The following is a 60,948-nucleotide window of genomic DNA, read 5'->3' as shown; positions in this document are numbered from 1 at the left end:
ACCATAAACCCATATCGACTATGTGTTCTCCAAACACACTGGGTGGTAAGCCTTTTGTACGCGGATCCGCAAGCACTTGCTTGGTACTTATATGTTCAATACGTTTAGTATGATTCTAGACTTTCTCCTTCACAACGTACAACTTTAACGTCAATGTGTTTGGCAGCACACTTGACCCGTTGTTATAGGAGCGAACTACTTAAATGGTTATTGCTATTGTATACCATTATCAATTCTGGGTGTAAGTTCTTTTTAACCATTTTGCCTATTCTTAAGCCTCATAACAAGCTATACCATGGGTATGCATCTTTGATGACACCATAACTGTTTCTTTGGAGCTTTTCTACAATAAAACTCCAACTACGAGTGTTAGCTACTATGTGGGTTTCACTAAACATCTCTCCAAAATTTAACTTTTGTACCCACAACTATTTGAGAGTACTTATTATTTCTTACTCACCATGAGGCCTATAAATCTTTGCACAATTGCAAAACATTCTCAACTCCATTCCAGTGATCTATATCTGGACTAGACTTCTGCCAAAAACATCCCGGATACATAAACTATGTCAGGCTAAGTTCTTGCTTATAAGCATTTAGTAAGCTTCCAACAGCTGAAGCATATAGGACATCCATTTGATCGATCTCACATTTATTCTTGGAACACTGAAAGTTCCGAAAACTGTTACCCTTGACTATAGGAACAGGCGCATGTTTATTCACATATATACTTTATTTCTTTAGAATCTTCTCTAAGTATACACTTGAGATAGTTCTAATACCCCTTTTCCTTTTATTTCGGTAAGTTCCAATTCCTGGAATGAATGATTTTTTACCAAGACCATTCTCATTGAAACTTGAGGACAAGAACTGCTTCTTCTCCAATAGTAGATTAACGCCACTACTAGCGAGTAAGGTGCTACCCACATGCAGGATTAGGAAAATAAATTTCCCATGTTTAAACTTTGCATAAATACAATTGTCCTCTACATTCTCTTTAAAACCCAAACTTTCTTATTGTACTGTCAAACTTCAAGAATCACTATCTTGAAGCTTGCTTTAATCCATAAATAGATTTCTTCAAGCAACATCCCTTACGTTCTTTTCTGACAAAACCTTTTGAGTTATGCCATATAAACTTTTCCATACAAATCCCCATTGAGGAATGTGTCTTTACATCTTTCTGATGTAACTATAAATCGTAATGTGCCACTAACACCATTATGATTCTAAAAGAATCCTTGCATGCTCATTATAATCTATTCCTTCTCTTTTAGTAAATCATTTTGCCACAAGTGGCGCTTTATAGCTTTCCATATTCCCTTTTGGAGTCACATTTGTCTTACAGACCCATTACAGCCTACTGTTTTGGCTCCATTGAGAATTTCTTCTAAGTCCCAAACATCGTTGGTATTTATCGATTTCATTTCATCTTCCTTTGCTTCTTGCCATTTAGATGAGTGAACGCCTCTCATGGCTTTTCTCTTAACATTGACTCCTTAGTCACCAGAAATATCTGATTTTCTTATTCTTTGAGACCTTCTGGAGCCTCATGGCACTTCTTTCATATGGGGCTATTGTTACTCTTTATTACCAAAAAGCAATTGTTCTATAGCCTCCTGTATCACAAGATCCTTGTTTACTTATTCATCTTCTTTAAGAGCTAACATCTGGTGTTGTATGTCATACAACATCAGCATGTATAAAGCAATTTGTTGCTCTAAAAAACACTGTAGTGGATATGTAATCCCACTACTATTCAAGCCTTAGGTATCTACATACCATGCTCCCCCAGATTACTCCATCTTCTGAAAAGATGGTGTATCTTCAAATTTCTTATTTTGGGTTTAATCTACTAAAAAACTCATACGGCGCGTTTAGCACCGCCTTGATAACTCTGAACTCGTCTAGTATGAATACTAGCCGACTATGCTATCTTCCTATTGGAACTATAAAAAGTCCAGGAATTTAGCTATTTCTTTACTTTAGGGGTATCGTTATTATGACCGTCTTACTCCCTCAACGATCACATTTATCTTTTATAGATCACTTTTACCTTCAATGCATAGTATGCATTGTATTATCTGAAGTATGGGGAAGTATCTTTCTTAATTAATCTTACATTTCTCCCCCTCGAAATGTGGTATGAACTTTTCTACCATAATTTTGAAACATTTAGAACTCTTGTGAATGAAGAAACTTTGATTACTTACTTCATCCACATGATTACATCATGCAAACAAAATTCGTATAGGAGTATATTTTCCTCATTACACTTCAAAACTCAACATAGTCTATTATTATCAATACTTCTGCAAGTCACACTTGCATATCATTCTTATCTTTTGGTTCACATGCAACTTTCTTTTGTTCTTAAACTCATTGAGTACTTAATGACCATGACACAATCAGAGTGTACGGTCAATTCTAGGATAGCATAAGAGCTACCCCAAACTTTTCTCCATGTGTGGAATACACTTAGAGCACATGAGTCATCATATCCTTCTCCCGCCATACGGGATAAGTACTATGCCAACTTCACCCCGCCATGCGGGTATTTTCTCAAACTTTTCCCGCCATGCGAGTACTATCACAACCTTTTCCCGCCATGCGAGATAATTCCCTTGAACGGACATAATTGCTAGGATTGGCTCATGTTCAATCATCAAATTTAGAAATAAATCTGAATATTCTTTTAACACACATGTTTAATCCATGTATATGACTTTTACAACTCTCATAAGTGAAGCTAAAAATAAGTTCTTCTTCACAGAGAGTACATAAAAGACATTTCTCAATGAAGACTCTCATTGATCTATCTCTTTTCTTGGATCAATATCCTAGAATTCTTTTCTTTTGAAGCCATTCTTTAAAGAGAACACAGTCTCTTAAACAATGGCATTCTTTCATACATAACTTGCCCTTAGGCATTTCATCATCTGAGTCATAAGTACCCAGCTCATTTCTCTTACTGCCTTCAAGAATGAAAGCATGGAGATCTTTTATCTGAAAAAATATTCAATAATAATGTTCATTAAACTTTGAAATCTTTATGTTCTATTCTATATCACCATTGGGTAGAAATAGAATAAAACATCATTCTTCTACATTAATTCCACATCACCGTTGGGCAGAAATAGAATTAACGTATAGAAAATCAATAATTTTGAAAACATAGTACTGCTCCTCAAAATTAAATTCTCCCGTTGGTTCGAATTTAATTAGAAGACAATCAACTTCATTGCAACGGAAACATGAAAATACATTTCTCTAGTTTAAGAGCATTCCTTGATCTTTATCTTTTCTCAGAAAAATTGGTCACTTTGATGTAAAATTCATCAGAGATTTAAACTTTAAACATAAAACTCATAGAATTATAATATTGTTATCATCAATGTTGGTCAGAAAATAACAATACAATAATTTAACTTTAAACTTAAACTCATAAATAAACTTATAATATTGTTATCATCAACGTTGGTCAGAAAATAACAATATTATAATTTATCTTAACTATCAACCGACTATTCCTCCAATTAAAAATTTTCCAACTAGTTCTAATTTTAACTGGAGGATAAACTTTTCATCATTTACTGAATAACTATAACTGCTCTTCAAATTAGAAGACAATAAACCATTAACTTTGCAGCGAAAAATTGACAAAATTTCTTTTCTACTTTTCAGAAGCATTTTACTGTACTTTTCTACTCTTTGAAAATTCTAACACGTTGGTGCAATAATTATCAGAGATTTTAAATCATTCTTTGAATGAAATCATCAAAATTTGCTTCTGAAAAATAATAAAACAATTCTTAATCATCACTGTGCATTCTGGCCCGGTCCAGCACTGTGTAGCCTGGAGCCCAGCAGCAGCAGTGCGCGCGGCCCAGCTGCTCACGCACTCGGCCCATATGCTACAGCAGCGCGTGGCCCGCAAGCAGCAGTAGCGCATGGCCCACCACTACGTGCGCGCCTTCCTCCCCGCGCCCAGGCCGCAACCTAGGCCTGGGCCGAGAAAGCTCAATCCCGCCTGGGCTACGAAACGGCCCATTCGATCTCCTCACCGTCGGATCTTGATCGGACGGCCATCCTTGCATTTCGCGCGAACAAAACCGGCACGAGTGGCCTCACCATGAAACCCTAAACTCATTTCCTCCCTCCCCTTCTCTCTCATCGCGCAGCGCCGCTCAGAGACGTAGCCGTAGCAGCAGCCGTCCTCGGTGGCTGAGGGAGAAGAAGAGGGGCTCCGCCCTGCACGTGCACAAAGCCGGCGCCGCCGTTGGGCTTTTCGTCAGTGCGCGCGCTTGCCCATGGCTGAGCGGGCCGCTGCCGAGTAGCCTGGCGATGGAGCCCTATCCCGCGCGATGTCCAGTGCGACGGTAGGTGGTGGTGACGGCGCAGGGGATCCCTAGGTAGGAGAAAACCCCTTCCAATCCATCCTTTCTTTCTTGATTCGAGATCACAGTTAGGGTTAGGGTTAAGGCCTATTCGTTCCCGATCCGATCCAGATCGGTCAATCTTTCTCTCTTTTCTTTTCCTGTCCTCGATCTAGATCTACGAACTAGACTGGGATTTTAGGGTTTGGTGAAATTTCTGGTCGATTTGAATCACCTTCTTCTCTGTTTTTCTTTCTATTTCTTTCCCCGAGATCTGGTCATGGGTTTAGGGTTCAGATCAAGCGGTCTTGAAGCTAAGCCCCTTCCATCTTCACCCAGCTAGGGTTAGAGTCTGTTCTTTATTGAAACCATGTTTCAATCTCATCTCCACTTTTCCCATACCCGATCTAGGGTTAGGGTTCGATTTGCTTTTCTTTCCCCGATCCAGATCCACATACTAAACCTTGCTCTGGTACCATTGTTAGATAGTTTGGATCATCTAGTAGTGGATCTAGTGGGTGTTTACTTTACTAATTGAATCAAATAGACCTAGAGCTTTCTTTGGGAAAGGAGACAGAGAGAGAGAGGGAAATGTAGGTGCATCTGACCGTCGGAGAGTTTGGAAGAGCTCTCTGCCTTTGCTGCTTCACCGGTGATGATCTACGCTAGGGCAGTGACGTTTGGTGTAGCTGTGGAGACCGGCGGTGGTGGAGGCAGTGGCGCTTCCCGCCGCTGGCATAGTTAACTCGTCTAGAAGGAGATGCAAGCTATGCTTGGTGTCCCCTAGTTTATCTTTTCTTAAGAGGGGTAGCCAAATTGAAAAATTTACAAGATAAAGTATCCTATGTTCTAGTTTGCGTAGGGAAAGCGTGGTGGTACCCAAAGATGTGAAAGAAGTTCAGAGTCTCAATGAGGTTTGATTAAAGGTTCAAGGGAGGTTTAACCAAGATCATCAAGATATTGATAATGCTACTGGAAGAGGTTTTAAGTTAGTTTGGATCAAGAAACTTCAGGTAACTGTTTGAGGGAATCCAAGAAGAGGTTGGAGTAAAATCTAAGTATTAGCTTTGCTAGATCTGGATAAGAGCTTCACAACTACAATGATGCACCTTGTCAAGGTGTGGAATGTGTCCTAATGCAAGAAGAAAAATATAGTACCTTGTTCATTAAGTCAACTAAGAAAGCGTGAGTTGAACTACCTAACATGCATATGGAGTTATCCATTGTGGAGCATGGAAGTACTGTCTTTTTAGAAGTAAAAGTGATATCTAGGAGGAACACAAGAATCTACAGGACATCTTCACTAAGTGGGTCTTGAGCTTGTGTTACTCTCGTTGGAATGAAATTGCTTATGACTTGAAAAAGTGCTATCACTTAGAGAAGTAAAAGTTGCGACCGATGCCCTTAGTAATAGAGAATTGTGCTAAGAAGGTTCGGGTGACACCAAGGGCTAAGAATTGAATTCCATGTTTGAGCAACTTGACCAAAATCATTAATGTTTTGAAGGTTGGTAGTAGAAATTCCTTCTGACTAAGAGATTTGTCAGGCTCTGTTGGAAGATAAGTATTTTAAGGAAGAAAATTAGTATTATAGGAAATGTGCTTAGTGATTGAAGTTATCAGAGTATCGTTTGGAGTATCTATCAGAATCTTGGAATCCTTTTGGTAAGTTATTTGGAGTAAGGTCAATAGGTGTGCAAAGTAAAGTGGGATCCTTATCAAGACGATGGAACTGCACGAGGAAGTAAAGAAGAATTCAAAGGCAGAGTATTCCTATCTCCTAGTCGACGTCGTCTGAATCTCAGGGACGAGATTCATCTTAAGGGAGGTAGAATTGTAACACCCTAAAATTTGTCACTTTTGAAAATAGAGTTAAAATGATTTATTTGTGAATTATTGTGCACATGAAAATATAGGAAAATAAAAATTTTCATTAATTTAAAATTTATCATAAGGTAGAAACGTGTTTGTTGTATTCATGCCAATCGCACCTCATGTTTCTATGTGCAAAATGTATGTTTTTTATACGTTTAGGAGACGAATATCTATCTCTAGGAAATTTTCAGCTTCTTTCTAGAATTTAATTCCTACCTCCTTCACCTTAATTTTTATGTTCCAAGTTTCTAACAATATTTTTATGGGCTCTAAATACTTTATTTGGGTTCATCATGTTCTAAATTGTCTCTGAGGATTTTTCCCAAATTTTCGGAGGTCTCGGAGTATTTTTCGTGGCTTAAATATCAATTCTGGACTTTTCTAGAATTGTTTTATCCATGAAATTAATTTATTCCAAAAATAATAAATCTCTCATTTTTCCCAATGCTCAAAGCCCATGTGCAATAATCCTAATAAATCTCAAAGACCCATGCATTTATTTATTAATAAACTTTAATGATTATTTAGGCCCATTAGTAAATATGGAGGGTGCAACATCAATTAGTACCATATTGCTAGTTGATGTAGATGTGGAAAATTTTTCTTTCTATAAATCTGTACCAACCCCTTGGGCAAGGCACACCAAAATTACTGTAAGGGGAGCCCCTAGTTTAGGAAATCCCTCGTGTAGTAAATCATATTTTTCTCATCCTTCTCTCGCCGTCATCGTCACCGCCGCGCTGCCCAGCCCGGCGCTGCGCCGATACCGTCCGGCCAGCTACGTAGCCGAACTAGCTCCGCGTCTTGCTGCCTGGCTGCCTGCTAGTCCAACGGGCAGACCATGTCCAGCTTTCATCATCGTCCGCCTACAGTAGCCAAGCTGCTACTGTCTCTTCTGGTCTTGAGGACATGCGTTCCTTTATCCAAGGTAAAGGTGACTAATGTAATTATTTAATTACTTAATTACTTATTATCCCTTGTCGCTCTGGTAATTTCATGGGTAGAATAGATGTTCTCTTAATCTAGCATCTTTAATCTTGCGTCGATTCACCTACGGTGTGGCAGTTTCCTTTTATGTTTTCTAACAATAATATAATAATCTAAGGTATAGCAGGGCGTTTAATATGGTTCATATTTTTGAAAATTATAATTTAAATATTAATTTGATTATTGAAGGTTATGTAAATATCTTTCTAAATTAAAAATAACATAGGGTTTAACATTCTCCTTTTCATATACTGCTGTTAATTTGATTACTACTAACATGAACGTGTTTTCAAATTATAAACTACTTAAGGTTAAACATGTTTCATATGTTCAAACTAAATTAGATGCTCTCACATGAAACTTTCTTGTCGCACGGTTAACTTTAATTTGCCTAAACTATATAATAATATTTATAAATAAATATGATTAGTCTAACCCATATTTTAGAATTAAAATATGTTTTGTCTAATCTGAATTAACATGCTTGATATGGTTTTGCTAAATTAAAACAAATCAAGCATGTAGGCTTTTCTTTACTTTTATAATATAAATCTCCCGGTAGTCATTCCTTTCAACGGTAGTACTGTTCTCGGCGTTTCTCGTGATCTTGTGACCATAGTGACGAGCTCTCTTTTAGTATGTTGTTTTTCTCTCGTGTGGTGAATTGTTCTTAGTTACTTTTATTTATTGCTTGTATGTTTGTCTATGCATGGTGCTTGCTATGAGTAGAACGAGAATCGTTTGTGAGCGATGAAGACCGGAAGGTGATAACCAGAAGCAAATTATGAGGAGGTTTGATCAAGTGTAAAAGGCAAGTATAGCATGGGATCTTCCTTGTTGTCGTATACACCTTTAATGATTTAATTCATACTGCATGTGTCTACCTTGACTACCATTAAGGAATTCCTAGTACTTTGTACCTCGTATCTTAATACCTATGAGGTATTGTATTGGGTAGTATGATGCTAGTACTCAACTAAAGCCATGATCTTGTAACTTGACTAATGGTATATGCAATAAACATTAAAAGATGTTTTTTTAGCAACATGGAATAAGGGGGCTAGAGCATTGGCTATATTTATGGTGCTCTATATTTCTCTCCATAAGGACTTATCTGTAAGTGATCATCCAGGACTTACAGTACAACTATGAGGGCTACATGGCTCTGGCTTTAGCTCAGTATGAGGATCTTTTCTAGCTTGTTAGTGGTTATCTTTATTGGCGTAATAATGGCTTACCGAATCGGATATAGGACAACCTCTACTCTTATATGTATAGCCGTCATGGAATTATGTCATTCGACAGGGGGTTCCTATATCTGTTTGCCGAGTGAATCTAATGGTCCTAACTTGTTAGACGAACCTTTAAAATGCTTCATAGTGAACCCTACCGACCTTCCTTGGTAGTGGGTCAAGAAGTTGATCACCTTGGGCGAAAGGGTAAATCACGACTCACAATGAAAGTGTACAACCTCTACAGAGTGTAAAACTGGTATATCAGCCGTGCTTACGGTCACGAGCGGCCTTGGAACCCTTATGGAATAGATGATGAACACTAATAACACTGATGATGAAGATGCTCACTAATGATTACTGTTTATGCTATTCATTATTCATGTTTACCTGATCATGGGTTTATGGGCTTATGATAAACTTGTTGCTACTCAATTGCTAAGAGATGACTCATTAAAAGCTAATCGCAGTTAAACCAGTGTCAGCCTTTTGAGCCTCATGAACCCTATGTTATATTTGTTGAGTACGACATGTACTTACACTTGCTTTATTTTTTAATTATTTAGATAAAAATCTTGGACGGGTACCAGATTGCTAGAGTTTAGAGGAATTAGGCTTGTGATCAACCAGTCAGTTGTCTCTGTGGATCTGGAGTCTTCGCCTGAAGATCGGAGTTGTCTTTCCGTTGTCTATTCCCTGAGGTTGCATTCTTTATACTAATACGCTATATATTTACGTATTGTCTTTTGATATTACCCTTATTTATAGTTATATGTGAGATTTAACTTCGTGGGCTCACATATGGTGTTTATCTGATTTTGTCCTTGAAACCGGATGCTACAGCCTCCTCGGCCGGAGCATGGGGCACAGGCAGAGCTCCTTGACACAATGATTTGTGGATGAATTGATGATGCATTGAGTCTTTCTCTCTCTCTGATATGTTATCTCTCTGTGATTTGATGAATCCATCAATGATGTTTTGAATCTCTCCCTCTCTATGATGTGATGAATCTATTTGTGATGTGTTGAATCTCCCTTTCTCTCTGTGATGAATCGATCTATGGATGAATCAAAGTGCAATGGCAAGGGCGTGACCGACGCTGGTGTTTTCTTTTTCTTTTGGGTTTTTTATTTTTTTCACAAAAATGGGCATCACTACTGGGTGAGCAACCCGCAGTAAAATGATATGGGTATCACGGCTGATTGCCCATTGTCGGATTAAAATCTGATAGTGAAAACCAATTTTGAACCCGAAGTGATCGATAGCTATGGCGTAGTGGTTAGGTGAAATGAGGGCACGAAACACACAAAAGCAACATCAACAGTGTGCTTGGTGCTTTGGACCTGTAACAATCTCCTGTATGGCAATGTCCACAACGTCCACTCTCATCTACCTTAGGCAACAAAAGGGCTATTGTGTACTTGGTCAAAAACTCTTTGGTTTATTTCAGCTATATATAGTCTCTGAGAGTCCACATTGCTAGTACTACCACTATGATGGATGATAAGCGTATATTCGATATCTCTAGATAATTTAAGTTTAGGACCGATTGCACTTCTGTAATAATTTATCTTATATATATGAGAGGCTCCTTGCCCTACAAAGCCATATAGTCCTATATAAACATCCCACAAGGTTCAACAAAGATTTTTCAATATTTGTAGTATTTTGTATTCTCACAACATCCTTGTGCCTAAATCACTTAAGTATACTTATCATAATATTTAAATATATTATCTATTAGGGGTTGCCCTACTCTTTCCTCAAGAAAAAACTCACAAAATAGAATGAGTTATGCACACGATATCACTAAATAAACCTATGGCCTATATATATATGGTACCATAATTCTGTATATGTAGTGGCCCCATCAGTTAATGGAATATCTGCATCGGACATTACCAAAAGAGAAATTCTATATATATTGGCTCAAAAGTAATCACATGGGACAAAAAAACTATCTACCAGTTGTGACAGATATGGTCATCTCATTGATACTGCGTGCCACAGTACCAGTACTGGATTCCTCTTCATTTCCTACCCGTACATTGAAATATGCTGGGTGATTCGGCTTAGCCAAGATCTTAGATTTGCTACTTAGCATTGCAACAACATCTAACATGGTTGGTCGATCAGCTGCATTCTCTTGTACACACAACAATCCAATGTTCATGCACCTCATGATTTCAGTTGAGTGATGCATGGGTTCCAATGAAGAATCAATGAGTTCCCTCCATCTCCCCTCTTCATATAATTGCCATGCCTGTTTGTAGTTTCATCACACAACGATTAATGTAGATATGACACTAAACTAACAAAATGATTTTACATGCTACATGTAGATCGATAAACTTACATATCCAAGGATATTGATGAAATCTTCACAGTCATGGCTACCAGAATTCCTTTTTCCGCTAAGGATCTCAAGGATGAGAACACCAAAGCTGAATACATCAGATTTGATAGAGAAGAGGCCCTCGGAGGCATACTCGGGAGCCATATAGCCACTAAAACGAAAAGTAATTAAGTATCAAATTATTTTATATGCATTGGTTGATATGTATTGTCATTGTCCATAGGTAGATCAATTTATACGATACTTACTATGTACCAACCACTCTCCTTGTAGTGCTAACTTCATTGTTATTTGAGCTAAATATTTTTGCTAGCCCAAAGTCTGAAATTTTAGGATTCATTTCACTGTCCAAAAGAATGTTACTTGGTTTAAGATCTCGATGTATGACACGCAAGCGTGAGTGCTTATGTAGGTAGAGAAGTCCTTCTGCTATCCCTTCAATTATTGCCAGACGTTTGTTCCAATCCAGTAATGATTTTCTGTTTTCATCTGTAAATCCATTAAATGTTAGTATAACAGAAAACCACTCAATAAACTGGAAACTGTATACATACTAGAAATATCTAGGGAGGGAAATATTCTCATCCCACTTCCAGAAACTGACATACAGGGGAAGTTTTCATTCATTTTGGAACATCGTTATCATAACCAGTATCAAACCTAAGTGAAAAAAAAAACTTACCGAAGATAAAGAAGTCCAGGCTTTTATTTGGCAGGTATTCATAGACCAAAATTTTCTCCTCTCCCTGAGAGCAACATCCGAAGAGCCTAACCAAATTTGTGTGTTGCAGTTTTGCTATGAGTTGTACTTCATTTTTGAACTCTATGAAACCTTGCCCTGAATGTGAAGCAAGTCTCTTAACAGCTATCTCAATTCCATCAGGAAACTGACCCTGTGAAGAAAGCAAGTATTCAAAAGTTACTTCACCGGTATTTAATTTTGCCGCAATCAGGTTCTTTATGATGCACAAGTCACAGTTCCCAGGTAACTAGAGAAAGCAAATCTACCACATTCATCTTCATTAGAAGAATATATGCAGCAGTCTTCATTTACAAACAGGCAACTAGCTAGCGTATCCATCGTTAACCAAACATGCACCTTCACATATACACCATGGTATGCTTATATAGTTGTATGCCTAGTTTCATAATTAAGGACTATAAACGTCTGACCTGCTATTTGATCATCACATAATTTGGACTATACACATGTGCTGCACATTTACCTTGTAGACAGGGCCAAACCCACCTTCCCCAAGTTTATTTTCTTCAGAGAAGTTATTTGTAGCCTCCAATATCTGATGAAAGTCAAAAACAGAAAACTCTGAGAGCTCTGCTTCCATTTCCCAATCTAGCTCATCTCCTTTCAAGTTGTGAGTATGCTTTTGTCGTAATCTAGATCCACCTGCATAATAGTCGAGAATTTGATCACTTTAAATGTCCAATATAATTGTAAGAATTATATGAGACAGAGAGCGAGATGTCGGTAACAATCAACTCACCTTTTCTGTACCTTCTCCTCCTTTGCCAACGCCAGTAAAGGATGAAGCAGAACGCTACTACCGCTACAGGAGGTGCAACAGACACCGCAATTACCCAGGGCTTCACCCCAGATCCTAGACAAACAAGCATGCATCAACAATCAGGTCATAATAATTAGCACTCCAAAGTCCAAACGTTAATTGTCTGATCATCAGCAAGCAGTAGTAACTTCTAATTAACTGTATTGTTTGGGAACACCAGAAGAACAGAACATGCATTGAAAATAACATGAACTCATCAGTCGTCACCAGCTCACCACATACCCTTATTCGTCGTCGGAGCCGGAAGTGGTGGTGCCGGAGCGCCGGATGACGGCGTGATCTGCATCATCTGTGCGCCGTCGAAGAACATGATATTCTCGACCCTGAAGTTGCACCGCAGCAGGAGGACCCGCCCTGCCACTGGCGTCGTGGCGTTGAGCGTGCCGAGGATCTGCTGGAAGCACGCCATGCAGTCGCCGGCGGACAGGTCGGGCGTGCACTGCGCCAGAGAGTAGAGCGTCGGGATGGCGGTGCTGGAGGCGTCCATGTAGGCCGTGACGAACCTGCTGGGCCTGGCGGCCGCCTGCTGGGCAGTCTGCGTCAGCAGGTCCTTGACGTCGGCGGCCACCTGGGTGGCGTTGCCGCCGGGGGTGGTCGCCGCGTTGTTCCAGTAGTTGAAGAGCGTGCTCATGTCCCGGGTGACGTTAAAGGCCGGGACGAGGATGTTGTCGCTGGAGTAGCCGACGAGGCAGTCGTCGTCGTAGACGCTGGCGGCCTTGGCGTTGGGGCACATCCTCTGCGCGTACTGGAACGCGCCGTTGACGCAGGCGCTGCACCCGGTGAGGTTGCCTGTCAGGTCGCCGCGGCAGAGCGCCAGCGCGTACACCACGTCGCCGGGGGCTTGGCCGGCGGTCGCGGTCGCGAAGAGCTGTGGGGACGAGGAGGTGTTGGTTGGGAGGGTCGCGGCGAGGAAGGCGAGGTTCGACTGATATGTGCCGTTGGCCGTGTAGTTGCCGGCGTTGCCGCAGACCTTGCCTATTGCCGTTGCTGACGGCAGCACGAGGAGGAAGCTAATAAGAAGGATGATGGCCGGGACGCCCGCCATGGCTAGCCTAGGCTAAGGACGGGCGCGGCGCGCTAGAGATAGTACGTTATTACTGCCTGCTTGTTGTTTTGCTGATGGATCGAGGTCTCCATCACCATCACGCATCACGTACGTGGAGAAGGCAAAGAAATGTTCATGCATCAGATCAGCTGTCGCTTTCCGCAGTAAGCCTCACTTCTATCTTTGATTTATTCTCGAAGTTTGACAAATTCTGTCTTCATCATCTTGTTCCTACCAACCCTACTTGAACAAGCCCCTGATAGCTTACCTCCATCGAAGTGGACTTCGTTCACATGCTCATGGCTGGCACGCTGCAAAAATATCATTCAAACCGCAAAATGTTGTTTTATTCCAAGTCATGATCGTCACTTTATTTCAACAAAAATTCAGTTGTCTTCGTTCAGAGGTGAGTGGTGATAGTTAATACCTTATTTTGAGACCATCAATCACGGCATCACCAGCAGGTTCTTATAATTCACTTGGTCTTCTCTACATGTCCCGGCCGGCAAGAATATATAGAATACCTCTCTCTTGGCGTAAACGTTGTCTCTTTACATCTGCCTGATAAAAACACGCTTTTATTTGGTCGTATGCTTTGATAAATTATTGCTTCATTCAACTTGTTGGCTGTTGCTATCCTGGTTGTATGATGCTATTGAGAGATACCCAAGATACACTCAATAATAGTCTAGAAGTGGACTCTGGTCAGCTTACGTTCATAGCTGAAACGCGGCACAGACATGGAAGCCTAATTTTCGGGATTATGATATACAGACCCTTTGTTTCTCAAACCTAGATTTCCAAGGCATGGGCACCAGATAACTGTAAGAGATTGGGTTTGAAGAACCACCACAAACTAGATGAGGTGGTGCATCATTAGTTCATCAATGAATTTTGATGAAATCAGAGTGGCCAAGAGAACAAAATTGTCTTGAATCAGGTGCCATTGAATATTCAGTTTAGGACTAGTTAATTGCTTGACATAACCTAGTAGCTAAGCTTTCCAATATTCACCTAATATATGAGGACACTTTAATTTCATCTTGACGCAATGCTTTGACAATTTAATAAAAGCTCCATTTATCAAAAAAGAAATGAGAAGGGCACTTTCATTTGGGATCTATATAAACATGGACGATTTTCTATTTGCTCCATGTATTAATATTCGATGAACCAAGGCATGAACATTTCGTTCCCGAATAACATTATTTGGAAACCAAAACTCCCTGAAAATTCTCTTTGGTAATCTAGCTAAAAGAAATTCAAGTGGTAATAAAAAAAATATTGGTTTTTATGATTGTAATAAGGCAATCAAACACCTCTTCTTTAATTGCAATCATGCTAATACAATGCTCATTTTCACAGACGGTCAAACAAAATTTACAGAGGCACTTCTATCTCTAGACTCTAGAGCATGGCCTAGGGCCTCCTCCCCGACAGTGGCGGATCCAAGGGGGGGGCGTGAGAGTGATTTTCCTTTATATTTACTGTAGAAAAAACGTAATTTCACCATTAATCTTCGACATTTGTTCTAAATCTCTATTGATTAGCCCCCCCCCCCCCCCCCCGAGGTGCTCATCTTGGCTCCGCTAATGCTCCCCGATGCCGCTTCTCCCCTTCAAAAAAATTTGTTTCTTGTGGGTTGTTTTTTCATCTGGGTTTGGTTTCCTGGTGTCGCTGAAGTCTTTTCTTTTGTACTAGTTATTGTTTGTTTCGATAAATTTCATACATCAGGCACTCTTATGAGTGTCATTATTAAAAATCATTAGTTGATACTCCCTCTGTTCCAAATTATAGGTCATTTTGACTTTTTTGGTTCATCTATTTTGCTATGTATCTAGACATATTATTTATCTAGATGCATCGCAAAATAGATGTACCTAAAAAGTCAAAGCGACTTATAATTTGAAACGGAGGGAGTCACTACTGGAAAACCGAGATTTACCTAGTGTTTAATAGTTTGCCTAGTGCCAATCGTCGGACACTAGGCAAAGAGCTTGTTTGCCGAGTGTTAGACCCCGGAGCACTCGGCAAAATAAAGGCACTAGGCAAAATAACGATTTATCGAGTGTCGACACTAGGCAAAGAAAAATCCACTCGGTAAATGACCATTTTGCCTAGTGTCAATACTAGGCATACCATCACACTCGGCAAAGGCTGCCGGAGGGCAACCGCCGTTACCATTTTGCCGAGTGTCTTCCGTTAACACTCGGCAAAATTAGAACTTTGCCTAGTGTCTCCGGACGACACTAGGCAAACTGGCCGGTTTGCCTACTGTCTTACAGAGACACTAGGCAAAATATTTTTTATTTTTTTTATTTTAGCTTCCAATTTTTTTTCTGTAGCTTTTCTACTATACCTTGACCAACATGTTGAAAGTTGGCACAATTTTATGAAATTTTGCTATATTTCTTTAGTTTATTTAATTTCTTTGAATTTTTTCGACAAATGCAAATTTGAACTGCAAGTGTGACGAATAATGGCAATTCATGAATGCAAAAATGATATTCATGTTAGTAAGTGTTAGTTGAGGCCGTATCCAGAAACAGACAAAAAATTTCACAAATCTTCACGTCGAGACATGACCACGAACTTGCAAGCAAATAGTTTTTAAATTCTATTAAATGAAAACGGAGTCTGAAATTCATGAAACTTGTCGACAAGTCAAGATATCGCATGCGGGTGCCATGATAAAAATTTAAAAAGATTTCAAGCACATCATCACGTATGATGCTTAGAAACCCTAACATCTCCACATTCTATTAAATGAAAACGGAGTCTGAAATTCATGAAACTTGTCGACAAGTCAAGATATCGCATGCGGGTGCCATGATAAAAATTTAAAAAGATTTCGAGCACATCGTCACGTATGATGCTTAGAAACCCTAACATCGAGGTTTCTAAGCATCATACGTGACGATGTGCTCGAAATCTTTTTAAATTTTTATCATGGCACCCACATGCGATATCTTGACTTGTCGACAAGTTTCATGAATTTCAGACTCCGTTTTCATTTAATAGAATTTAAAAACTATTTACTCGCAAGTTCGTGGTCATGTCTCGACGTGAAGATGTGTGAAATTTTTGGTTTGTTTCTGGATACGGCCTCAACTAACACTTACTAACATGAATATCATTTTTGCATTCATGAATTGCCATTATTCGACACACTTGCAGTTCAAATTTGCATTTGTCGAAAAAATTCAAAGAAATTAAATAAACTAAAGAAATATAGCAAAATTTCATAAAATTGTGCCAACTTTCAACATGTAGTCTCATTTTATGTAGGGAGGCTTGATAAAAAGTTTGAAGACCAAAATTAAAAAAAAATAAATAAGTTTGCCTAGTGTGCCAGCTAGACACTAGGCAAACTGGTCTCTTTGCCTAGTGTCTCATGGAAGACACTAGGCAAACTTATTTTTTATAGTGTTTGCTTAGTGTTGGGTTATCGACACTCGGCAAAGTTAATTTTCAGTTTATATTGTTTGAGTGTTTTTTTTTATTTTTAAAAAAAAATCATAGTTCAAAAACATTCATATTTGCCCAGTGTTAGATCTAGGACATTAGGCAAATCAGTATAAGACCGGTACTACTTGACCTGGTCGGTACTATCGGTAGAAGACCGGTACTACCGCTAGGCCAAAAACCAGCACAACTGTGAAGACCTGTAGTACCGATGAACTTCCGGTACTACCGTTTAGGCTGGTACTACCGGTAGAGTACCGGTACTACCGGTAAGTCAAAAACTGTCTCAGTTGTGAAGACCTGTAGTACCGATGTACAGCCGGTACTACCGGTCAGGCCGGTACTACCGGTAGACGACCGGTACTACCGGTAGGTCAGTTTTGAGCAAAAACACTGCGTACGAACTATCGGATGTCAGCCGGTACTACCGGTCATACCGGTACTACCGGTCATACCGGTACTACCGGTCAAACAGCGGTAGTACCGCTAGGTCATTTTTCCACTGTTTTGTGAAGACCGGAAGTACCGGTACTTACAACCGGTACTACCGGAGACACTTCGAAGAAACCCAGCAGTGAGGTGTGCCAGGTATTTACTCTATTTTTACAAATAAATTTTGCAGTTGAAATTTTTTTTTGCCTAGTGTTAGATCCTGGACACTAGGCAAAGCAGGATATTCAACACTTAACTTATCCTTTCACCCGAACCCAAACCCCAGGCCCAGAGCACGCGAGCTCTTTCAGCGAAAAAAATTTCGCCCGCCCGCCCGCCGCCGGAAGCCGCCTGCCTGCGCTGCCGGAAGCCGCCCGCCCGCCGCCAGCGTTCGCCCGTCGCCTACCCAGCAGCTAGGGCGCCCCGCCCGCCCTCCATTCCGGCCGCCGCGCCCACCCTCCATTGCTGTCCTCCGCGCGTGGGGGGCCTCGCCCGGCCGGTCCGCCAGGGCGCTGCCGCGCAGCCGCCGGCGCCCCCAGCCCAGCCTGCTCGGTGGAAAGGCTTTGGCCGCCGGGCGGCCCATGGCTAGGCCCCTGCGCAAGGCCCCTGCGCCGTCCCGGGGCCCCCCGCGTAGCCGGTCCGGCAGCAAGGTGCCGCGGCCCCCAGCCCGGCCCCGCTCGCCAAGGAAAGGCACGGCCGCCGGGCGGCCCCTGGCCGGCCCCCAGCGCTGTCCCCTGGCTGGCCCCAGGGAGAAGGTGAGCAGCAGTAGAGAGGGAGGAGGAGGGAATAGAGAGAGGAGGAAAGTGGAGAGAAGAGGAAGCCCATCGATCTGCTCCCGTCCGCCGGTGCCCTGCTTGACATTCCATCCACCGACGTCTTGCTCTGGTGCCCGCCCATAAGCCAGCGCCTTGTTCTGGTGCGCCTCCTGCCGGCCTACAGCCCCATCCGACACCGCGCCGTCTCTTTGATCGACGACTAGCACGCATGAGGTTCGTCGACCACTTTTGTATTCGATACATGGTGTACGAGAAGTAGTGGTACAAATATGCATAGGATGGATAAATGATGATGTTGGCGGTGATTGTGTTAGTACTAGTTGTTGTTGTGTAAGTAGATGTAATTGCTTCCCTTGATATATATGTGTTTAGCGGCCATCGTGCCGTTGGTTCATTGCAGGTTTTGAGAATCTCACCGTACAGGGGAGGTGCTGCCGAAATTTTTAGACGTCTTAATTCATTTTGTTTTTATTTTGCAGGAAAAAGAAGGTGAGAAAGGAGCAGAGGTGACCCCGATTGTCTTCCTCACCGGTGTCAGTCTGCCTGCACCGCGTTGCCTCGCCACTGCACCGACCCTCCACGGCCCCGCTAGCCTGACTCCACCGCCACCTTAGGTATAACCCCTCTTTCCGTATCATGGTTGTAGGTGGCGAAGCCCAGTTAGGCGTCTCCTGTTCGAAATACATACGGTTGGAGGTATGTAAATCTTTGCATATTGATAACCGTATGTGTTTTGAATTGTCCATGTTTTTTTGGACAGCCCACGGTTGCATAGATGGATTAGTTTTCATGGTCTGCTCCTATCTGAGATAGAGTTTTGGTATCACCTCCCTGTTGTTCTCCGGATACACTCTCCTTGTCAGGACATGTATTTGGAGAACAACGGATAGGTGCTGCTGAAATTCATTCTTAGATAGGAGTAGATCATGAAAACTAATCTCATCTACGCATCTGCGGGTGGGATTAGGACCTATCCTCACCTATTAGATGGTAGGAACACTGTGTAGATGCAATTGATGCTTATATTACTCGCTGATACATATGTTAGAGGATGGATGACCGTGAGTGGATGTACACGGGCCATAGAAGCAAGGTTGATTTCACCAAAGAATGGATGTGCAAAACGGATGAGTTCTTGGAGTCAGCTTTTGGCGAGGCTGGTGGCAGACCTATTAAAGCTTTGTGTCCCTGCAGCAAATGTGCAAACAGAAAAAGGCAAAACAAGGTGAATGTGGGTAAACATCTAGTGAATAATGGGTTCACGCCAAACTATACCCGGTGGGTCCACCATGGTGAAGGTCATCGTATGAGAGAGGAGGTAGTGAGACCATGTCTGGAGGGTTTTGATGCTGATGCCGGGGTAGCGGACATGTTAGATAACTTTCACGAAGCACAGTATGTTGAAGGACGTAGGTTGGAGGAGATGGATGCAACAACAAAGGCATTCTACGACATGATGGAGTCAGCACAGAAACCCCTGCATGATAGGACAATGGTTTCTCAACTAGATGCCATTGGACGTGTAATGGGGTTCAAGTCCTAGTTTAGCCTGGGTCGAGAAGCCTACAATGGTATGTTGGCCCTCATTGGCAGCCTACTTCCTGAGGGCCACATTCTACCAAAGAGCATGTACGAGTCTCAAAAAGTGCTTCGTGCGCTTAAAATGTCGTATGACCAGATAGATGCTTGTCCGAAGGGGTGTGTCCTATTTAGGAAAGATCACAAGGATGCAAAATACTGTCCAAAGTGTGAATCCTCTAGGTACCTTGAGGTTGACTCTGGTGATGGCCAGAAGAGGCAGCTTTCTATCCCATTGAAAGTCCTTCGGTACCTTCCGTTCTTACCGAGGATGCAACATCTATATATGACCGAGGAATCCGCGAAACAGATGAGATGGCACAAAGAGGTCAAACGATACAATCCAGACAAGATGGTACATCCCTCCGATGGTAAATCATGGACCCACTTTGATCACATTCATAATGACAAAGCTGAAGAGGCTCGTAATGTACGTGTTGCGCTGGCAACAGATGGGTTCAATCCTTATGGTCAGATGTCTGCTCCGTACACTTGTTGGCCCATCTTCGTTATCCCCCTCAATCTCCCCCCCCCCCGGCGTCCTCCTTCAATGATAGAACATCTTTTTGTCATTGATAATTCCTGGACATCCGGGGAATAACATGGGTGTGTACATGGAGCCTCTTATTGATGAATTGATCCTTGCTTGGGAGGACGGGGTATGGACATACGATTGGGCTACAAAGAGAAACTTCAAAATGCGTGTTTGGTACTAGTACTCCATGCATGACTTCTTGGCATATGGGATATTCAGCGCGTGGTGCATTCATGGGAAGTTCCCATGCCCAGTATGCAAGGTAGCTCTGAGGTTCATTTGGTTGCAGAAGGGTGGCAAGTATTTGTCATTCGACAAACATCGTCAATTCCTCCCTATGGACCATCCTTTTAGACAAGACATAAAGAACTTCACAAAAGGTGTCGTAGAGACAAATCCTCCACCACACATGATGACTAGTGCCGAGGTTCATGCTCAGATAGATGCTCTCGTGGCCAACGAAGGAGGTGGTTTTGTGGGATATGGTGAGCAACATATGTGGACACATAAGTCGGGCTTGACGAGGCTCCCCTATTTTAATGATCTTCTCTTGCCACATACCATTGATGTAATGCACACTAAAAAGAATGTCGCCGAGGCACTTTGGGCTACACTCATGGACATTCCTGATAAGTCCAAAGACAACCCTAAGGCTAGAGTCGACCTGGCAGCATTATGTGATAGACCAAATCAACATATGCGTCCTCCTAGAGGCGGCAAGAAATGGATAAGGCCTAAGGCCAATTTCATCTTGAGCAGAGACCAAAGGAGAAAAGTACTTGAATGGATCCAGAGGTTAATGTTCCCTGATAGATTGCAGCGAATCTGAGGAGGGGAGTGAACTTATCTACTCTGCGAGTCCTAGGGATGAAGAGTCATGACTACCACATATGGATTGAGAGGCTTCTTCCAGCTATGGTTCGAGGCTTTGTCCCTGAGAATGTCTGGCTAGTGTTGGCAGAGTTGAGCTATTTCTTCCGCCAACTGTGTGCCAAGGAGTTATCTCGAACCGTGATTGATGACTTGGAGAGAGCGGCACCTTTGTTACTCTGTAGGTTGGAGAAGATCTTTCCCCCCAGCTTCTTCTTGCCGATGCAGCATTTGATTTTGCACCTCTCGAATGAGGCACGAATGACAAGGCCTGTGCAGTTCCATTGGTGCTATCCAATCAAGAGATGTCTAAAGGTTCTTTGAAAAAAATGTAGAAATAAAGCCAGAATTGAGGCTTCCATTGCAGAGGCATCCATTCTGGAGGAGGTGTCAAACTTCACAACAACATACTACGCTGAAAACCTTCCTAGCATCCATAATCCTCCCCCTCGTTACAATGCTGGGGAAAATGAATCGAACCTCAGCCTTTTTCGAGGGCAACTCGGAAGCGCAAGTGCATCGACCACCAAAGTGTTGCAACCTGAAGAGTGGTGTAGTATCATGCTGTATGTGTTGATCAACCTTGACGAAGTTGAGCCATACTTGGGGTAAGTTCTCAACGAACTTGATTCATAACGTCATCACTCATTGGCCAACCCCTTTTTGTCTCGTTGCTATAGGGAATTTCATCGTCAAACCTAGCATCGACAAAGGGAACCTACCCCTCCGGAATGGGATACCCTTCTTAGACAGGGTGCTAGAAATGGGAGCCCTGACTTCATTTCTTGGTTCAAAAAGAAGGTACCATCCAATTTATCTTGTACTTTCACATTCTAAGTTGCTTGTACATGTGAAATATAAAACAATCTATCTTGCTCGAGCTTGCAGGGCCAAACCGATGCGTCCATGACGGCCGAGTTGAGATAGGTTGCCAATGGCTTTGCTTATAAGGTGAAGTCATTTACCAGTTATGACGTGAATGGATATCGCTTTCGCACATCAAGCTACGAGCAGAGTCAGCCCAATCAAAAAACCACAAGTACTGGAGTTTTTACGGCCGACCAAGATAGGGTCGAGTATTATGGAAGACTTGAAGAAATATATGAACTCAGCTTTCATGGTTGCAGGCCTCTTAATCCTGTTATATTCAAATGCCATTGGTTTGATCCTATAGTAACGAGACGGACTTGGGCTAGTCTTGGGGTAGTTGAAATTCGACAAGATTCCATCTTACCAGGAGACAATGTCTATGTTGTGGCCCAACAGGCCACATAGGTTTATTATCTCCCATACGCATGCCAAGACAAAGAGAATCTTAATGGTTGGGATATTGTGCACAAGGTATCGCCACACGGTAAACTACCTTTGCCAAACGATGAAGATTATACATTTAACCCAAACACATATGATGGAGAATTCTTCCAAGAAGAGGGGTTGGAAGGAAGGTTTGAGATAGACTTAACCGAAGCGATTGGAATGGAAGTAGACAATGAATGGGTTGATGCAGGCAACGCTAGAGATGAGGTGCTAAATAAGAAGGACTTACAAATGCTTGACCGATTATAGTTAGGCCAAGATAATGTTGACAACATCCCCCCTTCGGATAGTGTCGAGTATTTCGACATGATTGATAGTGATGATGAGACTTATGATCCAGCTAATCCCGATCATGAATATTATTTTTAATACATGTAATAATATGTTATTTTGTAATTTTAGTTTGTTCCTTTTGCCTTTATGTAATTATGTTATTTCTAATACAACATTGTTTTTTGTTTTTGATTGCAGGTGATTGATCAAAGATGGCGGGCGGGCGTCAAAATAGGAGGGTTAGCTCGATCTACCAAAGAACACGCCCGGTAGACACCACTACAGATGAGGACCTATCGATGCCGTCACAGAGGAGGAGGAGGAGGAGCAGCACCGGTCGCAGGAGGCGGTCATAGGAGGAGCAGTTGCCGCTGCCACAGGAGGAGGATGAGCAGGTGGAGGAGGAGGAGCGGGTGGAGGACGAGAGGGTGGAGGACGAGCAGGAGGAGGACAAGGATGGGGAGGAGGAGGAGGCAGCAGCGGTTCGGCTTCCTCTGGTACGCCGAGTGTGTACTTGCTAGGTCCTGCGAGCCTCCCTACGTGGCCGATACCTTCTTACAGACGCCCAAAGATTGCACCCGACGGAGAAACGTAAGTAAATTAATATGTTTTCACTACTTCGAATGATATGTTCAAAAATCACACTAGAAGCTAACTATTATTCTTAATAACTTGTGTAGGGGCTAGACGGTTATAGAGTCTACAGGATGTCACACACGCAAGGTCAGTGGCATCCTTGGCCTTCTGGTCAAGGAACACTTCCCTGGCTTGGTCTATTTCACTGGGAGAGAGGAGCCGCCCTACATGTTTGCCCACTATGCCAACACCCCCGATGCTACAGATCTGCTTGGCAGGACATTCCCCAATAAGGCGGAGCGGGTGAAGGCTGAGCTATGGGTAAGTCTTCCTCGCACTACATTGTTCAATACATCGTATTCATTGGACATTTTTTGAAATAATGAATGAATACTTCGTGTGTATATGCAGGATTTCTTCAGACTTCAGGAAGGCTTTGAGGACACGGCGGATGTGGTGCTAATCAAAGCATGTAAAAGACTCATGAAGCAGCTGCATTACGAGGCACGCGTCCAGGCCATCATAACATACCACGGGTCCTACCTTGCAACGAAGGTCACGAAGAAAGAAGCAAGAGATATGGCACTGACCAAGGAAGAGTTCATGAAGGTAAATGTATTCGAACATTAATAATGTAGTGCTAATAGCTTTAATTTAACTTCTTATATGTCATATACTTCATGGCTTGTAGGTGGTTCCGTGCTGGTGCTCCGGGGATCCCCGATGCTGGGAGATGATGGTGGACAAGTGGTTGGACCCCGAATGGATTGCCCAGCACAAAGCTTGTCGGGAGCGCCGTTTGCAGATGATAGGTGTACCACACCATCAAGGCAACCATAGCCTCAACAGATACGCGCAAACTTGGGTACGAGAATCCATTTTTTTATTATAACATTGTATGTTGCATGATTTCTAATCATCTTGCTGTTTTTCTCGCAGTCATCATCGCATGGTGGGCAGCCGGTTACCCAGTTCATGGCATATGCCATGGCCCACAAGGGCAAGGCGAAATCCGACATCTCCTACAACCCGGATGACCCTCCTTTGGCATACAGCAACATGACCGTCCATAGCCGTCTCAGTCAGTATACTGAGATGGCAAGGGCGGTCCATGGGCCAGAGTACGATCCGAGCGCCCATGACTTTGACGGAGAGATTGTCATGAGGGTGGGAGGTGGCAAGAAGCATGAGCGGTATTGGATGGGTGATGGTGTCATCGACACGTCCTCTACTCCCACCCTCTCCCAGATGCGAGCACGGAGCACGAGCGCAAGCCTGGCCATATGTCCATGGCCAACCACTGCTTCGCACCTTGTCAACGAACTCCAGGTAATTTCTGTTTTATTCGTTGCTTATTGATTTTTACATACCTTTGCCTTACTTTAACATTGGGGGTCAAATGTTGTAGGCCCAACTGCTAGAAGAAAGGAGGCTTCGCGAGGAGATGGAAGCGAGGGTGGTGGAAGAGCGGGAGGCCCAACGACAGAGGATAGAGGAGCTGGTGGGGCTCGTGTCCACTCTTGGCGCCGCTATGGGGCGGACCATGCCTGCTAGCCTAGTCTTGCCACTTCCTCAAGCAGCTACTCCTGTGAGTACCAATATATTACTTATTATGTTCCAACCTGACATAGGGCACACTAGAAAAAATATGCAATCTCAAACATACAATATGGTGTTGGTGGTGACGGCGGTTGTTGTTGTGGTGTGGTGGTGGCAGTTGTGGTGTTCGGGTGGTGGTGGTGTTGGTGGCGGTGTATTGATATGTATGTTCTTGACGGTCATCGTGCCGTTTGTTTTCTTGCAGGGTTTGGAAACCTCTCCGTGCAGGGGAGGTTCTGCCGAATTTTTTTATTGACGGTATCCTTTTCATTTTTTTCAGCATCAATCGGGCGTGGCATCGAATCAAATTGGAGGGTCGCCGGCTTCACAGATTGGAGCGTCGCTGGCACCACAGCTTGAGCCAAATCAAGTGGAAGGGTCACCGGCTTCATAGATTGGAGCGTCGCCGGCACCACAGCTTGAGCCGAATCAAGTGGAAGGGTCGCCTGGAGCATCAAACCACGGGCCTCTTCACCCTTGACAATCGTTGTGATCAGCTTGTTGTGAACTTTGTTAAGAAATTTGGTTGTGCACTTATGAACTTGTGAACTTGTGGCACATTTGGACTTTTGGTATGAACATGTGATATATGTGAACATGTGGTTCTTATTTATGATTCATGTGATATATTTGTGGTATTTGAATATGATTTATATTTGTGTCGCAAATGGAATAATAAAAAAAAATCATCTTCTGGTTACTTTGTCTAGTGTCAGGGGTCTGACACTAGACAAAGGGGCCACACGTGGCACACCTGGGAACAGGCTTTGCCTAGTGTCAGAAAACTGACACTAGGCAAAGTAGGCAGTTTGCCTAGTGTCGGAGGCCTGACACTAGGCAGAGCTTGGCATATTTGCGTGTAGGCGGCCTGACACTAGGCAAAGCTTGACATATTTGCCTAGTGTCGGACGCCTGGCACTAGACAAACCTTGCATACTTTGCCGAGTGTCAGACCTCCGACACTAGGCAAAACGTCCGTTACGATTTTCACCGTCAGTGGAATACTTTTGCCGAGTGGTGTCCTTGACACTAGGCAAATACTTTGCCGAGTGTCCGAGGTTTAACACTCGGCAAAGTGCTCTTTGTCTAGTCCGCCTCTGCCGACCCTTGTTTGCCTAGTGTGACACTAGACAAACTGTTTGCCTAGTGTTTCTGGGCCTTTGCCTAGTGCCTGCAGCATTAGACAAATCCCGCGATTCCAGTAGTGAGTAATTTCTTAGTTTAGCCTTTTGTACTTAGACTTATCCATTAAACAAAGGGTATAATTAGTACTACATTGGGACAATACAAAAACACATGATAGCAAGAGGGCAAAAAAATTATCTAGGAGTTGTGACAGATATGGTCATATCATTTATACTACATGACTCAGTAGCAGTAGTGGGTGCCTCCTCATTTCCAACCCTCACATGGAAATATGGTGGCTTCTTAGGTTCAGCGAGGATTGTCGTAGTCTCAGTGCTTAGCATGGAAACCACATCTGCCATGGTTGGTCGATCAGCTGCATTCTCTTGTACACACAACAAAGCAATGTTAATGTACCGCATCATTTCTGAGGACTGGCTCTTGTTTACCAATGATGCATCCACGATATCAATCCACCTCTCCTCATCCCATAATTGCCATGCCTGTTTGTAATTTCATTTGAAATGTAAGTTTGATAGCAAATAAACAAAACCAAATGCATGGTTAAGTTTGTATCTATGACTCACATATCCAATGAGATTGATAAAATCTCCACATTGATCGCTGCCAGAATTCCGTTTTCCACTAAGGATCTCAAGAACAAGAACACCAAAGCTGAAGACATCTGATTTAATCGAGAAGATGCCCTCGGAAGCATACTCCGGAGCCATATAGCCACTAAAAATGGATTTATCATACATGTTAAAATCATTGTATTTTGTTGACTCGTAATATAAATGTGCATAATTATTTTATTTCTTTGAAACTTACTATGTACCAACCACTCTTTGTGTAGTGTTCCGTTCCGTGTTATTTGAGCTGAATATTTTTGCAAGCCCAAAATCTGAAATTTTAGGATTCATTTCACTGTCCAAGAGAATGTTACTTGGCTTAAGATCTCGATGTATGACACGCAACCGGGAGTGCTTATGTAGGTAGAGAAGTCCATGTGCTATTCCTTCAATTATTACTAGAAGTTTGGACCAATCTAGCGTAGCTCTTCTATTTTCATCTGCACATCAATTGAAAATGAGTATTACTTCATATGGAAAGATAATCAAGATGTGTACTTGACCATATTGTCTGACACAAACAACGAGTAAATTTTAGTTAGTCTACTACATTACATAATGTGTAAATTAAACTAGAAATGAAACTGTACGTACCAAATATAAAGAAGTCTAAGCTTTTGTTTGGCAAGTATTCATAGACCAATATCTTCTCTTCTTCTTGAGAGCAGCATCCCAAGAGCCTAACCAGATTCCTGTGTTGGAGTTTGGCTGTGAGTTGGACTTCGTTTTTGAACTCTGTGAAACCTTGCCCTGAATGTGAAGCAAGTCTTTTGACTGCTATCTGCAATCCATCAGCAAACTGACCCTGGGAAGAGGACAAAACATTAAGACGTATTAGCGATGTTTGTAGCAAAAAACGTAGGCTCTTATTTCATCAGCCATATAATGACTGAACTTTCTTGAACTAATTTACCTTGTAGACAGCACCAAAGCCACCTTGTCCAAGTTTGTTTTCTTCTGAAAAATTATCTGTGGCCTCCAGTACCTGTTCAAAGTCGAACACGGAGAACTCTGAATTCTTCCCATCCCAAACTAGTTCTTCCTCTCCATGCAAGTCCTGAGTACGCCTTGATCCTGATTGTAACCTCATTGCTTTGCCTGAACATATATACAGAATTACAGATGAGAATCCCTCTTTCATGCATGTTTACTGTATCTAAATGAACATATACCATTAACTGGAACTAATTTAAACAACATGATTGACCATAATTTCTGCAACTAAGTCCCATACCTCTCCTGTACCTTCTGAACCAAGGGGAGTAGAAGATGAAGCAAAGAAATGCTACTGCCGCTAGAGGAACCACAACTACTGGAATTACCCACAGCTTGCTCGCACGCCCTGATCTCGACATGATAACATGATGATAATTAACTAAGGGACCATGGGTACTTAAATTTGTGTGTGTGTGTATATATATATATATACACATTTAAGTAGGCAGAAATCAGAACCATAAATATCTAGGCAATTAGGCATAGGAACTTTAACTTACTCCTGTGTTTCACCGGGTTCGGGGCTGGCGTTGGCGCCGACGGCCCAAGCTGCAGCATGGGCGTGCTGTCGTAGAACGCATGCGCCTCGTACCTGAAATAACACCGTATGACATGGATCTGTGCTCCCATGCGCAGGGCCATGGTGGAGTTGACCATGTCCAGGAGACGCTGGAGACACGCCAGACAGTCGCCGGCGGACAGGTCCGGCGTGCACTGCGCCAGCGAGTACACCTTGGGAAATATCGCGCCGCTGTCCACGACGCCCGTGGCGAACCGCCTCGGCGCCGTGCTGGCCGCGAGCTGCACCGTCTCCACCACCAGCTCGTGGACGCGGCTGACGACGAGGCGCGTGTCGTCGGCGTCGCCGCCGCCGGCAGTGATGTTGTTGGTGTTCCATCGCGTGAACGGCGTGTCGTCGCCGTTGGCCGCCGTGGTATTGGAGGGCGCGAGGATGTTGTCGCCGGAGTAGACGAGCCTGCAGGTCCCGCCGTAGTAGGCAGCCGAGTAGCACTGCAGCGGCAGCGGCGGTGTCAACTCGTCGAACGTGCTAGCGACGCAGTCGCCGCAGGCGGTGTCGTTGAGGACGTCGCCGCGGCAGAGCGCGAGCGCGTACACGACGTCGGGCGCTTGGCCGAAGGTGGCGGTGGCGAAGTGCAAGGGGGAAGAGGAGGTGCTCTTTGGGAGGGTGGCGGCGACCTGTTTAAGGTTGTCGCAGAAGTCGGCGGCCACCGAGGACGGGTTGTTGAGGTCGCTGAGCAAGAGGAGCAGGACGCCGGCAACGACGTTCATCGTCATGGCTCGGTGCGCGAACCTCACGTGTAGTGCTTCTTGTGTTTCATTCACCAGTCACCTTCCCGGGCAGATAAGTACAGCATGAACAAAACCAGTTCATCCGTGTCCTTGTCACCACATCATCATTGACTACTTATATATGTATAAGAAGAAGAAAAAAACAAGAGAAATCATTCGGTACATTTTTTTTCTCCTTTCTATACTTACCATTGAATCCGTCAATCACGCAACCTAAATTTCAATTTCTTCGATCATCATTCACTTGGTCTTCCCAGGTCCGGCCAGCAACGAATAAAGTAATCCACTCTCCACTAGCCTGATGTTCTTTTAACATCTACTTCTACAGTAACAACCAATTTAGCATTATTCCTTATCCTTAGAGCAACTCCAAGAGACTCTTTTATCCTTACTAATTGTTAGCAATAGAGATTTTGGTGAACAAAAACACCCTCCAACAGCTTCTTTAATTGGTCATCATCCAAATATAGCCATTATCTATTCCGAATTTCTCGTTAGCTAAAAATAGATAGTGAGAATAGCTTTCTAGAGTATGCAGAAGATAAAGAAAAGTTGTTGAAGAGTGAGAAGATATAGAAAGCTATTTTTATACAAATGATTCTTTCAATGATGATTTAGAGAATGGATTTTAGAAAAACTTCTGGAGATGCTCTTAGAGAAATTCTTTCGTTTAGCTATAGGGTGCATCATGCACCGGCTCTTTGTTAACCTGGAAAGACAGTCTCAACCGCCTAACTTTGTTGTCCTCTCCCGAAAAAAAAAATAGAAAAATTCTGTTGTCCTTTCTGATTTCCATCTCAATTACCAGAGGTTAATTAATGTAATAACCATATAATTTTGGTGACCAATAAAGGTATCAGCAATTTCCACAGCCGTCTTTTCTGGAACTCATGAAATTAAATACTCTCTCCGTCTCAAATTATAAGTGCTTACACCAAAATTTAGAAGAAGAATCGTAGGAACTCGAAAGCTCCCAAGATCATGTCGTCAAGGAATCAATTGCGTGCAAATCGGAATCAGCTGATTCGAATGCAACACTGAAATTGACTTTCTTCAAGTAGCGCCAGCAGATAACGACAAAGGCTACTATCGGCGCCGGGTCAAAGCATGTTGCACTCTATAAAAAGGAAAAGATTAGAGTCCAAGTTATCTTAAATTAGGAATATTTTCTCTTAGGCCAAGAAATTGTAATGAGTCATGCTTAAGTAGGATTCATGCGTAGGTTCCGGGTATAAATATTGGACCCCGGCTATTGTAAAGAACACACAATCAATCCAATACAAGTTACTTACTTTTTTCGGCTCCAGCCACCCCTTAGAGTAGGAGTAGAGTAGATCTCGACGAGTTCTTCAGCGAGTACGGCTGCATCGATCCGGTCGACTTCCACTGCTTGTCTATAAGTACCGTCATGGCTTATTGTGGCAGAACCACCCGAAATAGCGTACTTACGAAGGCGCTCATCTTCCATCAGACACGAAGCACCTCGAAAGTAACTACAGCGAGTGGTGTCCGTCGAGCACACCCCAAGGGAGAACCCGAAAGATCCACATTTTTCCCAAGGATCCAATAATGAAAACGAGTTACAACACAAGTCTATCTCATACATTAGAGTTTCTTGAAAAGTACATTATTACAATACCAAATATAGAGTGCGGAATAATAAACAGTGGAATATTAAAAGATAACATCTAGCGATAAGATAACGAGGATTCCGTCTGAGCCCACCAGATGGATCATCCACACAAGGAACTCCTCAAACGTCACCTGCAACAGGGGTAAATAAACCCTGAGTACACAATGTACTCGCAAGACTTATCCGATAGTGGAAATACTTTCCCGACTCCAAGGAATATGCTAAGTTTTATGGTTTGCTGGTTCTCTTTTAGCAAAAAGCAATACTAATAGTGAGTCCTTATTGATACATTATTATCATCAGCCGTATTAAGTTTTCATCTAGTCAATCTATATAAGCCTGTTCTACTTTCAAGCAAGAGTTGAGCAATCAGTTCCATTTCTTCTCCTTTCAACTTTCAGTTCTTACTACGGTGCTAAACCGCAGACAAGCCGTACCGGATAACCCGGCGATTCACGAATCAATGTGCCTAGCTGGGTGCCCCGAAGACACATGCCCCGCTTGTACCCTAGGCACAAGCAGGACTAACCCACCACTCTCCTGTCCCGGGTGTCCAGGTCCCCGTCTAAACTTGGACTCCAAGCCCCCACATCCTGAGTCCCGGACTCAGTGCGGTGCAAGGACCTCCACCACCTCCTCTTCCCATCAGTCGGTCCAGAAAGAGCTGGATCCGCGACAAGAGAGCAGCAAGCCTTCCCTACGCCCATACCCAAGTATGTGCTCAGGACAATAATCTGTGACTTGCCTAGAGTCATATGCAACGACCGGTCTTTAATCGACACAGACAGAGAAAAAGTGTAACCGGGTTATGCCCTGTTGGCCGCAGGACACAACCCCTCACACCCACCAGTACGAAATCCACATCCCTGTTCGGTCACCATTTTCCTTTCCATTATTTCATCATGATATCACAGTTTAAACACCTATTTGCGAGTAACGACAGGTTACTCATGCTACCGACATCCTGAGCATAGCAGCTGCTCGACCTATACTAGTAGGACTCATGGTGGATATATTTATGCATGTAGCTTTCATAAAATGCCTGTAACGTAAATGCATATCATATAAATATATTCAGATCACTTAAAAATAGGGGTTATGTACCAGGGCTTGCCTTGAGCAGGCGCGGTGTCAGCAAAGTCAGTGACGGGTGGCTCCGGAACGTCCTCCTGCACGAGGATCTCCTCGTACTCTTCGATGACTTCGTCGTACTCCTACTCGCCGAAGGTCACGATCAACTCTTAAAATAAGAATACATCTACCAAGCTACTAAGCTAACTCTAATGACTAATACGCAAAGTTACCTATTATTCCCACTAAACAAGTATGAAATATTTCATGTATTATCTTAGCAACTAAAGGCATCCTTATTGTTAATATCAATTTACTATATATATAATAAAACAAGGTGCACTAGCTACCGTGCATCATAAAAGTTTATTCTCTAAATAACCATAACGAGCATTTCAAAATAATAAAGTAATCCTAAAGGTATCACTGAACTATACGAACTAATTACACTAACAGATAGATCATGAATTTAGGAATCTAACAAAATTTATTTCACAATCAATAAATAAATTCAAATGAGCTCTAGAGATGAAGAAAACGATATTATTGGAGGAGGCCAATTAGCTTGATTAACCAACTGATCTATTCGCACCTTTGCGTGTTCTTGGAAAAGGTAGAACACGAAGCGGTGAATCGGATGTGAGATGCTGGTTACTTGATTTGAGAGAAGTGAATGATCAGTGGAGCGAAACAGCTCAATGGCTCGGCATGTCCTTATAAAGGCAAAAGACGCGGGGAGGGAGAAGCTGGCTCGTTGCACGTGGTCACGGTCAGTCATGCTCGTACCGCTACCGTGCTGATAATGGATGCGTGTGGAAATGTGAACAGTGTTTCGTCACCTAACAAGTCAAAGCAGAGCCAGTGCCTTTAGGCTTCTGACAAACGTGTGACACGGCTCAGCTATAGTGTACGAGTATAGTCTAAGTCTTTGGGTCAAGACTAGGGAATGGGCCACGAGAGTGAAGCTGAGTAGATGAGCCATGTCTCCAAGCTAGGACAGAGCCTTTGCTGCAATGCCGTGTTGTGCAGGTTCCTTCAAGTCAGTGATTATCTTTCTCCTGCAGTGGAAAAGAGAGTCTAGTGCCCTAGTCCTTGTCTCCTTGACCAACCGAGGACTTAATTTGCTTTATGACTAGTAGACTTTATAACTCGTAGAACTATCCTGATCTTTTCAGAACATGAACGGCTTTACTCGATCCAATGATTTCAACCATTCACAGGTATGATGTGGATCCGATCACAATATCAGGGCTCATATGTCATCTATGATCATTTAACTAGAAAACTGGTGCATGTGCTTACACTCCTGTACCAAAACAGCGATTCTTAGTGATTCTTCGTGCTACAGCGATTTGATCGAAACAGCAGGAACCGTGTTGTCTATGGGTGAATAGTGTTCCGTGGGGTGAACAGTGCTCCGTCACTGCTACAGTGCTGCGTGTAGAAAGGATCGAAATTTCAGGAACCGTGTTTTCTACTCTGAACAGTGTTCCTATGCTGCTACAGTGTCGACGTGTGGAAAAAGTGTCTGTCCTTCATTTGCAAAACAGCTGAGCAGTGAGCGAGTGAAGTGCTCAGCGGGCTGAGCTTGTGAGTGATATAAATGCGTAGCGTGTGCGATACACTAAGGCAGCGACAGCGCGACGTGCGTTGATAATTTTGCAAGGCGGTTAGCAAGTGAAGTAAAGGCGGGATAATTAGAACAACGAGAGATGACAGTGGCGCGTCGCGAGATTGATGAAGATATAAATCTTGCTAAGTGGTATGCTAATAATTAGTGAATGACAATAATTTATCATTTGACTTTGTGGCTAAAGAGCTCTCACATGGAGAGAGATGACGTGCTGGAAGGACAACTTGGACAAAAAATAAATTAGAGCTCAATTTGAGAATTAGTGCAATAAAATTTAATTTCTCATTTACCACATGCAATAATACATAAACATGATGCTCATGACATGGTTTAATATTTTGATTAAGGCATAACACCGAGGGTGTTACAAATCTACCCCCCTAAAACAAAATATCGACCCGAGATTTCATGTGCCTAGTGTGAGAACAAGGTAGGAAATATATTTTGACATAGCAACTAACTATCAGAACCATTGAGGAGATGGGGGTAATGCTTCAATAGGTAACTCTCTTGTTCCCACGTGGCTTCAACCTCAGAATGATTTTGCCATTATACCTTGTAAAACTTTATCACCCTGTTCCTGGTCACTCTCTCCTTCTCATCCAAAATTTTTATAGGATGCTCCACATAAGACAGATCAGGTTGGAGCAGAAGTCCTTCTATTTCTACAGATTCTTCAGGAACTCGTAGGCATTTCTTCAGTTGCGAGACGTGAAATACATTGTGAACTGCCAAGAGAATTTCAGGGAGTTGGAGACGATAAGCAATAGGACCACACTACTGCAACACCTTGTATGGACCCACATACCGAGGGGCTAACTTGCCATGGACACCAAACTGATGTACCCCTCTCAAAGGAGATACCTTGAGATACACATAATCTCCAGCTGCAAATTCCAAAGGTCTTCTTCGTTTGTCTACGTAAGCCTTCTGTCGACTCTGAGCTGACTTCAAGTGTTCACGAATTATATTTACTTTCTCTCGAGCCTCCTTTATGAAATCCGACCTGAAGTACCCACGGTCTCCTACCTCAACCCAGTTTAGTGGTGTCCTACACTTCTGTCCATATAAAGCTTCAAATGGTGCCATACGGATACTCTCATGATAGCTGTTATTATAAGAAAATTCGGCTAGCTTCAAACACTGATCCCACTTCTCAGGAAAAGAGATGGTACAAGCCCGCAGCATATCCTCGAGCACCTGGTTCACCCTTTCAGTTTGACCATCAGTCTGGGGATGGTATGCTAAGCTTCTGAGAAGACGAGTACCCAAACACTCCTGGAGTTTCTCCCAGAAACGAGAGACAAAAACTGACCCTCTATCAGAGATGATGGTGCGAGGAACTCCATGTAGGGTCACAATCCGATCAAAGTATAACTCCGCATACTTCTTGGCATTATATCTAGTGTCTACCGGAAGGAAGTGGGCAGACTTGGTGAGACGGTCCACAATGACCCAAATAGAATCAAAGCCCGAGGAGGTGCAGGGTAAACCCACAATGAAATCCAGGGAAATATCCTCCCATTTCCAAATAGGAATGGGCAAGGGCTGTAGATATCTAGGAGTACGCATATGATCTGCCTTGACTCTACCACAAGTGTCACTCCGCAATGAACTGTGTGATATCTTGCTTCATGTAAGACCACCAGTACAGTTGGCGTAGATCATGGTACATCTTATTGCTACTAGGGTGGATAGATAGCTTGGAATGATGGGCTTCTTTTAAAATCTTTCTTTTCAGCTCTTCATTGGATGGAACCACCAGCCTATCCTTGTATCTCACAACTCCTAGCTCATCAATGCTAAAATGAGGTCCACGTCCTTTAGCTAGCAACTTCTTGATGTGAGGAATCTCTTCGAGGTCTTCCTTTTGTTCCTGAATAATTTGCTCCAGCAGCTCTAAGGTCAAAGCAATCTGAGCTAGCACCTCTGTGTGGTGAAGTGATAAGGGTATATCCTCAACCTAATGTGACTTACGACTTAAGGCATCAGCTACCACATTGGCTTTTCCTGGATGATAGTGGACTTCCAAATTATAATCCTTGATCAACTCTAACCATCTCCTTTGCCTCATGTTCAACTCAGACTGAGTGAAAATATACTTAAGGCTCTTGTGGTCAGTGAAGATATGCACTTTGTTGCCCAACAAATAATGCCTCCAAATCTTCAGAGAGTGAACTACAGCAGCTAGCTCTAAATCATGGGTAGGGTAGTTCACCTCATGCTTCTTCAGTTGGCGCGAAGCATAAGCTATCACACGCCCCTCTTGCATAAGCACACACCCCAATCCCATCTTCGAGGCATCACAGTAAACATCAAAGGGCCTCTCAATATCAGGTTGAGCCAATACAGGAGCAGTGGTCAGAAAAGTCTTCAGGGACTAAAAAGCTTCTTCATAAGCTGGACCCCAAACAAACTTAGCTTCTTTCTGGAGCAGCTTAGTCATGGGCTGGGCTATCTTGGAGAAATCGGGGATGAAACATCGATAGTATCTAGCTAGCCCAAGGAACTAACGGATCTGGTGCACAGACCTAGGAGACTTTCAATCTAACACATCTTGCACCTTGCTAGGATCTACAGAAATGCCCTCAGGTGTCAACACATGTCCCAAAAACTATACTCGATCTAACCAAAACTCGCACTTGCTGAATTTAGCATACAGCTGGTGCTCTCTAAGTTGAGTCAGGACTATCCGGAGGTGACAGGTATGCTCTTCATCATTCTTGGAGTAGATCAAAATGTCATCAATGAACACTACCACAAACTTATCCAACTCTAGCATGAAGACTGAGTTCATTAGGTACATGAAGAAAGCCGGGGCATTGGTGAGACCGAAAGACATCACTAGGTACTCATACAACCCATACCTAGTAGAGAAAGCTGTCCTTGGTATATCCTGTGGCCTGATCTTGATCTGATGGTAGCCCGATCGGAGATCTATCTTTGAGAACACCTTGGCACCAGCTAACTGATCAAACAAAGTATCTATGCGGGGCAAAGGATACTTGTTCTTAACTATTACCGCATTGAGGGGGCGGTAATCCACACACATCCGCAGAGTACCATCCTTCTTCTTCACGAAAATCGCTGGACAACCCATGGTGAAGAACTTGGGCGGATGAAACCCTTGTCCATCAACTCCTCCAGTTGCTTCTTCATTTCTACCAGTTCTCTCGGAGCCATGTGGTACGGACGCCTGTAGATAGGAGCAGTACCAGGCTCAAGCTCAATGGAGAATTCTATCTCATGGTCCGGTGGCAATCCAGGAAGATCTTCAGGGAAAACATTTGGAAACTCACATACTACTAGAATGGAGGTAAGATCAGGAACGGCTTCAGCACGGGCAGCAATAGGTAAGACCGATTCTGAGGGTATGATGAGAGACATCCTATCCTCAGAAAATGGAAGCCGTAACTCTACACTTCTTCTCTTCATATCCAATACTACCCCATACAACCGCAACCAGTTCATTCCAAGAATAGCATCAATGCCTTGCCCAAGCATTATCATGAACTGTAGACGGTAAGTGTGGGTGGCTAATACCAAACTTATTGTATCCGTGTGGGTATTGATGAACATCTGAGAACCCGCAGTACGAATCTTATAGGCATACGGTATAGCCAATAGTGATAAGTTGTGCCGCTCTACAAACCCCATGCTCATAAAGGAATGCGATGCACCAGAATCAAACAACACCAAAGTTGGATGGGATTCGATGGTAAACATACCAGCCATAACTATCTCCTGCTGCACAGCTTACTGAGCATCCGTGAAGTGCACCTAACCAGATCTGCTAGGCACCTTCCTCTTGATGAAAGTCCTCTTAATCAGCCTAGAATTTGTAGATGGCTGAGACGGCTGAGCTGTCTGCTGCTGAGGACACTCCCTGGCATAGTGGCCATCCTTGCCACACTTGAAACAAGCACCAGGCTTGTTCCCGAATCCCTGACGAGGTGGAACCAGCTGTCCTTGAGTCTGCTGGGGCTGCACCTGCTGCTGAGGTGCCTTGTACTGAGTAGCAGAAGTCTATGATGTCTACTGGGGTGACTGGTATGGAGGCCCACCGGATGGTTGATAGGGCCCCCGCCTAACAATCTACACCTTCTGAGTATGGGGATGGCTGGAGGATCCAGCTACCACCCGCTTCCGCTTCCAATCCGCCTGGGATGCCCGCTGGAAACCCTCAAGAGCAATGGCGGCGTTCATCAGAGCCCCAAAGGTCTGATAGTTCCCTAGGTACAGTTTCTCCTGAAGAGCAGGAGTGAGACCGCGAAAGAAGCGATCCCTCTTCTTGTCATCCGTGTCCACCTGACTACCAGCATATTGAGCCAAGTGGTTAAACTGGGTCACATACTCCATTACTATCCTGCTCCCCTGACGTAGCTCCATGAACTCGGTCACCTTCTGGTGGATAACACCAGCAGGTATGAAGAACTCGTGGAAGGCAGTGGAAAACTCCTGCCACGTCGCCGGGTGATCCGGCAGCTCTGTGGCCTAGAAAGTCTCCCACCAGGCACCTGCGGACCCCAAAAGCAGCTAGAACGCAAAGTGCATCTTCTGCTCGTTGGCCACTCTGAGCAGCCGAAACTTCTGCTCCAGCGTGCGAAGCCAGTGCTCTGCCTCCAACGGATCGTCCGACGGTGTGAACGTGGGTGGGTGGGTTTTGAGGAAGTCCTGGTAAGAGGACTATCCCTCAGGACGACGAGCACCACCCCCATTCCCACCATTACCTCCGGGGCCTCCACGGGCGAGACCCGCGAGGGCCTGTGCCATAATCTCCATGGCACGAGCTGTCTCCTAACGAGCAGCGGCTGACTCTTGGCGAGCAGCCAACAACTACACCATGACCTCCACGGCGGACAGCGACAGAGGCGGTGGCGGAAAAGGCTGAGGAACCAAGGGTGGAACCTCCTGAGCTCCCTCGTTGCCATGCTCAAAGGCCTGAGCACTATCACCCTGGCCCTCGTTGGCCACTCCCGAACTGGTGCTCCCACGTCCAGACCTCAGATTCATCTATAAGAGAGACGAACCATCCATTAGAACACCTTCCCAATTAGGATCCAGGGATTAAAGAAATGGCAGCACATTTTTTTAAGGCATTCATTAAGTTAATCCTACCAATTTACTACTTTCATTATACGTGAAGGGGGATTCCTAGTTCAAGTAAGATGCTATTATATGATGCATGCTTCGACCTATACGTTCACTCAAGCCGGAATATAGCGGCATTCGTAAAATTTTCGGCACATCGCACACTCACTTTCCGTATACTAAGCGATTTCTTACGTCATGTAAGTCAGTGTACCTGCAGAAACTGATTAGATAAAACTAGTGCTGCTATCCTAGATATACCATATAGCTAGGGCTTATACTTAACTTAATCGCATCCTACTTTTCGCAAAACTTTTGTTGGTCCACTTTTAGTTTTGTAAAAGAGTGAGGAACTCGTGACCATTATTGGCTCTAGTACCAACTATGGTAGAACCACCCAAAATAGCGTACTTACAAAGGCGCTCGTCTTCCATCAGACACTAAGCACCTCAAAAGTAACTACAGCGAGTGGTGTCCGTCGAGCACACCCCAAGGGAGAACCCGAAAGATCCACATTTTTCCCAAGGATCCAATAATGAAAATGAGTTACAACACAAGTCTATCTCATACATTAGAGTTTCTTGAAAAGTACATTATTACAATACCAAATATAGAGTGCGGAATGATAAACAGCGGAATATTAAAAGATAACATCTAGCGATAAGATAACGAGGATTTCGTCTGAGCCCACCAGATGGATCCTCCACACAAGGAACTCCTCAAGCATCACCTGCAATAGGGGTAAATAAACCCTGAGTACACAATGTACTCGCAAGACTTATCCGATAGTGGGAATACTTTCCTGACTCCAAGGAATATGCTAGGCTTTATGGTTTGCTGGTTCTCTTTTAGCAAAAAGCAATACTAATAGTGAGTCCTTATTGATACATTATTATCATCAACCGTATTAAGTTTTCATCTAGTCAATCTATATAAGCCTGTTCTACTTTCAAGAAAGAGTTGAGCAATCAGTTCCATTTCTTCTCCTTTCAACTTTCAGTTCTTACTACGGTGCTAAACCGCAGACAAGCCGTACCGGATAACCTGGCGATTCACGAATCAATGTGCCCAGCTGGGTGCCCCGAAGACACACGCCCCGCTTGTACCCCAGGCATAAGTAGGACTAACCCACCACTCTCCTGTCTCGGGTGTCCAAGTCCCCGTCCAAACTTGGACTCCAAGCCCCCACATCCTGAGTCCCGGACTCAGTGCGGTGCAAGGACCTCCACCACCTCCTCTTCCCATTAGTCGGTCCGGAAAGAGCCGGATCCACGACAAGAGAGCAGCAAGCTTTCCCTGCGCCCATACCCAAGTATGTGCTCAGGACAATAATCTGTGACTTGCCTAGAGTCATATGCAACGACCGGTCCTTAATTGACACAGACAGGGAAAAAGTGTAACCGGGCTATGCCCTGTTGGCCGTAGGACACAACCCCTCACACCCACCAGTACCAAATCCATATCCCTGTCCGGTCACCATTTTCCTTTCCATTATTTCACCATGATATCACAGTTTAAACACTTATTTGCGAGTAACGACAGGTTACTCACGCTACCGACATCCTGAGCATAGCAGCTACTCGACCTATACTAGTAGGACTCATAGTGGATATATTTATGCATGTAGCTTCTATAAAATGCCGGTAACGTAAATGCATATCATATAAATATATTCAGATCATTTAAAAATAGGGTTATGCACCGGGGCTTGCCTTGGGCAGGCGCGGTGTCAGCAAAGTCAGTGACGGGTGGCTCCGGAATGTCCTCCTGCACGAGGATCTCCTCGTACTCTTCGATGACTTCGTCGTACTCCTGCTCGCCGAAGGTCACGATCTCCAGTGGCTCGTCCTCTATATGCATACAATGATGATGATGCAATAATTTATATATAGGCAACCGCAACTCTTAAAATAATAATACATCTACCAAGCTACTAAGCTAACTCTAATGACTAATAGGCAAAGTTACCTATTATTCCCACTAAACAAGTATGAAACATTTCATGTATTATCTTAGCAACTAAAGGCATCCTTATTGTTAATATCAATTTACTATATATATAATAAAACAAGGTGCACTAGCTACCATGCATCATAAAAATTTATTCTCTAAATAACCATAACGAGCATTTCAAAATAATAAAGTAATCCTAAAGGTACCACTGAACTATACGAACTAATTACACTAACAGATAGATCATGAATTTAGAAATCTAACAAAATTTATTTCACAATTAATAAATAAATTCAAATGAGCTCTAGAGATGAAGAAAACGATATTATTGGAGGAGGCCAATTAGCTTGATTAACCAACTGATCTATTCGCACCTTTGCGTGTTCTTGGAAAAGGTAGAACACGGAGCGGTGAATCAGATGTGAGATGCTGGTTACTTGATTTGAGAGAAGTGAATGATCAGTGGAGTGAAACAGCTCGATGGCTCGGCATGTCCTTATAAAGGCAAAAGACGCGGGGAGGGAGAAGCTGGCTCGTTGCACGCGGTCACGGTCAGTCATGCTCGTACCGCTACCGTGCTGACAATGGATGCGTGTGGAAATGTGAACAGTGTTTTGTCACCTAACAAGTCAAAGCAGAGCCAGTGCCTTCAGGCTTCTGACAAATGTGTGACACGGCTCAGCTATAGTGTACGAGTATAGTCTAAGTCTTTGGGTCAAGACTAAGGAATGGGCCACAAGAGTGAAGCTGAGTAGATGAGCCATGTCTCCAAGCTAGGACAGAGCCTTTGCTGCAATGCCGTGCTGTGCAGGTTCCTTCAAGTCAGTGATTATCTTTCTCCTATAGTGGAAAAGAGAGTCTAGTGCCCTAGTCCTTGTCTCCTTGACTAACCGAAGACTTGACTTGCTTTATGATTAGCAGACTTTATAACTCGTAGAACTATCTTGATCTTTTCAGAACATGAACGGCTTTACTCGATCCAATGATTTCAACCATTCATAGGTATGATGTGGATCCGATCACAATATCAGGGCTCATATGTCATCTATGATCATTTAACTAGGAAACTGGTGCATGTGCTTACACTCCTGTACCAAAACAGCGATTCTTAGTGATTCTTCGTGCTACAGCGATTTGACCGAAACAGCAGGAACCGTGTTGTCTACGGGTGAATAGTGTTCCGCAGGTGAACAGTGCTCCGCCACTGCTACAGCTGCGTGTAGAAAGGACCAAAATTTCGGAAACCGTGTTTTCTACTATGAACAGTGTTCCTATGCTGCTACAGTACGCCGTGTGGAAAAAGTGCTTGTCCTTTGTTTGCAAAACAGCTGAGCAGTGAGCGAGCGGAGTGCTCAGCGGGCTGAGCTTGTGAGTGATATAAATGCGTAGCGTGTGCGACACACTAAGGCAGCGATAGCGCGACGTGCGCTGATAATTTTGCAAGGCGATTAGCAAGCGAAGTAAAGGCGGGATAATTAGAACAACGAGAGATGACAGTGGCGCATCACGAGATTGATGGAGATATAAATCTTGCCAAGTGGTATGCTAATAATTAGTGAATGACAATAATTTATCATTTGACTTTGTGGCTAAGGAGCTCTCACATGGAGAGAGATGACGTGCTGGAAGGACAACTTGGACAAGAAATAAATTAGAGCTCAATTTGAGAATTAATGCAATAAAATTTAATTTCTCATTTACCACATGCAATAATATATAAACATGATGCTCATGACATGGTTTAATATTTTGATTAAGGCGTAACACCGAGAGTGTTACACTTATATTTCTGTTTGTATAGCTGTATCGATTCGGTTGACCTCCACTGCGACTCTAGTATAAGTTAGTTATCGATCCTTGTCTAGTTCAAGTAAGGCTACATCGATCCGGTCGACCTCCACTGTTTGAACTAGATTAAGGTTAAGTTATCGGCTCTATCTAAAGGTGACGTTTCTTGGGATAGATTCATTAAGTTACTGATATTGTTTATTGCTTCCATTATTTATTTAATTACAGCAATATCACTTCGTCCGATTAGGATTGATCTAGATCGGCCTTATATCTTGTTTAACCCATCGTTTGTTAATGTAAACTGATCTAATCTGTATTTTAAACGATGAGTTATGTTTTATCAGTTGTTTTATATCAATCTTGATCGTGCATAGCGTGCGGTTTTGTCTGATCTCGAGTAGACCTATTGCTAGCAAAAACCATTCCATGGCCCGTTATCATGACCTGTGTGATTCTGCCTCACACCCCACTGTTAGCATCGTGGAGTGGGGATCGTTATTTGATAGACCTGTTCCTGATAGGGCATGACCTTAACTATACGCTATACCTGAATCGGTTGTTTTAGCCGATATCGAGTGCTTCAACGAATAGTTCACGTCATGAGATCGTTGAAGTAGGGATAGGTTGAAAAATGTGTTAGCCTCATGATCTTATTATTGTATTACGGCCTACATGATTCTGCCTTATGCCCCACTGATATTAGTAATAAGTTAGGATCGTCAAGTCTATTATTGTTTCTACGGCCTGCATGATTCTGCCTCATACCCCACTGGTCATAGCGATAGATGAGATTTAATATGTTCATTAGATTTATCTTTATTAAATGGTTGAATGGTGATGAGGTGTTTCTTTTATATAAAAAGGAGTTCGGTTACTTTCGGTCATTGGCTTAGCATAAATTAATCATTGTTGACATTCTTTTGCTATTGACCAATATTTGTCTACATAATGATATTTATCCTGAATAATAACCGATTTTTCTTACATAACTCCATGAGCTTTAACTAATTTATTCTTATGAATATGCTGAAATCGACTATTTAGTCGATCTCCTTTCATATAGGCTCTCAGAGCCGCACAATTGGAACTGTCTAGCAACACTGACATGTTTCGCCCTAAATTACTGATAAACTTTCTCTCCTTGTCAATTGCAGGGTCAAATTGACTGGCATGTCTCGAGAGGAATACGCAGGATCGACCATCCCTGTGCTAAAGCTAGGCGGATGTCCAGCTCCATCAAGCGGACCCTTCTGGCTTGCTCGTGTGCCCTCAGCACGAGACAAAATTTCATACCGGCAATAAGTCGTTTTAATTTTTTAGTACACCTATTTTGCTATACATCAAGATATAATATATGTCTAGATACATAGCAAATTCTATGTACCCAAAAAATCAAAGCGACTTATAATTTAAAATAGAGGGAGTATAGTATATACACACAAGACTACCTACAAGGCCCCATAAACTATATCTATATATAATAATAAAGAGGCAAAATTTTATCCTTTTTTTTTATATGGCCTTCCCTAACTAACTCCGTGAATGTAGAAAGTATTTTTGTTCGCCTGTCTACAATATATAATAACATATGCAGGGCTTCTTGAGGTAACTTGGATAGATACGAATCCTAATTAAATAGATCCCTTAAATAGAGTAACTGGTGTAAGAATTCGAATCCTATCTGTTGACACCAAAATTCAAAATAGGAATTTGGGATGGTCAAGAGAAAAGCCGCTGGACCTAGGGATGAAAACGGTACGGATATTTTCTGACCGTATTTGAAACCGAATCCGTTTAGAGGGGTTGAGATCTGTCCGTATCCGAGTCCAGATATCCAACATCCGATACCGTATCCATATCCGAATACTCAAATCGCATATTTATGATGTCGATATCCAATCGTATCATATCCGACATAGTTGACACTATCCGTATCCGAATCCGAATTCGGACAGAAATATGAAAACAAATGTAATATCGGTGATATCTGTCCGTATCTGATCTGTTTTGATCCCTAGCTGGACCAAAGTCTATTTACTATTCACCCTGTTCGCTTGGCTTATAAGCCGTATTTTTTCAGCCAACAAATAATATTTTTCTCTCACAACAAATCAGCCAACAATAGTTTCAGCCATAACTTATAAGCCGCAGTGATATGACCATATGCACAGACAAGATCAAGGTACACGTACATGATATCCTTGTTGGGAGTTTGATCATGTCCGAATATAATTATGGAAAATCAATGTGGCTGATCTAGTCCAAGGATTTTATTCTGTTTCATATACCGGAAAGGTTAGCCGCCCTATTATAAATGTAAAGGATGACGGACGATTAAGGGATCTAATACCCAATCGTTAAATAATACATCTATTATTTTTATTTTCTTCCTCAAGCTTTTCCATCCACCTGTTGTTCGGTGTATCTCTCAACGAGGTATGTTGGTGTTCTAGATGGCCTTGCCGATCTTAGGACACCCCATTGTGTGTCTCCCTGATGGATCTTTCCGGGAGGCGTTCTTGAGTTTATCGGGTGAAGAATGTGTCGCCCCTGAATGGTCTCATCAACTTGCTCATCGGCATCGCCGTTTGGATCTACCTTCGTTGCATGCTAGGCCGTGTGTGGCCTCTAGACGATCTAGCCCCTCTCTTTGTGTGACCCAAATCGGCGTCAACACTATCCTACTCTCTATACAGATCGAAGCGTTTCTTCCGGCTGTCAAAAGAGCAGTATTCTGATTTTCTTAGTTTCTTCTCCCGTTGCAAGCCTATCTGCTAGTAACTAATCAAATTTAGCAAATCAGCAATACAGAATAGCGGTATCAAGTGCAAAAACTGCTGCTGGCGGGATATTTTTTCTCCTCTGTTTCATCAAATTTTCATCCGGATGACTGGATGACTATGTTTCGGAAGCCCAATGGATTCTGGAGTTGATCTCGTCAGAGATGTTTTCCTTCCCGATCATCTCCCAAAGCTCTGCTCTGCTATCTCAACAATAGATTTCTCCACCTCAACTCAGTAATTCACTAATTCCTCATCATCACCTCTAAACCACGAATCTGCTTGCATGATTGCGCAATAATCTGTTGTTTTCCGGATTCATTCAAACACCCGTCTCAGTTACGACCAGAGCAGCTCGTTCGTTTGGCTGTGGCTTGTCGTAAACGATCGTAAATTTTCAGCTGGAACATTATTTTTCTCTCACACAAACCAGCCAGCAGTACTTCTTCACGAACCAGCAACGATACGAACCAGCCAACTGAACAGGCTGGAGATCACCGGACTGCTCACAAGTCATACTTTTGCTGCCCTACTACTAGTAGTAGTACGCTCTAGTTGTAGCATTGAATTTGCAGGATGAATGAACTCCGTGTCGTCTGTTATTAGAGGCATCTTCTCCGGTCCTTTGCTTTCTCTGATCTTCCAAGTGCCGTTTTATAGCTACTCCTTGTTGATCTGTACCTCTAAAGGCAATGTCCATGGGCGAGGCTGTCGGCTGTCGGCTGTCTCAGCTGGAGTGGATCCAACAGATAATATTGAAGCTACAGTTTAACGACCACTGAACAGTGGTAGAAGCTGCACCGAGGGAACTAGTGCTTGCTAACTGTTCAAGTTCTTTGAGCTCCATGCATCCATTTGCAGATAAACATGTGAAAATATGTACCATAACCTATCAGTAATGATGCAACACATATGCCCTACCCTCTGTTTCAAAATGGAAGGCGTTTTAGTTCTTCAAGTCAACTTTTCTAGCTTTAACCAAGTTTAAAAATATATATATTAACATCTAAAATACCAAATAAATGCACCATCAGTAAATTGTCGTGATGAAAACCCTTTTACAGAATTAGACAAATTCTCATTGACCCACGATACATTAAACTGCAAGAACTATGCTGGTTACAACAAGCTAAAAATGCTTGAACTATGGTATATACACAGCTTCGTAAGGAAATAGAAGGAAAATAGTTAGTAGAGGTTGCTTTGAAGTACAGATATATGTACCCACAACTTGAAATGACAGGCTTCTCATTGTGTTTTCAAATGCAGAATCAGACAAAGAAACTTGTTCCAGCATCCTGAGACCAACCACTGACTTTCAGTTGTACCAGCATTTTGCTGATATTCGCTAACTAGTCTAAAACTTCACTGAAAGTGAACCGTTTATTGAACTATGAAATGGATGCAGTCTGATTTCAACTGAAGATCTCCACATGAAGACAAAACTGTCGAAAGCACAAAGTCATCAACATCATACCCTTCTTGCTGCATTAGGTACATGTATTTTAAAGCCTCTCCACAAAGGCCATTCTGAGTAAATCCTGTAATCATCACTTTCCATGTTACTAAGTTGTGCTCTGGCATGGCATCGAAGACTCTACGAGCTTCATCAACTTTTCCACACCGCATGTACATATCAATCAGTGAGCATCCCACAAAGACATTTGAGAAAGCTTGGGTCTTGTTAACAACACCATGGATCCTCCTTCCATCTCGCAGAGCCTCCAATCTAGCACAAGCTCTCAAAGCTGAGGAATAAGTGTAAGTATTTGGTGCCACACCGTCCCATAACATCTCATCTAATGACTTTAGTGCTTCAACATTATGGCCAAGATTGTTATAGCCCGAAATCATAGCTGTCCATGCAACAGCATCACGGTCAGGCATCGCTTCTAGAATCCTTGCAGCATAAGTATGCTCCCCACATCTGGAGTAAAACCAAACAAGTGTACTCCCAATCTGAAGATTCTCTTCCATACAGTTCTTTATTATCTGTGCATGAAGTTCTTTTCCAAGATAAATTGACTGCATAGAGCCACAAGCACTAAGGAGGCCAACAACAGTAAGGTGGTTAACAAATACTCTGCGCATCTTCATCTTTCGGAACAACAAGACAGCTTCTTCACCACAGCCACTTTGAGCGTATCCAGAGATCATCGAAGTCCATGTAATAGTGTTTCTTCTTGGCATCTTATGAAACACTGCCTGAGCATCAAATACCTCACCACATCTGGCATACATAGTGACAAGTGCGCTCCCGACATGGATATCATATTTGTACAGCCTTTTCACAATCGCACCATGCAACTGCTTCCCAAATCTTAGAGCCTTCTCCTCTGCACAAGCCTTGAGGGCGCTGCAAACAGTGAACTCGTTGGGGCGAAATCCCTCAGACACCATTTTTGGAAACATGTGAAGAGCTTTGTCACCATGCCCGTGCTGCACATAAGCCGTGATCATTGTTGTCCATGAGACAACATCACGGGAAGCCATCCTATCAAACACAGTTGAAGCAGCGGCAACATCACCGCATTGAGCATAGAAGTGTGCGACAGCGCTGTCCACTATCACATTGCTCCAGCCACCCTTCACAACGCAACAGTGGACCTGTTGCCCCAACTTGGCATCACATCGCTCCCCACAAGATTTCAACAGGCAAACAAAAGTCAAGCTGTTACCTTGGACGCCAGCGGCCAGCATATCCATCAAAAGCCTCACAACCTCACGGTGGCGGCCAAGCTTCTGACACCCGTTCATCATTGCCGTCCACGACACGACGCTCCTCTCGCGCATTCCGTCGAACACCTTCCTAGCATTAGCAGCCTCGTCGAACCGCACATAAGCGCTGATCAGATTGTTGGACACGAACAATCCCAGGCCGCCGAGCGACCGCAGGGCAACCGCGTGCGTTCTCCGGACGTCGAGCGCGCTCCGGCAGAAACGCAGCCAGAACGCGACCGCCTCGGCGTCCGGCAGTGACGGCGCCGCGGAACAAGGCAAATCCTTTCTCGGGATTCTATCCGCAGGGTCCCCGTGGCCATCAGCCCGGTGGGATTGAGAGCACAAAGACTGGTTCTTGGGCTTGAGAACCTGCGCCCTGACGCGGTGGAACTTGCTCTTTTTGCTCCTCCCCTGCTCGCCGGAGCTGAGCACGCTCCGCGGCAAGCAGCTCGGGTGAAACGGAGAGCGCGGAGCACAGGTCTGGATTTGGTGGGGAAAAGGACAGCAGCATAGTAGCATCTGGACCTCCTCCTCCCAGTTCCTGCGCGCGCCTGGACTTGGAGGGAGAAGAGACGAGCACAGTGAAGGCGCGACCAAGCAGGAAGAGGGAAGTGGGGAGAGCCCGCAACGGGGGAAATTCGCTGGTGGTAACGGCGGGAGAGGTACTCGCCGCCGCCGGCTGCCGGCGAGGGGGTGCGGGATGGGAAGCTGAGTGGGTGAGCTGATTTTGATTGGATTTTGTGGGAGAGTTTGTTTGTTTGTGTGTTTCTTTTTTTTTCTTTTTCTTTTTTTACAGGGTGAGTGGCCTTTTTTTTTGCGACAATTATTACAGGGTGAGTGGTCACACTTTCGCCTTTTGACCTGCAAGCGATGGTAGCCCTTGGATCTTAGTCGAAGGGTAGATGGACAGAGCAAGGTCTCGTTTAGATTCACTCTAAATTTTTAAAAAGTGCTACACTATCTGTCACATCGAATGGTTACGGTCCGTGCATGGAGCATTAAATGTAGACGAAAAAAAAACTAATTGCACAGTTTGGTGGGAAATTACGAGACGAACGTTTTGAGCCTAATTAGTCTATGATTAAACACTAATTGCTAAATAAAAACGAAAGTGCTACAGTAACCCTAAATTCCAACTTCCTGAGAGCGAAGTCGTGACTTGCTTGAGCAAAGTCACTGAATTTGAAGAAATCCCTGTAGCGGTCAGGGCAAGCAGCGCATGGCCAAGGCAGCCGCCGTGTTAGCAAACTAATTGCACCAATGCCTGTATTGAACCGATAAAATCCGATACAAGTGATCTGCGTGAGGTATATAGTCTGTTCGCTGGTTGATTTCTGCACTGATAAGTTCGAGAAAAATACTGTATCATGGCTGATAAGATCTAACTGAAACCAACCAGCGAATAGACTGATTCAGGGAAAGAAGCACCAGCAAGGGAATCGAGAGTAGGAGAGCACCAAGTTCTAGAGATAGACAGTAATCAGAGATACTACATGAGGAATTGAGGATCTAGAAGGTGAAGGAGAGCGACGCCATGGAGGAAGAAGTTGGAGTTCTGGTATTTTGTTCATATCCCCTGCTACTTCGATCTGCTTCTCCTTTGTATGCTTCTTTCATGGGCCCATAGTCCATCTTGGCAGCTCCGCTCATAACGCATCGCCAGTCCATTACTGTGATCATCCCTAACACGCCGCGTCCAGCAATGCTCGGCCCCTAATTTGTTTTATTTAGTATTACATTTCAAGAAAAGTCTACAATTCGGTCTGAACTAAGCTCCATAATTTGTAGCGTTGTAATAGAAAGCATATAGATTATTTGCATCAGGGAATAGCAATGGCGTATCATAAATGCACAGAAATCTGCCACACGAGCTGAAGTCAAAAGGAAAAAAAAAATCCAAATCCAAATCCAAATATCTTCAAGCCTTTAACAGGGTATTGTTATTGATCGCATTGGCCTGAACCAATACTTAGAAGCAATAGACTAAAGCTGCTCTAGCAGATATGAGTTGGTAACAACGTATTAAAATTCATGCGCAGACAAGCTATCCAGTTTTCCACAACATGAATCCATCCAAACTGAAACTAAGATCCAGGTGAACCAAACGTGCGTATGGTCCTGCGTCCACAAATGAGCGAATGAACCGTGACTTGTTCCAGTGATTGATGCAAATGAAATCTATAGCTAGATATTGATGTGAATCTCATCAGGTTCTTTGCCATTCTCAGTCAGAAGCTCCACCAGGTTGTCGAGCACAGGATCATGTTCTTGAACCCCCCAGCAAACAATATCAACGCTATCAAGGTGCTCACAGCTGAACGACCTTTCTTCTAGCTCCCCAATGAATCTCTGATGTGTATGGCCAACCTCAAATGTGAGAAAACACACAAGTTTCACTTTGATGGCACATGCATCAACTTCTGTACAAGAATCAATAGACATGCATGTGGAGAGAGACATGTACCCCTCTGAGTTCCAGAGTTAGATTCTCCAGACTAGGTGAGTTCTGAAGGAAGACTATCAATGGATAGAAGTCTGGATGCAGACACCATTGACTGAGTGTCAGGGTTGTAAGATTGTTGAATTTTGGGCACCATTGTATATTTCCCATATTTAGCTGCAAAAGGTTCATAGGATTAAGACATGATAAAGAATTCCATATTTTATAAAACATTCATGACTGCAGTAGAGTTGTCAAGATAATGGAAACAAGCTAAAGTTACGTGCCAAATAGTTTGGATTCTTCAGTGATAATATCTTGAGAATACAATATCTGACAAAGGTCACACTAAACGCAAATATTTTTTAATAAGAATAGTTCACATTACATTATACTCTGCCTATTTTCTTAGTGAGATTCAATCATCCAGAACACATATATTTGGTAAGCATCAATTATGATAGATGACTTTAGTGCAAGCCAGACAGATACACTGGTGAAAACAGGGGTAACCTATCTACTGGATTCTACGGATCTGATTGTAATTATAGGGGTGCACTTACTGTTTGAAAGTAGACAAAAGTTAAAGACCCCCCCCCCCCCCCCCCCCCCCATATTATCTATTGAGAGCATTAATCATCCTCTAGGTCCTGGCATCAAAATAAACTGTGAAACACTTGGTTTTGCAAAAGAATAAAGAATATATGCCATGCTTAGGTCTCAGATTTTGACTCATAAATATATGCATGGATGCAGAGTGTTGAATCAAGATGCAATACCATATTTCCTTCGTAACTGAAGTTTAAATCAGTAACACCAGAGAGGCTCTTGAGGAACTGACGGATATCATCAACCTCAGTATGATAGTAGGTATTGAGTACAGCACATGCTCTCTCCAGTGATTTCATGCTCTTCAGCAGAGGTATTCTTTGAAAAGTAGAGTAATCGAGGCAGATGAGGCTGGGAATCGAAATAGAGCACTGTTCTTCAAATGTGTAGGAACAATCAATATCCATGATCAGAACCTTCAGCGTCTTGGAGGTGATCTCAACATCAGAAATATCACAGGCATGTAAGATAAGATATTTCAATGCTGTAAAGCCTGTTGCGAGTTGGCAAAAGAAACCAGGGAACAAGGCAACACCCGCGAGCCTCAGCCTCCTCAGGAAGAGTCCCGAAATAAACACAGAAGGATCCAGATGCATGGTATTGTCCCGTACCGTAACCATGACAGATCGAGCATTGCAATGGAGAGCATAGCAGATCCATATGTTAGCATCTTCTGAATAGTCATCAGATTCCCAAGGCATGTCATACCAGAGCCGGAAGTCCTCCAAGGCAAATGGGTTACGGAGCATCAAGAAACGGTTGACAAACTTCTTGAACAGCAGGGTGTCCTCCTCGTAGTCGTCAGACATGTGCTCAAACTCGTCGGACGTGGCGTTGATGCGGGGCACGGAACGCCAGAGGTTGCGCCACTGCCGTGACAGCAAGCACGTCTGCACGACCTGGCGGGCATTCAGGTAGGACAAGATGAGGAGGAGCATGTCGTCGGGCAGGGCGTTGATCCTGCACACGGCGCCAGGAACGCGCGGGTCTCCTGACATGTCGGCCGTTGCGTCGGGGTCACTGGGGCATTTCGTCGATCAGGTGGTGCTCAGACAAGCTGCGGCAAGGAGGCGAGATGAATTATGGAGACATGGATCCGCAGGTTCGAACAAGAGCTGGGAAGGCGTAGGAAAGCACGAACGCGTGGAGATTTTGGGGATAGAAATGGAGGCAATCGAAGAAGATGGAAGGGAGAGGAAGGGGAAGTTGGCAAACCTGAGTGCGGCGCGTGCGTGCCGTGCCTGCCTCCGTCTTAACTCTTAAGCACCTGTTTACGGAGTAACTCAATGCCTGCATCTGAAATGTTCACTTCAGAGGTTTACACAGTAACTCAAAGGGCACTATTCAGTCCAAGCAGAATACACTGTCTAAGGTCCCAAAAAGTAAGCTACTTAGTACTTACTGTACTTTCTAAGGGCTGTCTTTGGTGAAAAAGGCACAAGGTTACTTAGTACTTACTGTACATTTTGACCATTTATCTCTTTTGGAAATGACGAGTTTTCATATGGTGTACTGTATAGAGTAGTAAGGTGGCGTTTGGTGAGGGAAATAATCCTTGAGATGCTGGATGCCCTCGTCCCCATAAATCGGGGGACGAAGTAGGACGAGTGGGGGTGCGCGAGCGGCGCCTCTTTTCCGTTTCGCTAGGCGCCTACTCCTTCCTCCGTGCAACGCGAACGGCCCAAGCCCTCGATGCGAGCTCAACCATGGTTCTCGGAGGTGGCGCTCCTAAGCGGCGCGGCCCTAGCTCGGCGGAGGTCGTGCGGGCGGGCGGTTGGCGAGCGTCATGGGGAGGTTGGCACAGTCCTGCTAGCGACTCCAGGCGACGTAGGGGCAGCCAGCGAGCTTTGGGCACCGAGTGGACACCGACGAGGTCCACGCATCTCGCGTGGAGCAAGGGCGCCGACGACCTCCAGCCTCCGGGCTACCGAGGCGTGCGGGCGTGGTGTGTGTGCGGATCTGGGAAGGGGAAGAAGATAAGGTTAGCTGAGTGGGGCCCACTGCTGACATGTGGACCCTACAGAACTATAGATGACGGTGTTAAAACTCTATCCATTCTATCTTTTTCCATCCGTCCTACCAAACAAAAAACAAAGTCCATCTCATCCCCCTCAACCAAACAAATAGCTAGAATTGTCCTATCCCTGAAAACTAGGTCAGGTCCATCCCATCCAACCGCGTCTCCAAGCCAAACGCTAATCAGAAGTTAATTTTGATAGGACCTTTTCCATCTTTTTTTAACACGGTGTTGAGCTTTTCTTCTCTACAAAACACAGTGAAATATACGCACGCAGTTGCACATTAAACCTTAAATAGTTGTGTTAACAAATATCTAGACCGACAATTGTTGCAAGTTTTTCGCTCTTGACAAACACCTTAGAATGCAGTGCGCCGCGTCTTCTAAAATCTGTACTAAATTATAATATATATCTATGTGGTGCTCATACTTAGGTTTAACAAAGTTTATTAAAAAGAAGAAATTTCTTAAATAGATTTTAATCTATGGGTACATACGTTATTGAATATATACTTACTTTTCTTAAAATTTTTAGAAAACACTATTATATATAGACCGACAACTTTCGCATGTTTTATGGTAACTAACGATATATTCTGATATCTTCTATACAGAAATAATTTTTAAAAGGTTGAAAACTCAACGTATTTCCTCTAACGACTATGGTGCTCAAAAGCAATTAGAAAATCAAATTTTAAAATACGAACACGGTCGTAAACGGTCATAAATGATCACCTTTTATGTAAAAGATTCCCACTAAATAACATCTTCCATTTTTGTTTCCCCCTAGGTAAAAACTATGCCATATGAGACAGAGGGCCTTTTTTTATATATATGACTAGTTACTAATTGAGATTAAAAATTAGTTCAAATTAGTTGTGGTTGGTTAGCTCCAGGAGCCTTTTTAAATCTCTCTATCTAAATCATCATTTGGATAGTCATTTGCATAAAAATAACTTTCTATATCTTTTCTCTCGATAGCAGTTGTTCTATATCTTATACGTACTCTAGAGAGTCATTACTATCTTCTAGTTTTGGCAAGCGAAAAATCTGAAATAAAAGATGATTATATTTGATAACTATTTAGAGAAGCTGTTGGAAGATAGTTTTTCAACCAAATCTCTATTCCTATTATTTAGGAATGATATAAAGAGTCTTTTGTAGATGCTCTTAACTAGTTGGCTAATAACTATTTAAAGACTTGACTAAAAAATTAGTCCATCTACCTGTTTAGAAGTACTAGAGCTAATTTTAACTAATTTTTAGCAGCAATTAGCCCCGTTATTGAAACATAAGCTTAGACTAAAAGTGTACCTTTCAAGTTTCAACCCACCTCGATGCTTGAAACTTCGTTATTATGTTTTTTCTAGTGACTGGCGGACTTGGTGTCGAAGGAATCTTATAGTTGACTTTTCGTCTACCGAGTCTGGTACTCTCTTAGTCTCGCAAAGAGTGCCATCCTTAGTAACAAGTTACATATTTTTAACTTTGACAAAAAATATATAAGAAAATATTAATAATTATGGTGCATAATTGAATATATTTTCTAGACACGAACTCCTCGCGCGTGAGGATGGAGGCATGCGTGGTTATGAAGGAGCTAGTGGAGAAGGCCACGGAGGCGGGGATGTACTCGATGTCGACGGGGCTGCACTAGCCGAGCTTCTGGCCGGCGTCGAGCGGCACGTCGGGGTCGGTGGAGGTGAACTGGTGGACCTGTATGTCGGCGAGGGAGTCGGCGCCTGGGAGCAAGCCATGTTCGGCAGGGTTGAACTCGAGGGAGATGTCGGCGCCATCAGCAGCGTTGGTGCCGGCCGGCTCCTCCAGGATGTGGGTAGGCTGCTCGAACAGTCCACCCCATTTGTCAGAGCGGTTGTCGGCGACGACGGCAGTAGCCTGGGTTGGAGCGGAGGAGATGTCGACAAGCTGCTCGAAGAATCCTCCCCAATTGTCGGCTACCACCTAGTCTCCATCTGCAGCAGATGGAGACAGAATGAGGACGCCCGGAGAGGCCTCGCGCGTGGCGTCATGCTTGGTTAATCTCTGATCCCACTTCGCTTTGTACTTGTGGAAGATTTTGCGGATTTCATCAAGAAGGTGTTGGGTAGAAGGAGAGATCTTGGTAGGAGGATTCATGGTGCTAGGACTGTAGCACCTGATTTTAAGAACAAAACCAGATACATACCATATGTGAGCTCAGAAAGTCAAATCTTACATATAGCTACAAATAAGGGTAATATCAATAGACAATGCTCAATATATACCATACTTAGTATAAAGAATATAACCTTAGATAGCAAACAGCGAAAAGACAACTCCAATCTTCGGGTGAAGACTCCAATTCCATAGGGATAACTGACTGGTTGATCACTGTGAGGGGTATGACCCTGGATACCCACGACAGACCACATGGGCTGCACCCTTAGGGGTGGCCTAGCCCACAAGACAAAGCCTTGTGGGGCACGACTCTAGTCGGCACCTTCTGCATGACATCTGGAAGATATTCTGAAGATACTACGAGATCTGTTAGGATATGTATGATCCTAAGATTCCTATAATCAGTTATTACTTTTCGGTTATCTGTCAGATATAACCGACTTATAACCATGCTCCCCGAACTATATAAGGCGGGCAGGGACCCCTCCAAACACACGTAATATCATACGATAGCTAATACAAACCAACAGACCACAGGAGTAGGGTATTACGTCATACTGATGGCCTAAACCTGACTAACTCGTGTGTCTATTGCCTTCTTGTTATTGATCTCACGCTCCCCTACTGATCAATCTACCTTCGTGGGATACCCCTCGGAGGACTGCCGATGATATTCTGTCGACAGTTGGCGCACTAGATAGGGGTGTGCGTGCTGTTTCCTTGTCGAACAAGATGGCTTTTTCCATAGGCTCTTCGTCCCTTCCGCATCCCGGCCAGATCTTCATGGTCGGATCCATCTCGTGGGTCATCAACGCTGATGGAGTCAGAGAGCTCCTCGAGCCGGCACAGATCGGTTTTGTGCCGACCACCCCCGCACCTACAACTACAGATCTGATCTTGGAACCACTTCCGAGGTCACCTTCATCAACGACGCGCCGCCCGCTTCCTCGCTAATAGAGGAGGCAGGTCGACAATGACGATCTAATCGAATCCATCAACCGAGTCGGCCTGAAGCTCATTGATTACCTCTCCATCGCTGAATCGGCCCTAGACACTTTGGTTCAGCGCTGACCACCCTCCGATCCAAATCTATCGGAGGCTGCTCCAAAAACTCCGGGAGTTATGGCTCTGCCCTTTGGGCTCACTAACGTCGCCGCTACTTACCAAGACGCCCTGAGGAGAAAATCCCCTAACTAGGTGGGAAACGCTCATCCGCTCGCCGATCAGCTCGCCGTCCAGCCTCCGCCAGCCATCAACATGCTACACATAGGCCGGTGCCCCGGAGCGTCCCTCTAAACCATCCCAGAGGAAAATTCGGGCTCCGAGTCTCAGAGCTCTACGAAGACCCTCGCCAAAACCTTCACCGAGCAACTCCTCCCACCCTTCTGGGGTGGCGCAATCTTCAACATCAGTGTCGACAGCCCTCCTTGGAACGACAAAACCCGAGGAAGAACGCCTCGCTCGCGAGAATCGGAACATCAACCGCACGTAGTGATGAGAAAATGAGGCAGCCATTGCGAGGGCCGAGGCTGCTCAAAATAATCGGCTCGACTCAAAAGGAAGGCCACTCCCACTCCACCATGACCTCGATGAAGAGTTTCTCCATGTTGACAGCCACAACGTCTTTAAGACTCTAAGCACCAATCTGGTAGTGGTCGCCAACGAGCTCACCCGCCTCCCACAGATGCCCGAGCTCGCTAAGGTCGCCGCCATGCTTAAAGCGGCACACTGTCAGGTTAATGAGATTCGCAAGGATCAGAGACCTTCGTGCTCCACAAGCATGATTCACCGATCAGCTCCGCCGAGATCCAATCGCCGCACTAGTCAAAGCTATTTTACCGACCAGTCACTACCTCTCTAGGGGGGAGCTAGGGGCCACCGTGCCGAACACCATTGCCAACATGACCAGAAGGTCGAATAGGATGCTCGAGTGCACCTCAGCAACCTCTGGGATGCACAACGACGTATCGAGCAACGTCGCTTCGGTCGCCATGAAGATGAAGTACGCCGTCGCTAGGAGTATGAGCAGGAGTACGAGCTAGAGTACGAAAACTCGAACTCAGCTCTCGAGAAAATTGACGTTGGCAACGCTGTAGCCGACGCCGACCATGACCCCGAAGGCCCCCCAGCGTTTATGAGGGTGCTCTGAACACTTCAATGGCCCCCGTGGTTTCAAAATCACTAGGGTCAAGCCCTATGAGGGAAGGATGAATCCAACATAGTGGCTACAGGCTTATGCCACCGCTGTCTGTGCCACCGGAGGAGACACTAGCGTCATGGTGAACTATCTCCCCGTCATGCTCACACCACCTGCCATGAGCTAGTTTACTGGCCTTGCCCCAGACTCCATTGGTTCCTAGGAAGAGCTCAAAAAAGTCTTCACCGACAACTATATGGCTACGTGTACTTGGCCGGGCACCAAGCATGATCTCAACCGCATCAACCAAAAGCCATCTGAGCTCCTCCGTAGCTACATTCGACATTTTTCTAAGATGACAAATTCTATTCCCAACATCACGGAAGCTGAGGTCATCACCGCCTTCACCCGAGGACTCCACCATCGTGAGCTTCGCTCCAAGTTCAACCACAAGCCACCCACAAGCATTGGCGAGATGATCACTACTGCCAACCAGTACGCCGACGCCGAGGAAGACGAGGTGCGCTTCAACGAGGATGTGGGCACCCATCGCCCACTTCATCGCTACAACGACCACCCCGATGACCGATGTCACAATGACCGCCGCTTCGACGACCGCAGTTACCATCGTGATAGCAGCCATGATCGAACAGAAGGACCAAAGCCTGGCCAAAATCACTGCCGCCGGCTAGACCACATCATCACTGCCATCAGTCAACCTCGCGCCAAGCGCAACTACGATGAACAGTACCAAAAGATCCTCGACGGCCTATGCCCTCTTCACAAGAACGCCAAACAGAAGATGAAGAACTGCCTTGGCTTGGCTAAGGAGTTTTAGGACAAAAAGCTAGAAGACGACACCAACGATGGAGCTAGAGACCGCTGACCACCTAGGGGTAACAACAATGCTTTCTAGGACCACGACAAGGTGGTCACCACCATCTTCGGGGGCCTCACCTCCATTGAGAGCAGAAGAGAACGGAAGCTTGCCGCACAGCGGGTGCTCTCCGTCACTACGGAAGATGCCACCGCCAACCCCAGTTATCGCCCGTGGTCCGAGGTACCCATCACCTTCAGCAGGGCCGACCAGTGGGTGGACATCCCCTACATAGGGCATTTCCCCCTTGTCCTCGACACAACCATGCAGAAGGTGCTTTCAGAAAGGTGCTCGTTGATGGTGGGAGCGCTTTGAATCTCCTCTTCGTCGGAGCCCTAAAGGAGCTGGGCCTCAGGTTATCAGATCTCACACCCTCTAACTCCTCCTTTTGGGGTGTGGTACCTGGCAGGGCCTCCAAACCGCTTGGAGAGATCACCCTACCAGTACAGTTCCGCACGGCGAGCAACTACCACGTCGAACACATCAACTTCTACATCGCCGACTTCAAGACCACCTACCACGCCATACTTGGTTGGCTAGCTCTGGCCAAGTTCATGGCTATACCGTACTATGGGTATCTGGTGCTGAAGATGCCTTCGCCTGCAGGAGTTTTGGCCCTGCGGGCCAATCTCTCCATCGCCTATGCCTGCGAGATAGAGAGTCTCGCTCTCGCTGAAGCCACCGACCTCTCCATCCAGATGGCCAGCGTGGTCATCGAAGCCAAGACGTTGCATGCCGACAACATGGAGATCCCAGAGCTAGAGCACCCCTGTGCCTCCGCCAAGTCCAAGGAAATAAAGGAGGTCAGCCTCGACCTCGACGACCCCTCCAAGACCATTAAGATTGGGGCTCACCTTGACCCCAAATAGGAAAGCGCACTCATCTCCTTCCTACGTGCCAACACCAATGTGTTTGCTTAGAAACCTGTAGACCATAGGAGTAGGGTATTACGTCATACTGATAGCCTGAACCTGTCTAACTCATGTGTCTCTGTTGCCTTCTTGTTCTTGATCTCACGCTCCTCTGCCGATCAATCTACCATGGTGGGATACCCCTCGGTGGACTGCCGACGATATTCTATTGACAGTTGGCGTGCTAGGTAGGGGTGTGCGTGCTGTTTCCTTGTCGAACAAGATGGTTTTTTCTATAGGCTCTTTGTCCCTTTAGTAGCTCGGCCAGATCTTCATGGTCGGATCCATCTCATGGGTCATCAACGCTGACGGAGTCAAAGAGCTCCTCGAACCAGGGCAGATCGGTTCTACGTCGACCATCCCGCACCTGCAACTATAGATCTAATCTCAGAGCCGATTCTAAGGTCTCCTTCAGCAACGACTCACCGTCCGCTTCCTCGCTACCAGAGGAGGTAGATCAATAATAATGATCTGATCGAATCCATCGATTGGGTCAGACTAAAGCTCGTCGATTGTCTCTCCATTGCTGAATCGGCTCTGAACACTCTAGTTCAGCGCCGACCACCCTCTGTTCTAGATCTATCGGAGGCTACTTGGGAAACTGCAGGGGCTACGGCCCTACCCTTTAGGTTCACCAACGCTGCCACCGCTTACCAACATGCCCTAAGGGGCAAACTCGCCGACCAGGTGGACTACGCCCGTCTACTCACCGACCATGTCGCCGTCCAGCTTCCACCAGCCGTCAACATGCTACACTTAGGCCAGAGCCCTGGGGTGCCCCTCCAGACCATCCCGGAAGAAACTCCAGGCTCCGAGTCTTAGGGCTCTATGGAGACCCTCGCCAAAACCTTCTTTGAGCAACTCCTCCTTCCACCCTTCCGGGGTGGTGCGATCTTCAATGTCAACATCGACAACCCTCCTCGGAATGGCGAAATCGAGGAGGAGCGTGTTGCTCGGGAGAATCGGAACATCAACCACGCACAGTGGCGAGAAAACGAGGCAGCCATTGCGAGGGCCGAGGCTGCTCAAAATAATTGGCTCGATTCTCAAGGAAGACTGCTCCCGCTCCACCGTGACCTCGATGAAGAATTTCTCCATGTTGACGGCCATGATGTCTTCAAGACTCCAAGCGCCAATTTGGCAGTAGCCGCCAATGAGCTCGCTCATTTCCCTTAAACGCCTAAGCTCGCCAAGATCGCCGCCATGCTTAAAGCGACTCACTGTCAGGTCAATGAGATTCGCGAGGATCAGAGACCTTCATGCTCTATGAGCACGATTCACCAATTAGTTGCGCCGAGATCCAATCGCCACCCAGTCAAAGCCATTTTGCCGACCAGTCGCTACCTATCCAGGGGGAGCCGGGGGCCATCACGCCGAACATCATTGCCAACATGACCAGGAGGTCGAATAGGATGCTCGAGTGCACCTCAGCAACCTCTGAGATGCACGACGACATATTGAGCAATGTCGCTTTGGTCGCCATGAAGATGAAGTGCGTTGCCGCCAGGAGTATGAGCAGGAGTATGGTAACCTGGACTCAGCTCTTGAGCCTATCCCTGATTGTAATGCTACAGACGATGGTGTCGACAACCCTAAGGGGCCTCCAGCTTTCACAGGGGCACTCTGAACACTTTGGTGGCCCTGTGGTTTTAAGATCACTGGGGTTGAGCCCTATGAAAGAAGAATGAACCCGACATAGTGGTTGTAGGCTTACGCCACTGTTGTCCATGCCACCGAAGGAGACACCAGTGTCATGGCAAATTATCTCCCCATCATGCTCACGCCACCCGCCATGTGCTTGTTTACCAGCCTTGCGCCAGACTCCATCGGATCCTAGGAAGAGCTAAAGAAAGTCTTCACCGACAACTACATGGCCACGTGTACTCGACCCGACACCAAGCATGATCTTAGCCGCATCAACCAAAAGCCCTAAAATCATTAAAAGGTGTGGTGGTCTGCCATTAGCAATAATTGCTATGGCTAGTCTAATGACTACAAAATCAGATGGAAGAGAAGAATGGGTGAATGTTTATAATTCGATTGGTCCGGGGCTATAAAATCTGCAATAGAGCGTCATGTTCATCTACTTTGTCGAGCAAATAGTAACAGTCCCATAGCGGGCCATCCCATGTGTTCTATGCTTGTGCTTGCACCATTGACTTTGTAAAGGACCGTGACGCCTAAGAGG

The 60,948-nt window shown here is 44.3% G+C and overlaps 5 protein-coding genes and 1 pseudogene across 6 annotated transcripts; 2 read left to right on the top strand and 4 right to left on the bottom strand.

The window, feature by feature from the left end:
- Nucleotides 1-10,427: 10,427 nt before the first annotated feature.
- Nucleotides 10,428-13,454, bottom strand: LOC136539247 (cysteine-rich receptor-like protein kinase 10). Its single transcript, XM_066531186.1, has 7 exons — nucleotides 12,632-13,454; nucleotides 12,329-12,442; nucleotides 12,053-12,231; nucleotides 11,509-11,719; nucleotides 11,075-11,315; nucleotides 10,827-10,977; nucleotides 10,428-10,733 (listed from the first exon to the last, which is right to left on the bottom strand). Exons 1-7 carry the CDS (start codon nucleotides 13,452-13,454, stop codon nucleotides 10,428-10,430), a joined length of 2,025 nt encoding a protein of 674 aa, XP_066387283.1.
- A 5,724-nt stretch (nucleotides 13,455-19,178) lies between these two features.
- LOC136536809 (uncharacterized) lies at nucleotides 19,179-22,906 on the top strand (annotated as a pseudogene).
- A 250-nt stretch (nucleotides 22,907-23,156) lies between these two features.
- Nucleotides 23,157-25,423, top strand: LOC136536808 (uncharacterized). The gene is made up of 8 exons (XM_066528979.1): nucleotides 23,157-23,291; nucleotides 23,381-23,423; nucleotides 23,542-23,597; nucleotides 23,688-23,885; nucleotides 23,968-24,141; nucleotides 24,216-24,605; nucleotides 24,685-25,070; nucleotides 25,156-25,423. Exons 1-8 carry the CDS (start codon nucleotides 23,157-23,159, stop codon nucleotides 25,421-25,423), a joined length of 1,650 nt encoding a protein of 549 aa, XP_066385076.1.
- Nucleotides 25,424-26,194: 771 nt separating this feature from the next.
- LOC136539246 (cysteine-rich receptor-like protein kinase 10) lies at nucleotides 26,195-29,232 on the bottom strand. The gene is made up of 8 exons (XM_066531185.1): nucleotides 29,129-29,232; nucleotides 28,129-29,050; nucleotides 27,867-27,974; nucleotides 27,546-27,730; nucleotides 27,227-27,437; nucleotides 26,832-27,072; nucleotides 26,588-26,738; nucleotides 26,195-26,503 (listed from the first exon to the last, which is right to left on the bottom strand). Exons 2-8 carry the CDS (start codon nucleotides 28,922-28,924, stop codon nucleotides 26,195-26,197), a joined length of 2,001 nt encoding a protein of 666 aa, XP_066387282.1. The 5' UTR covers nucleotides 28,925-29,050; nucleotides 29,129-29,232.
- Nucleotides 29,233-45,924: 16,692 nt separating this feature from the next.
- On the bottom strand, nucleotides 45,925-48,351 carry LOC136539244 (pentatricopeptide repeat-containing protein At4g18520, chloroplastic-like). Its single transcript, XM_066531184.1, has one exon. It carries the CDS (start codon nucleotides 48,129-48,131, stop codon nucleotides 46,275-46,277), a length of 1,857 nt encoding a protein of 618 aa, XP_066387281.1. The 5' UTR covers nucleotides 48,132-48,351; the 3' UTR covers nucleotides 45,925-46,274.
- Nucleotides 48,352-49,525: 1,174 nt separating this feature from the next.
- LOC136539243 (putative F-box/LRR-repeat protein At4g13960) lies at nucleotides 49,526-52,009 on the bottom strand. Of its 2 annotated transcripts, none has more exons than XM_066531182.1 (4): nucleotides 51,877-52,009; nucleotides 50,832-51,718; nucleotides 50,077-50,229; nucleotides 49,526-49,979 (listed from the first exon to the last, which is right to left on the bottom strand). In XM_066531182.1, exons 2-4 carry the CDS (start codon nucleotides 51,657-51,659, stop codon nucleotides 49,797-49,799), a joined length of 1,164 nt encoding a protein of 387 aa, XP_066387279.1. In that variant the 5' UTR covers nucleotides 51,660-51,718; nucleotides 51,877-52,009; the 3' UTR covers nucleotides 49,526-49,796. The 2 variants fall into 2 exon arrangements, with proteins under 2 accessions (XP_066387279.1, XP_066387280.1); XM_066531183.1 differs by having other exon boundaries at nucleotides 49,526-49,961.
- Nucleotides 52,010-60,948: the final 8,939 nt, after the last annotated feature.

This window comes from Miscanthus floridulus, chromosome 2, assembly GCF_019320115.1.
Source record: "Miscanthus floridulus cultivar M001 chromosome 2, ASM1932011v1, whole genome shotgun sequence".
NCBI classification, from domain to species: domain Eukaryota; kingdom Viridiplantae; phylum Streptophyta; class Magnoliopsida; order Poales; family Poaceae; genus Miscanthus; species Miscanthus floridulus.
The sequence above is the reverse complement of the archived record's forward strand: the minus strand, read 5'-3'. Positions and strand labels throughout refer to the sequence as shown.

What these genes read in the sequence shown, in the direction of transcription:
- LOC136539247 (XM_066531186.1), bottom strand. Translation starts at nt 13,454, where the DNA reads ATGGCGGGCGTCCCGGCCATCATCCTTCTTATTAGCTTCCTCCTCGTG. An exon ending in GGCTCCGACGACGAATAAGG is followed by an intron (nt 12,443 to 12,631) that starts GTATGTGGTGAG and finishes TTGTTTGTCTAG; the next exon opens with GATCTGGGGTGAAGCCCTGG. An exon ending in CCTGGACTTCTTTATCTTCG is followed by an intron (nt 11,316 to 11,508) that starts GTAAGTTTTTTT and finishes ATGGATTTACAG; the next exon opens with ATGAAAACAGAAAATCATTA.
- LOC136536808 (XM_066528979.1), top strand. Translation starts at nt 23,157, where the DNA reads ATGGGGAGGAGGAGGAGGCAGCAGCGGTTCGGCTTCCTCTGGTACGCC. An exon ending in GGGTGAAGGCTGAGCTATGG is followed by an intron (nt 23,598 to 23,687) that starts GTAAGTCTTCCT and finishes GTGTATATGCAG; the next exon opens with GATTTCTTCAGACTTCAGGA. An exon ending in ACCTTGTCAACGAACTCCAG is followed by an intron (nt 24,606 to 24,684) that starts GTAATTTCTGTT and finishes CAAATGTTGTAG; the next exon opens with GCCCAACTGCTAGAAGAAAG.
- LOC136539246 (XM_066531185.1), bottom strand. Translation starts at nt 28,924, where the DNA reads ATGACGATGAACGTCGTTGCCGGCGTCCTGCTCCTCTTGCTCAGCGAC. An exon ending in GAACCCGGTGAAACACAGGA is followed by an intron (nt 27,975 to 28,128) that starts GTAAGTTAAAGT and finishes TGTCGAGATCAG; the next exon opens with GGCGTGCGAGCAAGCTGTGG. An exon ending in TTATCAATCTCATTGGATAT is followed by an intron (nt 26,504 to 26,587) that starts GTGAGTCATAGA and finishes AATTACAAACAG; the next exon opens with GCATGGCAATTATGGGATGA.
- LOC136539244 (XM_066531184.1), bottom strand. Translation starts at nt 48,131, where the DNA reads ATGCTACTATGCTGCTGTCCTTTTCCCCACCAAATCCAGACCTGTGCT.
- LOC136539243 (XM_066531182.1), bottom strand. Translation starts at nt 51,659, where the DNA reads ATGTCAGGAGACCCGCGCGTTCCTGGCGCCGTGTGCAGGATCAACGCC. An exon ending in TCAGTTACGAAGGAAATATG is followed by an intron (nt 50,230 to 50,831) that starts GTATTGCATCTT and finishes AACCTTTTGCAG; the next exon opens with CTAAATATGGGAAATATACA. An exon ending in TAACTCTGGAACTCAGAGGG is followed by an intron (nt 49,980 to 50,076) that starts GTACATGTCTCT and finishes CTCACATTTGAG; the next exon opens with GTTGGCCATACACATCAGAG.